This window comes from Excalfactoria chinensis, chromosome 1 (assembly GCF_039878825.1).
Source record: "Excalfactoria chinensis isolate bCotChi1 chromosome 1, bCotChi1.hap2, whole genome shotgun sequence".
NCBI classification, from domain to species: domain Eukaryota; kingdom Metazoa; phylum Chordata; class Aves; order Galliformes; family Phasianidae; genus Excalfactoria; species Excalfactoria chinensis.
Genome location: NC_092825.1, coordinates 22,369,163 through 22,430,110, shown reverse-complemented (window position 1 = coordinate 22,430,110; position 60,948 = coordinate 22,369,163). Strand labels below are relative to the sequence as shown.

Here is a 60,948-nt window from a genome sequence, read left to right as displayed (position 1 = left end):
AAACATCTGTAAATACAAGGAATCCATGTTTTCTTTCTCTGTAAAATCTCAAAACAGTATTAGCTATACATGCGTAAATCTTTCTCCTTTAGAATAAGCAGCTTAAATACTGATGTCACAGCCAATCTTTTGAACTACTTGTTAGCGGTTGCTGATACTCATTTTCCAGAATTAGTAAAGCAAATTTCTGGGGGCACATAAACTGTGTTGTTTTGTTGTGGTTTTTTTTTAATCATGTTAGTCTTACCGTGTCTAAAAATCTCTTTGGAACACTGCCCTTATCCTTTAATTTATTGAAAGAAATGAAAATGTTACTCCACACGTGTTAAGCAGTTGTTATAGTCTTAGGGAAGGCTTCTCAAAAGTTTTTGATTCGTCTTGGATAAGTGATGTGCTGTTTTATTTGTGTTACTTGCAGTCATTATGAATCTGTACTATATGGATAATGATCAACCTATTGAAAACAGTGCATTTTTGTTAGTAAAAGTTTATGGTTTACTGTTCACGTTTACCTATGTTGACGTGGAAATACATGTTGAATTTTGTACATCACTTAATGGCTTATTTGTCAGTCTTGTACAGCTCATGTATAAGATGTCTTCCACCACTAATGGAATGAAATTAGAGTTATGTTAAAAGTTTAAAATCGCAGCAAAACTTCTGTATTTGGAAAGCTGTGACATTTCTACAGTTTAAGTTGTTTCTCCGGGTTCACGATGTGGCATATTTACTTTTTTGTCAGTGCTTTAATTCCTCAAATATTCTCTTTTAAATCCCAGATTTTCTTTGAAACGAGAAGAGGAAAAGAGACGTAGAGCTGAAACACAATATGAAGAAACAAGAGAGCAACTAAAGAGGAAAGAGGATCAATATGCTAGAGAGACAGAGGAGAAACAACAACTTGAGTTGCGTGCAAGGAATTTAGAAACGGAATTAATAACGCTGAGACAGCTCAAGAAACAGGTATATTAAATATACATCTTCTGTTTTTCTGTTTCTTTCAAATTGATATTTTACGCTAGTATGTTCATCTTGTTTGTGAAAGAGGCATTAGATAATTATCTTGGTACATTTTGAGAGCCATTGTCCTGAAACCAGAATGAACAAACAAGTTTGTGATACCTTTTCTCATTTTTCAGAATTCTAGTTTGGTTTGTGCTTCAGGCAAAGCTGCACTTTGAGTTACTTTTCCTAATTACTACAGAACTCTGCGCGCATGTGTGTGTAGATGTACGTCTATTGATTGATTGATGGATTGATTTTTCTTCAGAAGGAAATTGCAGTTACTGTTTGTAGTACTCTTTCAAGTATGCTTACATGAATATAAATTTTGGCCTAAATGTTACTGTTTACCTGATAATCTGTAAATTGCCTCAGTTGCCTACAATCAAGACTTCATTCAAATACTTTCTTAGAAGGATTCAAATACATTCTTAGAATTGTTATACATCTACAAATTACAGACATTTCACTAAGTGGAGTTGTAGTAACTAATTTATTCTTCAAGCTTCAGGAACTTTAATTTATGCCAAGTGTAGTTGTAGTTTACCTATGGATTCAAATACTTTCTTAGAATTGCTATGCATCTACAGATAGTTTTGAATAGTCACTGACTTGTATACAAGAGGAATGTTTGTGTAATTAAAGTTGAAGGATCTAGCAAGCATCTGAGTCCTTTCAAAAGGGGACAGCCTGGTTGAATTTACTATTCAGGATCTGATGTAAGTAAAGGATTTGCCTTAGAACAAAGAAGCAAACAAAAACAGACCAAATAATTCTTTTAAAATGCATTTTTATTTGCAGAAGCCACAGAAGCGTAAGTTGAGGATGTTAATGAATGTTCTCCAAAAGTTCAGGAATGTTGGTAAGTTATTTGGATATATAATACAATGACATACAAAAGTGAACTTGCTAAGTAATTTCATTTGGGTTTTTGCTGTTGTTGTTGTTTTCACTTGGCTGTAATAATTGAGGAAAGTAGTGTTATAAGAACAGAACAGATGGTCATTTCAGAGTAAAACAAGTAAGATAATGAAAATGACGATACCGAGTCCACTCCTAAGCCTTTGTGTCTGATGTGTCCTTTCCCCGTCCTGCCCTTACCTGGCTTCTTTTCCATACAGTCCCAGATGACTACTTTCCTGTGTTTTAAATGGGTAAAATGCCTGTTGCTATTTATATAACCCATTTGATTCATATTCCTCTTTCCTTTTCTCATGCTTAAAGGAGGTGGTGATTATTCTAGAACTGAAAACCCTAAGTCACAGAAGAAAAGCCTCAAACAAAAAGAACCAACATGTGCAAATCTGAACAGAGGACAATGCAAAGATTTGTTGAAACAAGATGTCTCAAATTCAAGCAAGCTTGCGGAAGTGGAAGTAGTGGAGGAAGATGAAGAAACTCAGTCTAATGACATAATGGAAGAGGAGCAGAGAGGTAAAATAGAACTTAAAGAAGAAGTTGATCAGAAATTGGGTTATCTTAGTAATGTTGAGAATGAAGGGGATGCCCAGTGTGGAGCTGGAAGTGTCTCCAGTGATTCTCAGAAAATACTTAAAAAAACTGAAGAAAAGATTGAAGAGTCTGTTGATACTCCTGTGTCTTTTATAGATGGACGTTACGAAAGGTTGCAAGAGAACGTAAAAGACCTGTCTCCAACAAGAATGAATAATGAAGTATCTGTATTATAATATTATGTTCAAATTGTAAATCATACACTTGAGAGGCTGTGTTAGTTTGTGCTGTTTTCTCACAAATGCACAAAAAGTACAAAAGGATGTACTCTAGGTATAAATACTTTGTAATAAGTCATGTTCGTTATAAAGATGTAATTTTTTCACTGTAGGTGAGTGCTCAGAATCTATCATTCATGTGTCATCATCAGCGGAAAAAGAGATGGTCAAGGATGCCAGTGCAAACTATGGGAGGCAGGTATGTGAAACCAAATATTGCGAATTATAATCTGAATTGATAAACTGTATTACGAGTTAAAAGAAATCTTGGCAGTCAGGAAACGGCTCTGCAAAATGAGTCTTGCACATGAAGTTCGTATCACCTGATGTTAGATACTGTCTTCTTATGGTTGTATAAAATGCTTGCAGTTGTGATGGATACATACCATTGTCCAGGTCCATTTCCAGCTGGTTTGCTTAAACACTGACCACTGGTTTTCCTTGTGTGCAATTCTGAGAAACAGTGCAGTCATGTGATGGTTTTTTGTTTTTTCCCGTGCAAAATGCATACTCAGTTGGGAGCAAAATTTTATATCATGCGATTATTTCTTTGACAAAGCATGCCAGCTTTTCCTCTGCATGTGAGGAAGATCAAGTAAAGACCTGAAATATGGTCTGTCAGTGCTTTCTCTGCCCCTGCAGACAAATATATTCTTGTCTGATCAAGTTAGTAAGTGTTTGAAAATATTTTTTTTTTTGAAGGCCATTATGGAGGAATATAAGCTAGGCATCCTGTTTGTATTGGGCATACGGGACTGAGTAGGGATCTTCCGTGAGTGTCTGGAGTCTTCTGTAATACCTCAAGGGAAGTGGAGGAAGTAATATCCTTGCTCAGATGGGAGCACAAACCAAGGATACTGTTGCAGGGACTGTGAAGTCAGAGATAATGAGAAGGCTGGAGAGAGGAGCTGGTCAGTGGGCTTGAGGCATGGTACAGTTTTGATGGACGTCTCAGTTCTTGATTTTGGGCCAAGGGCAGGAATGAACAGGTTTTCCTAGTAAATATTGGTCTTGGGAGATTGGAATGGAATTTAATACTTCTGACTCTGGGGAGCATAAGTGATTGTAATGTAGCCAGTCCCTTGTGGTGGATAGTAAAAAAGCTTGTTATGATGACTCCCGCTATGTTAACTCAACTAGCAGGGGGTTTAAAGTGACAGTCAGTAGAAAGTAATGGAGTATGGGAAAATTTGGGCAGTTGTGTTTTACGTTGTTACCGATTGTTTTGTTGGTTTCTGTTTGTGGTGGTGGTGGTGTTTTTTTAAAGTAAAGTACTAAAACATAAACTGCTTGGTGATACCTTTTAGCCTGCCTGCTCTCTGTAGTTGGTAAAAGCAATGCTTGTGTTCGGAGAACTCCAGCTGAAGAAAAACTATTGTTTCTAAACTAGATCCTTCTATTTTGAGGAAAAAATAAATAAGGTATCTTTATTTTGTTGTTGTTGTTGTATGATGGGATGAGTTTGCAATGTCAATTATATGGCTTAACCGTCATTTCATTTTTCTTGGCAATTCTTCTGTCTTTACCTGCTTCCTTAAGGATAAATATGTTTTGGAAACAACCAACTTGATAGAAAATACAGCACATGAAAAGCAGACTGACAAAGCAGAAATTTCTCATCAGGAAGCCCTAGCAGAAAATGAGGAATCCCACAGTGCTGACAAGCAGTTAAATCTAAAGCCGTGGGAAGAGAGATACGAAAGGATGTGGGTTGAAGAAGAGAAAAGGGAGCTGAAAACAAATTTTAAAAGCGTTATGGCAGAGTTGAAGCAGCTGTTTGGTGAAATTAATGAATCTGAGGAAACTACATCCGTTGTGGCAGAAGTGTCAGGAGATGACTTCAAGGAAGAACTGAAGAGTTTTTGTGTTTCATCTAGTGTGACAGAGTCAAGTAATAAGTCAGAAAGTAAAAGTGAGTTTGGAGATGTGAAACTTAACGTAGACCTAAAAGAACCCAGTACAGAAATTGTTGTTCCGAGTCTCAGTGTCCTTCCGGATCACAAGAACTTAAGTGCAAATGTGGAAATTACTGAGAGAATACCAGATGAAGAAGGCTGCACTAATTACACAGATAATTCAGAAGTACATCTAGCAAGAGCAGAGGAAACGGAAGAAAATGAGAATGGGATCAGTAGGAACGTAGAGGTAAGTCCTGAATATTCCCTGAGACATTGTTTAAAAACATATAGTTTGGATGACATCTCTAATATTCTTCCTCAAATAAGACCTATTTCCACAAATGATGAAAGTACACTTGGTTCTGTAAGCAAGAAGAAAACTGGCAAGGACATCTGTCTTAGTGACAGTGTTTCCAGAGACTGCCTTATCAAAAACGAGGAAATAGGAGAAACAGGAATCGAAAATCTTTTCCCACATGCTCAGCAACCTTGTGGCATGCTGGAAAGGAATCTGGACGAAGAACTAAAACAAGACGTGGAAAGATTTAAGAGTAAGGTAGGAATGCTGCAAATGGTATTCCTGGCTTTGGAAAAAGAGAAGGTACAGCTACAAAAAGAGGTAGAAGTTCACCTGCTGCTCCTTATTCTTTAGTCTTTCTCAGTATCAATGGTCCTGTTCATGTTAGCTATTGATCATTAAAAGAAGTTGCTTTGTGCAAATTGTTTTTTTTTGTTTTAAGAGAAGAACGTTACTCATAACTAAGGAAAGCGGTGGAGAATTGTGCTTTTCCCCATAATGTAATCAGAAGGTTTTGAGAAATCAAAATGTATTGTTTCAGTTTGACAATAGGTGACAGTCAGTTCCAGTGTAAGTAGTCATCACCTCATTACCATGAAAAGAAATTCATACAAGTACACCAGTTTTGATTGTCGATCGAGGAATGAAAATAGCTTCTGAACAGGGTCTTGACTTATCTCTTCATTTGCTGTGGTTTGTGCATGGTGTGCCTCTCACTAGAACTCCTGATTGCTGTGAAGCTGTTTCTGCTTTTGAGTTCAGTTTGGTTTTTTCCTCATCATCAAGGAAGTACCACATCGTACATCCACTCATACTTCGTGTTTCTACAACTACTGTTGTGTAGTCCATCTGATTTCTTATCCATCAGTAATGCTTTTATTGTTTCTTTCCTAAGGGCTGCTTTGCTTTTTTGTTTGTTTGTTTGTTATACTTCAAATCAAGAGTGAATTCGGAGTATATTTGTTGACTAGGTACATTTTGTAGAGTAATGTTTGTGAAAATTCTTTTTTAAAGAAATTTAAAATTCCTCTTTTAAAAGTCAAGCTTAGGTTATTTGGTCTTGGATCTCCTTTAGAATCAGAAAAATATACAAAGCTGAATTTTTCTCTTCGTAGGTTGAGCAGGAGAAAAGGAATCAGAAACATTTCAAAATGCAAGCAGTGGAGAAACAGGAAGGTCTTGATAAATCTGATACACCAGCGGGCAATATTACCCATCAACCAGTAAAAGAAAAGCTTGCTCTAAGGAAGAACGAAAAAATGATAGAAGAAAAACACACAAAGAATTCTTCATCCGAGGAGAGACCAAAATTACTTGAAATGCCAGTAAAAGGGTAAACTTATAAAATAACTTGTAGAATTAGATTGCTTTAAATCTTGTAATTGAAGCACTTTCCTCGGTATTGAAAGCTATGCTGAGTAGTCCCCTGCTTCTCAAACTGTTTTAAAAATATATTTTTCTAAGAACTAAATGCACGGTGGAGGTTCAGATTGATTTCACTGGAGCTGATAGAGGTCTTAATCATTTAGAATCATAGAATGGCTCGGGTTCAAAAGGACCACAACGATCATTTAGTTTCAGCCCCCCTGCTATGTGCAGGGTTGCCAACCACCAGACCAGACTGCCCAGAGAATTTCTTCCTTAACACTGACGCTAATCGTGGCTTTAGAATCTTACCTGGAGATTGAGAAAAAGCTATTTTCTTCATAAATAGCCACCCGGAACAGAAAAGCAAGAATTTAATTTAGTTTCTCCATTTTCTAGAGGATATTAGTTGTCCTCGTGCAGATGTTTTGATTAAACTCAGACCGTCTTTGTCAAGAAAAAGGGAACGGTAATATTACCAAACAGGCTTTAAAAGTTTGAAGAAGACAAAGGTGCTTTTTTATAACCCTAGGCAGGATTTTTTATCTGCACCCTCTTCAGGAGAATCTAAGTACATCCTCTAATGGGGACAGAGAGGTGTTCAGGTTGACTTGAGTATCTTCCAAGATCTTGGGAATGAAGCCTTTGTTTTTTTAATACAGGCGTCTTTAGTCTTGATTTTTTATGTTTTTTTTACTTTTCTAGAGTAAGTGTGTTTTGTTTTATGTAACGTACTCAATTGGTGACTTTTTTTTCTTTTTGTTCAATATAGTAAATCTGTTCTGAATGCAAAAGATTGGAAGAAAAATGAGAATAAAAGGCAGTCTTCAAAGCAGAAGGCTAATTGGAAGATTCGAGTAATGGATGATAGCACTTCCAGTGAAGCATCTCAAGATGAAAAACGGTACTGAATATAAGGAATATTATAAATGCATTTAATAATTACTAAAATTGTCCTGAAAACTAGACGTAGGCTGTATAAACTGAATGTGTACAATGATTTTTCCCTGCTGAAAAAGACTTGGGGCTGTGCTGGTGGAGGGCAAGCTGGACATGAGCCAGCAGCATGCCCTCACAGCCCAGAAAGCCAACCATATCCTGGGCTGCATCAAAAGAAGCATGGCCAGCCGGTCAGGGGAGGTGGTTTTGTCCCTCCACTCTGCACTGTAGAGGTCTCAGCAGGAGGTGATGTGGATCTGTTACAGCGTGTCCGGAGGAGGCCCACAAAAATGATCCAAGGGGTGAAACACCTCGCCAACAAGGACAGGCTAAGAAGAGCTGGCACTCTTCAGCCTGGAGAAGGCTCTGGGGAAACCTGAGAGCAGCTTTTTTGGAGGACCTTTTCAACTTTGTCTGTTCTATAGTTCCCAATATCGTGCAGAAAAAATAGCCTTCCAGTACACATAATGTGGTTTTTTTTTATTTTTTTCTGCCTTCAACCTACATGACTACATGTAACAAAGTTATTGTATTACATTGCAGTTCAATTCACTTCTGAAGTCAAGTTTTCAGAGCAATTTTAGTTATCATTCATAATGTTGTATAGGCATTCCATTAATGAAATGTATTTCTATTTTCCAGACCTACAACAAAAACAGGGAGAAAAAAGAACAAGGTACTGTAAAATCACTTTTTTTTCATCAGCTTTTAATCACTTAAACAGTAACAGCTTTTACATTGTGTTCAGTCAGATGCAAAGATTTCTGCTAGTATGCAGTTTTGTACTATTTGAACCAAATAGATGGGCTGTGAGTGAGAGTATGAACTGTTCCTATGTTTATAGTGATCTGTAATAGTATAGTGTTGTATATGTAACACACTGTATTGTCTATAGGTCAGCATGCAAATGGATGTTACTGATGACACTGATTCAACACGGTCATCTGATACAACTACAGAGGATGCTGAGTTGCTAACTTCAACTTACAAAGAGGCTATGTTGCTGTTAGAACAGCTTAGCGTGGATTGTACTGGTAAGTTTCTAAATCACTTTGTCTTCTGTTAAAAGTTCCTCTTTTAAAACTCTTGTTTCCTTGTGTACCTTCACAGTTCCTTAGTTTTCTATTTTGGTCCAATATTTATAATAAAAAATGACTATTGCCCATACCCTGCTCCCCAAAAAGTGCAGACTCTTGCACTGAATGCAGGATTTACCTCAGCTAACCTCAGATGTCCATCCACGTTGTCAGCAAACACACCTTACCTACCACTGGCTGTGTCTCTAGTCGGACTTGGAAAGGCAGGTTCTTGTAAGGTACAGACAAATTCATTCAAATGTAGTGATCAAAAGTTAGCAAGACCAGTCTTTTTTTTTTTTTTTTCTTTTTCCTGTTTATGCCCCCTAATAAGTAACAACAAATTGCTTCTCAGTTTTTGCTGAAAAGAAAAAAAAATCTGTAATAAAATGTTGTAATATGCTTGCATATATACACGTAGCTTGATATAAATGTAAGCAATACTAATTTTCTTAATGTTTGCTAAAACTTCATTAGGCAAATATGGATTAATTTTGGCCAAAGACCGTATTCCCACCCACCTGAACTCTCACTTTCACTCTTCAACAGGACAGGAGATGAAAAAGTTCAAGAAATGGGATTAAGACAGGGCCATCACTAATTTTTGTCACGGGCAAAACAGGCTCCACTTGGTGAAACTTAATTTCATTGTTTGCCAATTAAATTGGGGAGTGAGAAAGATAAAAATATAAGTAAATAAAACACCTTCCACCCACCACTTTCTCACACGTAAATTTGCTTCTTCACTCCAACTTCCTGAGCAGTGCAAGGAGGATGGTGGTTTTCCATTCAATGCATGGCAGTTCCTCTCTGCCTCTTCTACATCTTCACACATTTTCCCTGCTCTAACATAGGTCCTTCTACAGGCTAAGATCCTTTAGAAATTACCAATCTGTTCCACAGTGGAGTCTTCATGAGCTGCATGGTGGACATCTGCTCCAGTGTGGCCCTTCCAGGGGCTGCAGGGAAACACCTGGTCCACTATGGTGTGCTCCACAGGTTGTTTGGGAATCTGCTCCCTCACCTGGAGTGCTTTCTCCTTCCTCTTCCTCCTTCATGTTACCTTTGTTTCCACTGCTCTTCACATTCTTTTTTCCCTCCTTCTCTGCCCACCTGGTGTTTTTGCCCTTTCCAAAATATGCTTTCTTGGAGGTGCTGTAAGATCGGCTGAGGGGCTGAGTTGTAACCTGTAGTGGGTCTGCTGGATTTATCTGCATTTGGCACAGTCTTTTGGGTCTTTCTTTTAGAGACTTACCCATGACTAAAACCTTGCCACCTATACCCAATTCAGCAAAGAATTAAATAGATTGTACACTGGGAACTATTTATGCATATGTGCAATTTTGTGTATTTTTTGACTCCATATAGATCCTGCTATTTTGCTGAAAATTCAAAACATACTTCTTGAGTATGAACAGAGAATAGATTATGAAAGAAGCCGCAATACAGCTCTCTGGAGAGAAGTCAGGAAGTTAGAAAGTGAAAAAGAGGAGTCAAGGTTAGTTGCAGAACAGTCTGAAGACTTGAAATCCATATTATCTCAACAAGAAATGGAATTGAAAAATGATATCCAAAGCCTCGAGTATGTAATCCTACATTTTGATTCTGTGTGTTGTCCTGGCCACGTTTTAGAAGATGCTGATGGTCCAGCTATCAACAGCATACCAAGTCCCACCACTGAGCCATGTCCCTTAGTGCTATATCCACGCATCTCTTAAGTACCTCTAGGGAGTGGGACTTACAAGCATCTTTAAGAGTTGTGCTTCACAGGTTTTGTCTTTGTACCTTCTGTTTTTGTATGAAACTAGGAATTACGGCAACTCCACGGGCCGCACACTGAAAGAGTTTAGTGGGTGTGTTTGTTTGATTGCAGGTCAAATTTGAGTTTGTTCCCTTGTCCTCATATTTCTGAGCTAGATGCAGATAGTTCTTAGTCACTGTTTACAACATTTCAGAGGAGTGGCCAGCAGGTATTATGTCAGATTCATCAAGAATGAATTCAAAGCCCTGCACGTGGGATGGAGGAACCCCTTGTGGGCATGCACAGTGAAATGCTCTGGCTGGTGAGCTGATTTGCTGAGAAGCCTCTGGGGGATTTGACAGAGATTAAATGCAACATGAGCCAGAATGGTCTTGCAGCTGAGAAGGCCAGCAGCATCCTGGGTTGCAGAGTCAAGAAGCTGAAGGGAAGAGTCCATCCCTACTTAGCTCTTGTTGGTCTGTATCTGGAGCACTGGGTCCAACTTTTGGCCTCCAAGTACTTGTGTGCATTTCTTTCTGTGGCCTCCAAGAGATCGTAGTCAACATGTGTGAGTTCAGCAGAGGCCTTCCAGGCTGATCACAGAGCATGAAACACTTTCTCTGTGAGAATAAGCTGAGGGAAATAAACTTCAAGATGTGCCAACACTCTCCCAGAACATGGAATGGATTATGAGTAAGACAAAGCCATTCCTGATTTGGCCTGGATTTGATTCTCAACATTTTTCAAAATTCCCAAACATCTGTAAATACAAGGAATCCATGTTTTCTTTCTCTGTAAAATCTCAAAACAGTATTAGCTATACATGCGTAAATCTTTCTCCTTTAGAATAAGCAGCTTAAATACTGATGTCACAGCCAATCTTTTGAACTACTTGTTAGCGGTTGCTGATATTCATTTTCCAGAATTAGTAAAGCAAATTTCTGGGGGCACATAAACTGTGTTGTTTTGTTGTGGTTTTTTTTTAATCATGTTAGTCTTACCGTGTCTAAAAATCTCTTTGGAACACTGCCCTTATCCTTTAATTTATTGAAAGAAATGAAAATGTTACTCCACACGTGTTAAGCAGTTGTTATAGTCTTAGGGAAGGCTTCTCAAAAGTTTTTGATTCGTCTTGGATAAGTGATGTGCTGTTTTATTTGTATTACTTGCAGTTATTATGAGTCTGTACTATATGGATAATGATCAACCTATTGAAAACAGTGCATTTTTGTTAGTAAAAGTGTATGGTTTACTGTTCACGTTTACCTATCTTGACGTGGAAATACATGTTGAATTTTGTACATCACTTAATGGCTTATTTGCCAGTCTTGTACAGCTCATGTATAAGATGTCTTCCACCACTAATGGAATGAAATTAGAGTTATGTTAAAAGTTTAAAATCGCAGCAAAACTTCTGTATTTGGAAAGCTGTGACATTTCTACAGTTTAAGTTGTTTCTGCAGGTTCACGATGTGGCATATTTACTTTTTTGTCAGTGCTTTAATTCCTCAAATATTCTCTTTTAAATCCCAGATTTTCTTTGAAACGAGAAGAGGAAAAGAGACGTAGAGCTGAAACACAATATGAAAAAACAAGAGAGCAACTAAAGAGGAAAGAGGATCAATATGCTAGAGAGACAGAGGAGAAACAACAACTTGAGTTGCGTGCAAGGAATTTAGAAACGGAATTAATAACGCTGAGACAGCTCAAGAAACAGGTATATTAAATATACATCTTCTGTTTTTCTGTTTCTTTCAAATTGATATTTTACGCTAGTATGTTCATCTTGTTTGTGAAAGAGGCATTAGATAATTATCTTGGTACATTTTGAGAGCCATTGTCCTGAAACCAGAATGAACAAACAAGTTTGTGATACCTTTTCTCATTTTTCAGAATTCTAGTTTGGTTTGTGCTTCAGGCAAAGCTGCACTTTGAGTTACTTTTCCTAATTACTACTACAGAACTCTGCGCGCATGTGTGTGTAGATGTACGTCTATTGATTGACTGATGGATTGATTTTTCTTCAGAAGGAAATTGCAGTTACTGTTTGTAGTACTCTTTCAAGTATACTTACATGAATTTAAATTTAGGCCTAAATGTTACTGTTTACCTGATAATCTGTAAATTGCCTCAGTTGCCTACAAACAAGACTGAATCCAGAAAAACTCTCACCTATATTTTTATTACAAGTTAGTGCCTTATTTAATGCGATTGAGATGATGATGTTCTCACTGTACACAACCTGCATGAATTTTTCAGTTCTCACATACAGTTTTGAGGGTCTTTTCACGGGCTCTCTTATTCACTTGTTCAGCTGGTCAGTCCTCTTCTGTGTCTCACTTCATCAGTAGCCTTTGGAAGTCTCATACAACTGAATTTATCCAGCAGTATTGCTAGATTTTGGTAAACTGAAAATATATTGGCACATTTTCTGAAGCATTTCTAAATATTACTAGGAGAGGTGGAGACTTAAGACCTTGCAGTGAGGTAAAGTCAGTGTAATTATTGTGCTTTTGGAAATCTTACTCGTTTGTTTTATGCTGTTCTTAATATTAGTGCTCATATTGATGAATAGATGTTTTCAGATCTTTGACTGTAAGCATGTGAGCGTTCATCTCTGCTTTTAGTGTATGTATATAGATTGTTAGGAAGATAACTTGCGTTTCTACTTAAACACGGTATGTTCCCAGAATAGTAGTTCTGGTTTGTTTGTTTTTTCTTTAGTTACAGAGATTCGTTAAGTATAAAACTTCTGTAATGCGGATTTGTGCAATGGACTTGCACTATCCTTATAACTTTCAATTCAGATAAATCTAAAGATGTTTGTTTGCAAACATGGAAAATTGATATGCAGGTCATTCTATGATTTTATGATAAATGGCTCTTACTAGAATTAATAGAATGTAAGAATGCAAAGAAGAATGAAATAGGAAGGTATTGCTAATTCTGCTTTTGCTCAAGATTCACAAGTTCAACTCTGTTACTGTAGGTTGAAGAAGAGCGTGATGAAGCACAGAGACAGCTCTCTCAGGAAAAGAGTGCTAGAGCTCTGCAAGAAGGAATTTTGAGCAACCACCTGTTGAGACTGAAGGAGCTGGAAGAAGAGACAAGAAAAACAATGCGGAATAATTCAGAATTAAGCAGTTCCGTTCCTAATTAATTTGGTTACATTTCACTGTGCTCATTCTAAAACCATAAGAAAAATAAACTTTTGTGCCTTTTGGTGGATTGTCTGCAGTTTATCAATATAACCTAGTTTTGTTACTGTTGTCTAAAAATTCTGGATAGCGGCATCAATCCCACATAGACCTGAACTGCGCGTGGAAGTAGGAAGCCACTGGAAGCCAATTGGTACTTAACACTATTTGTGTGATGGGACAGCTGTTAGTTGCTGCTAACAGCTGGTGATACAGTAGCTGCAACTCAGGTGCAGGGTAATGCTGTGGGACTTGGTGTCTGTAAGACGAGCAGTTTTGCTAATTTCTGCAGTGCTCATTCCTTGTCTACAGGGTTTCCTGGGATATTGTACAACAAATGAATTCAACATTCCAAAGACATGAGAAAGGTTGTACTGAGGCAAACAGAAACTGGAAAAATTTTTACCCACTAATTCATTTTTTACCCACTAATTCAACAACTTGAGTTAACAAGCAATGGGGGGATGCAATGACTGTTGCTGCAGCTCTCTGCACCTTTTTATATGAATGTATTTTGTGACACTAATATGCTATATTTAATTCCAGATATTTATGTTCCAACGTGGCATTTAATAAACTTTCATATCTGGTACATCTTTGTTTTATTCTGTTGGCCTTTTCTTGACTTGCTTTCCACCTCATTCCTTGCCTCTATGGCTTGCTACAGCCCTCTGCTCACTTCCGTCTCTCCTTCTGGTGCCTTCAGTCTGCCCTGAGATCAGACAAATGGCCAGCATGCATTTGTGTCCTTTTCTTCCTGGGGTACTTGAGACATCATTGTGTAAAGATCAGGGACTGGAGTAAAGGTACTGCTAACAATCACTTTCCATGCTCGTACAGTGTAGAGCAGTTCTTTCTGTGGCCTGAGCAGAAGGTGGTGGGCAAGCTTCCAGTAGGCACGGAGGCCAGCAGATCCCACAGCTTTGGATCTCACGAGGAGCTGAACAATTTGTAGCCTGCCGATGGCAGAGGTGCTAAGAACCTTCTCTGGCAGCCTGCGCCACAGCGATCAAAGAGGAGCTCACATTTTGGTACAGTTCAGCATTTCTTCACAGGGAAAGCAAGTGCAGAAAGTGGCGGCCTTCACTTTGCAAGGTTGTTTTAGCAAACACAGATATGAGCTCTTTAAGGGTTTTTGTTTGTTTGTTTGTTTTCCTAATATGCTTCTGTGCTGCTGGTTGTCAGTAAGAGGGGAAGATTCTTGTCTAGAGGTGAAGGAGCACAGAAACTCAGTGTTGATGACTTGATGACTTTAGATCATTAAGATTGTACAGAATTCCGAGAGGGCTCAGACACCAAAAATACTAGAATCTAAATGATGAACTATCTGTTGCACTGATTACTAGTATTGTGAGCTCGTCTCGGTGAATACTGTCGCACACTTGTCCAGGGCCAAATAAAACACCATCAGTCTGAGAGTGAAGTGCTTCAAAAATGGGTAAAATGGATTCTCTGTTGTGTCTTACCTCTCCCTATATATTCACTGCTAACAGCCTATCACAGAGCGAGGGGGGCCTATAATGTCACAGCCCGAATTTTAGAGAACGCCTATTACAACAACTGCAAAAGAATGGTGTGAAAGAATGCAGTTTAAAGCAAGAGCTGCTTCCAAAATCATGTATTACCATGATGATGCAACAAGACAATCCTGACGTTTTCAGAGAATCCCAGAAAGCAAAACCTTGCTTCACTCTCCTGTTTTCTTACCGCTGCACGTGTTCTTCCAGTTGTTTTATGGTAGTACTGGTTCCAGAAGCTGCTAACAGAAGGTCCTGCAGTTTCTGTGTAGAAGCTGATAACTTCTCTTTCCTTACTATCTAGGACAGTCTTCAAGTCATGAACACAATGCTCAGACTGAATACACTGTTCTTCAGATTCCTGTAACTGTAAAATAGCAGTGAGAATCCTCAGCAGCCAGGTTAGGTTCAGTACAGAGAACTCAGTGAGCGCTGAAGAATTTGAATATTGCATGTATCTACATAAACCCTCTACCCAGAGTACTGGAATCGTTTCCAATTCGTTCAAGCCTTCATTTCTCTGAGCAAATGAACAGTAACAGATGATATTTCATCATCTGTGACACTGGCCTCTCCCATCTGTACAAAGGATTTTCTATAACACCATTATGAGCAATGACACTGCCAATCCTACCTTCTCAGTGACTAGTGACATACTGTAACTACTTGTTTGCTATACTATCAAAAATACTAACCAACTATTCACAGCTCAATAGTACACTATTATGGTAGATGTTTCAGAAAAAAAAAAAAAAAAAAAAAAAACAAAAAACACAGCTCTCATAGAGAACAAAAAAGCAAAACTCAAATTCAGCTGTCCGGTATTTCTACTTTTTCTCAGAAATCAGACACCATACTTGGCCAAACCAAAAGCAATAACCTGCTGAGACACCAGGTCATTTTGCAAAGCAGCTTCTCAAATACAGATCTTCTCCAGTTAAAGACATAGTGACCTCATGTCAAAGACCACCCAGTCATGAACACCAAGTGCACAGAACAATGCAGTTCATATACTTGCCTTTAAATCTATCCCCTTGAACTTATTTCTAGGATAGGAGGACATGTGCTTATACTTTGCAATCTCTGCTCTGATTTGGCACAGGTTTGACTGTGATCACAGATGACAAGGGGCAAGTTGAGAAGTTAAGAAAGAACACTGCTGCAATAGCCTGGAGCCGCAAGAAGAACTTATGCTGTGGGGCTGAAGAATGTCTCCTACTTGCAAAAGAAACTAGTTGGCTTTGTGATGATTCCAGTAACACTTATCTTTCACTACAGAGGAGGAGGCCAGTTGGCAAGGACTTCACCAGCTTCATGAATTATGACAGGGTATCACTGCTAACCTCCTTAACTCTCTCTGATACTTGCTGTCAGAACATTATTTTTCTCTTCTTCACCAGAAACAGGGAATAATCGCCCTCAAATTTATACGTATAAGTTACAGCATCTCTGTACCTTGGTTTTCACCCTGTCCAATTCCTTTTGCAAGCGCAATTTTGTCTTCCTCAAGGTCACTGCGGTAGCGTGTAGTAACTTGAAGGGAAGCTTCTGACATAGACTGCTTTTTAAGAGCATCAGCAAGCTCCTGCTGCAGCTGTCTGATCACACGCTAAGGAAACAGATGGACATGAGGAAAAACATGAAACTTGACTTTACTCCTTTAAACTGACCATATTATACAATTCATCCATTTACCGATCCTCCTTAATTCTAAGAGAAAAAACAGTGAAGCACAACAAAACAACATGATTTGGTCCTATGTGTATAACTTATGCCTGATGTGCTTTAGAAATACAAATTCATTTTATGCATTGAAACATTTTAATTTCTTCTAATTGTATAGCTTACCTCTCTTTCTACTTTGTCAGTCTCATATTTAAAGACTTGTTCCCTTAAATCAGTACACTTGGTATTTAATTCCTTGTTTCTCTCTTCCATGAGGTAAACCTGCTTCTCACAATCAGCTCTGAGTTTGTTGAACATTTCATGAAGTCTGTCCTGGACATCATTCATAACCTTTTCTTTGATGGTCCCCTTGTTCTGCAAATCTTCCAGCTGCTGACGGAGCAGAAGGTTTTCACTTTGGAGCTGGGCCAATCGTTCCTGCATAGACTCCTGCTTTATCATAAATTTACTGACTTGGTCTTTCTCAATTTGTCGCGCATGCTCATTTTCTTTCGCTTGACACAGGGCTTGATTTAAGTCTTTTTGCGTCATTTCTAAAAGCAGTGTTTTTTCCTGAAGTGTTTCTTTCAACTGGTGAAGCTCGTTTTCTAGACTGTTACCTTTTCTTTCCATTTTACTCAGCCGCTGAGACAAGCTCTTGTTGCTGTCTGGCACATCAGAGAGCTCATGATGGAGCTTGTCTTGTAAACGAAGCCGTTCATCATGTTCTCTCTGATATGGTCTTTCGGCATCACTTCTCAATGACTGATGACATTTGAGATCTTGAACCACTACATTCAAGCGGGAATGGAATGATTCAAGCTCTGTTTCCAGCCTGTCTTTGCTTTCTTTTTTCTGTTCTAGCTTGGAAGTTAGCATTGCCAATTCTGCCTTGAGTAAATTCAGCTGTCCATTGTACTGAAATGCTGTTTGTGTTAAGATTTCCTCACTCAGTTTAAGTTCCTGTTTTAACACACAGAATCAAAATGCAGGATTACATACTCGAGGCTGGCTGGCCATGCTTCTTTTGATGCAGCCCAGGATATGGTTGGCTTTCTGGGCTGTGAGGGCATGCTGCTGGCTCATGTCCAGCTTGCCCTCCACCAGCACAGCCCCAAGTCTTTTTCAGCAGGGAAAAATCATTGTACACATTCAGTTTATACAGCTTAACTTGCAATTTCATACTAAGCACCCTGAAAGTTATTTCTAAGGGAAGGTCATCTTAAAAGTATTGGAAACAAGGATTCGTGCACAAAAGATGCAAGTGAAGCTGAACTGCACTTGTCTCCTCTACCGGAAGAAAAAGTAAATGAAGTTTAACTACAGGGGCTTTGATACAGCGGAACAGAACCCTGCAGACGGTCATCCCCGTTGCTATTGCATCGGCACCAGAACGCACCGTTGCTAGGCGCTTCCGGCTGTGACTGAGCCCGCACGGCCGCACGCTCCTGCTCTCCGCGGGCGCGTACGCTCTTAACATCGCTGCGGCTCCCTTGCTGGGAGTCGGAGGCTGCTCTGCTGCCTGTTTATTGGCTATGCCTTCCTGAGCGTACGGCGCCTTTGCGCGTAGTGCTCGGGACTCGGCCCGGCCAAAATGAAAAAGTTTTTCAGCATCTTCAAAAAGAAGAAGAAAAAGGATCCGCCGCCCGGCAGCACCGCCTCGGCGCGTCCCGCCGGTGCGTGTGAGCTCAGCGGCAACGACCTGAGCGAGCTGCACCGCGGGGCCGCCGCCGGAGACCTGGCCCAGGTGCGGCGGGGGTTGGAGGAGGACGACATCGACGAGCGCGACAAGGCGCAGCGGTAAGGGCGGCGGGCCGGGCCGGGGATCCCCGCTGCCTGACCTGGCTGGGACGGGCAGTAGCGGCCGCTCCGATGTGTTTATGTGTCTGGTGTTAATCTGAAAGTTGAGGAAAGGGCTTCTGCTCCAAATTCTCTGTAAGATTTCAAGTGTTGGTTGCTAAGCTGATGTCTGCCTAGTATACACTATTAAAATGTGTCTGTAGCCCACAGACACGGAAGTTCAACTTGAAAAACTGAAATGTTTGTAAACTCTTCTCAAAAGAGAACCCTTGTTATTCCTGTCTTCAGTTCCACTGACCAGGAACCGCCTGTGTTTTGTTTCAGAGGAGATCTGGCTGTTATTTCCTTTGTTAAATTACTAAGCAGCTTTACTCCTCCTACGGATAAGTATTTTACCCATGGGTGTTCATTCATAAGAGTGGCTGTATTTGTAAAAACTGGACTGCAGAGGGTACCAGGCAGAAGTAAACAACCTCATAGATCTGGATGTGCATCTATCAAATAGACGTGTCCAGAGTATTTGAGTATGTTACGGTTATGCAAAAAGTAGAGTATGTTACACTTAGTGAATATGCAAATTGTTTTGGCTATGATTATGTCTAGGATGGATAATACAAGGCTCTTATTATTCCATTAAGTGTTGTGTGCAGCTGTGGGATTATTTTTCCCAAATGCATTTCCTCTTTTGCTTTCCATAGTCTCAGTAAAGACCTGACTAAATATGAAGACCATGACAGCACTGGGGAAGCTTGTGCAGGTGCCACGGGAGGCATCCCAGTGCCGATGACTGGCTTCGCATTGGGTGCACCTGCTTTGAGCAGAGAAGGTAGGATACTTAACTGTGGTAGAGCTAATGGGCAGAATCGTGGTGGCCCCTTCCTTAGGTTAGTTTGCATCTTTTAAATTTACCGTGCTCAGTGTGGACTTCAGTGAAAGCATCAGGTGGACTGTCATAAGAAGTGTTAGGAATGTGTTTGCTTGCTGCTAGTTTACACTGCATCTCCACGGGCTGTGGGGACAGTTGTGATTTGTGTGCACTACATCCATCTGCTCATACAGTTGTCGCTTTCAGCCCATCAAGTTGCCCATTTATTTAAATTTTCCCTTTAGCAAGGGGGAGGAGGGAAGAGAAGGAACAAACTAGGTTAAAGTGGCATTGTGTTTTTTGGGTGTGCCATTTTACTCAGAGAGGCTCGTTTAGATTGTTGTTCAGAACATCCAATTGCAAAAGCTGTAGTTTCGTCCCAAATGGTAGTTTTATCTTCTGTAGCGGCGAAGCAGCAGATGAATTGCAAGAAGATGCATCTTTTGTTGATTACCGCTGGATTTCTGTCACTTTGTTTTAATTTTAATAGTTGCACCTGTGTAAAGCTCCTTTTTTGTGAGAGACAATTTCTCACCTTCAGGTACAATTGCTTTTGTTTGTGCTGTGGAGACATGAACAAAAATTGTCTTGGAAAAGTAACTTCCTGAGCAACAACAGTACAGTGTTTGTATGTACTGTATCTTTTTGGACATGGTTTGATATATAATCAAAGTAATGCTTTTCTTCAATTAGTTTTATTTAAAATGAAAAAAAAAGAAAAAGACAAAAAAAAAAGACTTTGTGATCCAGAGAAACTGTTACATTTTCTCATTGCCATGTAAATATAAGAAATACATTCCTTCAGTGAGTCTGTAAAATCCAGGCAGCATTTATAAGCTCACATTGCCCTAAAGGAATCTTAGAAAGTTGCTATTTTAATATGAAAGAAATTGCCTTGCAATTTACATTTCAGGCCCCAACGTACCTCTGGTGTGCCTCTGGTGGCGCAGCGGTAAAATTCCCGTTTGCAACACCAGGGGGCCCGGGTTCGAATCCCCCCCTGTGGAGCAGGGGGTAGAAGTGCCGCTCTGCTACACAGAGGGCTCGAATCCCGGGAGTTGGACTCGATGATCTCTAAGGTCCCTTCCAACTCGCACAATACTATGATACTATGATACTATGGTACGAGGTTTTATTTGTTCCTTATTTTTAAGGGTTTTGTGTGAGAATCGTGTCAGATGGGCAGCAGACTGTTCAAACACAATTCATTGCTTTTTTATTATAAAGACTGAGAAATATGAACAAAGAACACATGGCATATTTTTTCTTCCCGGACTTATCCCAGATGGAAGAATAGATTTCTAGACCCATGTGATGTTGCCTTTGACGTAGGAGCAGTTGCTTTGAACTAGACAGTGGTTGAAGAAGTTTCTTCGTAGGTTGGTTTTGAAGTTTTGTTTGCTTGTTTTTCAGTGGGGCTCGATGCAGTTGGTTTAATCATTGAAATACTGTTTTCACCCAAACTGTTTCAGTCAGTTGCTACCTTCCGTGCACGTAGATAGTTGCTCTGGTTCCCCACTGTAAGGACTAACAGGCCTGGGTTAATTTAAAATATGTGACTTGAGGGTTTCTTCTTCCGAGTAGAGGGTACATTTACACTAGATATCAGGAAGAAATTATTTACTGTGAGGAGGATGAGACACTGGAACAGGTTGCCCAGAGAGGTTGAAAATGCTCCCTCCCTGCAAGCCTTCAAAGCCAGGGGGGGATGGGGCTTTGAGCAGCCTGGTCTAGAGGGAGGTGTCCGTGCTTATAGCAGGGAGTTGGAACTAGATGATATGAAAGGTCTGTTCCACCCCAAAGCATTCTGTGATTCTTCCTGTGCTCGGTCTTTTAAGGATGACCCCAGCAGAGGAGTGGGAGGGCGCAGAGAGAAGGTTTATTAGCACAGTAGAAACAATATTGGAATTAATTCTGCAGTCTCTGATTGCATCCACAGCCTGCATCGTGAGAGTCCTTTTAATATGCCACAGTAACAGTCTTAAAAGTGTCGTTTAGGGGAGAAGCCAGGATGCTGAGAGAGGGACCAGAGAAACACCCACTTTGGAATTCTTTTATTGGCTTTTGCTCTTCTCTTTTATTTTTCCGCAATGTAAAATTTTGACCTTATCCTTTCTGCTCCTTTTGTACTTTCTAATTAGAAGAGAAGATTCTGAAGAATGTTGAACAGGTCAGCATTTTTTAACAAGTTTGCCCATGATTATTTGGATGTCAGAATATGAACCTTTTTATTACTCACAGCCAAATAGGCTTCCAGAACATACTGAATGACGGATCTCTTAGGTTTTGAGTGGGAGTTTATGTTTGAGACTAACAGTAGTTGTGCTGTTCCTATTCCTAGTATGTCTGCAGTGACGGTATTGTTAGCCACTGCAGCACATACTGGTGTATTGTTCAGTGTTTCCCTGAGTCCTTTGCAGTTGGACTTGATGATCTTTAAGGTCTTTTCCAAGCTGAGTGATTCTATGATTAGAGGAATTGTCTCAGCATTGCAAAACTCTTAGAAAAGTAAACTAGCACTTCTGTGTGATTTATATCTCCTGAGGTCAGACAAAACTTTTTCTGCGTTCCCTCTTAAGGAAACGGAGAAAAGCCAGAAGGGATGAGAAACCATCTTGAGGTTCTTTTCAACCCAAGCCATCCGATGATTCTTTTGAACTGTCTCTTAAGTGTATGTTTCTGATAGTAGCTGTTTTTCCACACCACTGCATGTGTATGTGATAAAATCCACGTAAGTAGGACAACCTTCTGCTCCAGAGAAAAGTAACAGATTTGTTGTGAAAGAATTTGATGCCAGGATGGTGTTCCTCAGTTTCTCTTTTGGCACACAGATGTACATGTGCACATAGATGCATGTCATAGTCACAGTGCATTCTCCCAGTGCTGTAGCTTTGTCTGTGTGCTTTTTGTGTTTTCCAAACTTCTGAGATTCCACATTTATTCTGATGTCACTGTTGTCTGTCCTTTCCATGCCTTTCCCTTAATGGATGTAGGAATGCAACGGTCTCCTGAGCAGACACTGAGAACAGGCGGGCGAATCAAGGGAAGGTATTCATTCTGCACAGTAGTATTTTAAATACGACGTGTCTTGTGATGCACCAATACTTGCACATCATAGGTGCTTATTATCTTGCAGATCTGTATCTTGATGATTTAGGCTCTATGAGTTAGAGTGGATTTGGGGCAGCTTTTGTCCTTTTGCATGTTTTGCATGAGTCCCTTATTACTGAATTTGGCGTTTGCTTTTATCCCTTGTGATAGTGTTGGTTTTGGGGGTTGTTTGTTTTGTAATCTGTTCTCCTCTTGCTTAGAAATGGTGATGTAACGGGAAACATCTCTCTAACGGGAGATGAAAAGTGTTGCCGTGATAAGGATGGCAAAACAGAGAAGCTGGGAAGTTTCTCTTCTCGGAGGTGTTCAAGACTAGACTGAATAAAACCCTGACCGACTTCTCCTGACCTCAAAGCTGAGCTGGTTTTAAGTAGTTGGCTGAGAGACTTCCGGAGATCCCTTTTGACCTGACCTATCCTATAGTCTTAGGTGTGAGTTACTGCCTTCACTGAACTGGTAAAAACTTGTAGTATAGCATGCCCTGGTAATGCTCCTTTTGTCTCACGTATATCATTTTTTGATTCACTGTAGAGAAATGCTGGTGATTCTTCTACCTAGGGAGAACCTATAGCTCCTGAGTATGCTTTTTGATTTTCTTTATATTTATAAATATATCTATTTATAATCCATAGCAAGGTAGGGCAGCAAAAAAAAAAAAAAAAAAAAAAAGTAGATATTGTCGATATCTCTGATTTGTTTGTTATTATTTTATTTTTACAATTCAGTATGATTTGAAGAAGCATTTGTTTTGTAAACACTTTCCTTCATGCTGTTTTTATTGAATTGGCCACTTCAGCTTTCCGTACTAGTATGAGCTGTTTTCCATGTTAAATGTCTGCATTGGTTAACGTTTAGTATGCAAGATCTAATTTCAACACATCGATTTCTATTTGAACAGCAATGGATGACATTTCCCAAGGAGACTCAACAAGGTGAGTCTTTTGAAAATACCAAACGCTTATTTGGGGATGATTTGAGAGGACCAGTACTTACTTTGCTTTGTTTTTGAAGAAGTTCTGAAAAAGAGGGCAGTAATGACAGTTGGCATACTTCTGAGGAAGAAGAACTGGATTTTACAGCCAAGGTATGATGCCTTTAGAGGAAAATAGTTGTATAAAATAAGTGATTTGAAGGCAGTTTCCTCTGAGATAGAAGGAAACTCTTTTTCCAGCCAATTCTTTTTTTTTTTTTTCTTTTTTTCTGTATAAGAAGAGTCTCTCATCTGCCAACCTTTCTTCCGCTCTAAGTTTTTCCTAAAAACTTGTTGCTTTGGCAGAACATGCAGTAGATTTGTGGTTTGAGGCGAAAGAGGAGTAGATATTTAGATAAACTACCCCATTGTATTAGTTGTTCATCGAGTGAGATTTGCAAACCCTAGGAGCTGATAAGTTAATAACTAACCTATTCTGTTCTCTTTCAAACTTCACTATTGTTTCCCCTAATTTAAATGATAGAATGATAAAGAACATGATAATGGAAAAGAACATTTATTTATCAAAATCTAGTGAAATTGTTCATCACCTGGTTCTCTTTCCTTCCTCACTAGGTTCCTTGAGTGCTTGATGCTTGAGCTGCTCAAATAATTATTCTTTATTTCTTTCTTCCTTCTGTGGGATGACATTCCATGCTTGTATATGATCTCACACTGCATGATTTTCTTCATTTTTTTGAATACCTGGATTTTACTCTTTATAAGCTCCATGTGCTGATCCTGCTGTTTTTATGAAAGTTCCTAAGGATTACCAATTTTTTCAGTGATGTCTGGAGTATTTGGTTTGTTGAACTGGGATTCTGCAGTGATTAGGAACTTTAGTTTGGTAGTTCAGCGCACTCTGTAATGCTGGAGATGTAAGCATGTGTACTTTAAAATTTATTCTATTTTCTTGCACTGATTTTTAGGGGAAGTGATTCATATTTCTAGCATTATTTTGAAATTTACAGACATTTCACTAAGTGGAGTTGTAGTAACTAATTTATTCTTCAATCTTCAGGAACTTTAATTTATGCCAAGTGTAGTTGTAGTTTACCTATGGATTCAAATACTTTCTTAGAATTGCTATGCATCTACAGATAGTTTTGAATAGTCACTGTCTTGTATACAAGAGGAATGTTTGTGTAATTAAAGTTGAAGGATCTAGCAAGCATCTGAGTCCTTTCAAAAGGAGACAGCCTGGTTGAATTTACTATTCAAGATCTGATGTAAGTAAAGGATTTGCCTTAGAACAAAGAAGCAAACAAAAACAGACCAAATAATTCTTTTAAAATGCATTTTTATTTGCAGAAGCCACAGAAGCGTAAGTTGAGGATGTTAATGAATGTTCTCCAAAAGTTCAGGAATGTTGGTAAGTTATTTGGATATATAATACAATGACATACAAAAGTGAACTTGCTAAGTAATTTCATTTGGGTTTTTGCTGTTGTTGTTGTTTTCACTTGGCTGTAATAATTGAGGAAAGTAGTGTTATAAGAACAGAACAGATGGTCATTTCAGAGTAAAACAAGTAAGATAATGAAAATGACGATACCGAGTCCACTCCTAAGCCTTTGTGTCTGATGTGTCCTTTCCCCGTCCTGCCCTTACCTGGCTTCTTTTCCATACAGTCCCAGATGACTACTTTCCTGTGTTTTAAATGGGTAAAATGCCTGTTGCTATTTATGTAACCCATTTGATTCATATTCCTCTTTCCTTTTCTCATGCTTTAAGGAGGTGGTGATTATTCTAGAATTGAAAACCTTAAGTCACAGAAGAAAAGGCTCAAACAAAAAGAACCAACAGGTGCAAATCTGAAGAGAGGAGAATGCAGAGAGTTGTTGAAACAAGATGTCTCAGATTCAAGCAGCCTTGAGGAAGAGGAAGAAGTGGAGGAAGATGAAGAAACTCAGTCTAATGACATAATGGAAGAGGAGCAGAGAGGTAAAATAGAACTTAAAGAAGAAGTTGATCAGAAATTGGGTTATCTTAGTAATGCTGAGAATGAAGGGGATGCCCAGTGTGGAGCTGGAAGCGTCTCCAGTGATTCTCAGAAAATACTTAAAAAAACTGAAGAAAAGATTGAAGAGTCTGTTGATACTCCTGTGTCTTTTATAGATGTACGTTACGAAAGGTTGCATGATGAAAGCTGCAACAAGAAAAGCATGATACGGAAGATATTTAACAGAAATCAAAGACCAAGCTCCATCATGAATGATGAAGATGCTGAAGAAGGGCAGCGTAAAGAAATACGTATTAAATTCCAGGTAGCACTAAAACAAAAAAGTGTAAACCTTGGCCTAGATAGATGTGAGGAAAATCAAAGGGCAGCATTTTCCTCAAGCACAAAAGTAAGTGTACAGGGATGTTTCAATTGCAAGGGTTTGTTGAGGGCAATACAGGCAAGCAACAGTAAACTGTATTCCTGTTAATACTTATCACATAACTGTATTTCAATCATTGTATTTTGATACTGAAAATATCTTGCTCATAGCCAAACTCAGACATTACTTTCAGTATTTTTACTATGAGATTGCAGAGGTTTTGAAGGAAAAAGATGGGAAACTTCACTCTTTCTGGAATCTGTGGACTTTCTGTTACGTAAAACTGAGGGAATGGATAATGCCCGTTAAATGTTGGACCCATTTAGTGGAATTCATGGGGTAATGACTGGAACTGAAGAAACAAAAGAAAGTTTGGAATGAAATTGAGGGCAGGAAACTAATAAAATTGTGAGCTAGGTAGGCAGAAAGAAGGAATGACTTCCTGAATAATATCAATGAAACTGCAGTTAGATTGACACAAGGAAGTGCTTCTCAGAAGTTTTGCATAGCCAGAGATGAAGTTTACAGCCTGAGGCTCTGCAGTTTAATTGTGCAGATTCCCACTAAAAATTGTAGGCCTTTTGAAACCTTGTTGCACTAGGCTTCATTTTAGTTTTACTCATGAAAACCGTTTTCCAAGCTGTTAATGGGTGGTGAAGTAGATACTGATTTCTGTGCTTTTCATCTGTTTTGGTCAATCTCTTTTAGAAGGAGTCACCTAAATGGAACGAAGAAGAAGAACAGGAGAAGGAAGTTACTGGAAGGAAGCTGCAAACGGCAGTTTTGGGGGGTATGACACATTCTGTTTGCAGTAATAAACATCAAGTCTGTAAAGCATCAGAAGACACTGCTAATAAGAGAAGTGAGTTTAATTAAGTATTGATCCTGATTGCTCCTCTATAAGTATAAGTGCTCAGTAAATTTAGTAAATGATGATTATCCTCAAAGATAATAAACTTTCCTGTTCCCTGTCAACCCTAGCCTGCTGTGGTAGAGAAAGTTTACAGATTTTATTCCTTCTTCTTCATTCCTAAAAATCACAAATTGCGGTGCTGGCTTCCATATGATTGTGTATGATGCAAGTTTCTTTATAAATTTAGTTGCTGTGTTTGCCTTGATGTGGTCGGAACCAAACAAGAAGCTAGTCTACTGTATCTCGTGTGTGACAATATTGTTTCCCATTCTGATGGATACTATCAGATTAAAAAACTGTTTTTTCAGGGCTTCAGCCAAGAGCAGACCTGAGTCAAACTCCAAGAAGACTTTTCCAGTATCTAACCTTGTTCAGCTGTAAAATGCAGGAGATCATGACCGGTTCAGAGAGAGTTGGGTGCTTTGGTACTCACCGCAGGGTGTCAGAGCAGAAGATCCTATTTCCATTGTCTGTCTCCAGAGCATAGCATGCTGTTGTAGATGTTTTCAGAACGTGTGTAGCTATTGGTCAGATGCTGCACAGAAGGTCTGGCAGAAGCACTCAGGCTGCATGCTCTTTTCTCTTTGTGCATTTTATGTTCAAAGAGATTTTTTTTTGCAAAAACATGAATAGTCATCATCCAGGCTGGAATCGGCAGTTATGGCTTTTCAGAGTGGATGCCATTGCTCCTGTCTTGCTCATTCCTGCAACTCATTTCCTTCTCATTGCCAAATATACCAATCTGTAGAGGGGCAGTAGGAATCATGTCCTGTGTCTGATTCCAGGCTAGGAATCTTCAAACAAAGCTGTCCAGGAGCTGCAGGTGGGACAGAATGGGCGATTCAGAGGCTTATGCTTCATTTAGCATGATCGATTATTTAGCTGGCTTTTTCTCTACCTCTGTGGCAGTTGTTTGAAAACATGTATTGCATATGCTCTTCCAAAGCCATCTTCTCATGTTTTGTTTAAACTGGCCGCTGAGTTTAGAGCTAGGGGAAGGACATGGGAAAGAGAGTTTAGGTGGGAGGTAGTGAGTGGAAGTAAGTTGGCATAAATTCCTTTTGGTTGGAAAAGAAGAATAAAAGCGAAGCAGCTAGATCGTACGTTATACATGGGAGAGTGTATGTCTAACCTTCATGGGTTCTTAGTTTCTTCATTCTGATATATGTGAATTTAAGTATTTGTTAGCGAGATACAAAACAGTTCCCTATTAAGGTCTTAGAATTTCTACAGCGAGCCCCCAAAATTTACAAATCAGGTGAAAGCCTATATAAGCAAGCATATGAAGTAGATGACTAGATAGAGTTCAGAAACCTATTGCAACTTCTAAGTATGGAATGGAAATTGCTCCAAGCTGTCTGACATCCTTGTCTTGGGAAAAAAGGTACCGTTTCTTTTGACGACAATAGAGGTTAAACTTCCCTCCAGAAAAAATGTACGCGTGTTTGCATAAAGAAAAGGAGATTCTCTTCTGCGGTGATAGTGTTTCTGTAAGATGGATGAAAGATGGTTAGAATCATTGAATTATAGAAGCGGACTGGAAAGGACCTTTAAAGATCACCTAATTGCAACTTCCCTGCTGTGGGTAACCTGTTCCAGTGCCTCCTCACCCTCATCAAGAATTTATTCCTTATATCTAATCTGAACTGTCTTTTAGTTTAAAACTGTTACCCTTCGCTCTATCACTACAGGCCATAGTTAAAAGTCTTTCTTATAAGCCCCCATTAATTAGTGAAAGGCCATGATACGGTCTCTGCAAACTCTTATATTCACCAACTCTGTCAGCTTTCTTCATAGGAAAAGTGTTCCAATCCTCAAATTGTTTTTTTAGACCCTTCTCTGGACCTGCTCTAGCCAGAGATTTTTTGTGCTGGGGGCCCCAGAGATGAACTCAGTGCTCCTGGTAGGGTTTTGAAAGAGTGGAGTAGAAGGGGACAGCCATCTCTTTTGGCCTGCTGGCCATGCAGGGCCTCTTTTTTTGTAGCCCAGGGTGCAATTGCCTTTCTGGACTGCAGGCATGCATTGTTAGCTTATATGTAACTTTCATCCAGCATCATCCCCAAGTCCTTTTCCACAGGACTTCTCCCAGTCTGTGCTGATGCTGATGATTGCCCAACCCAGGTGCAGGATCTTGCACTTGGCCTTGCTGAACGTCATAAGGTCCGCTTCTCTAGGCTGTCAGTATCCTTCTGGATGTGATCTCTTTTCACTGACATATCAGATAAACCACTTGGCAGCACTTCCCTATCTACCAAAGAATACATCCATCATATTTCTCCAATGTAGTGAGACGAGTGTACTGTTTGAGCTCAGGTCAAAGGTCTTAAATCAAGGTAGCTAACATCAGTTGCTATTTCTTTATCCTCCACTCTAGTCACTCCATAACAGAAGGTTGTCTAGACCCTGGAAAGTACCTCCTTTCTTAACGCTCTTTAAAAACAAGTGTGGTGTTTCTATTTTTCCAGTCACTGCGGGTTTTACCTGACTGCCACCACTCTTTAAATATGGTGGATAGTGACTTAGCAACCTCGTTTACCCATGATCTTGGAGGTCTTTTCCATCCTTTGTGATTCTGTGTGTTCTAGCTGAGTTCTAGTTTTGTCTGTTTTATGCAGTAATGTGAAATGTAGTCCAATGATGATATAGGACATAGCTAAGTTAGACAGGAAAAACAGTCTTTTCATAGTTCATTTTATGTCAGCATTTCATGTATTTTCTGTTCATCCTTCCTTGTGTCTTTTATTTTAAGTCCATGTATTTTCTCAAAGATCAGGTATTAAGAAGTAGACGTGCAAGTTTCTCTTCAAACTTGTATATTTGGTTTTGGGTTTCAGCAAGCTGTATTTCTTCTGCAAAGCGTTATAATTCCTATGGTACACGTATTTCTAATTCTAAAAGGGTTAAATGAGACCCTTTGTGGCACAAAACAAGGAGAAATGAAAATAGCTAGAGGAATCTAGCCAATTACTGTATAGCATACAGTGTGTCATGTATGTATAAATATATTTCTACATATCACAGAATCACAGAATTATCAAGGTTGGAAAAGACCTAAAAGATCATCCAGTCCAACCATCACCAATGTTTCCCAGCTAAATCATATCCCTCAACACAACATCCAAACGTTTCTTGAACGCCCCCATGGTCGGTCGGTGACTCCACCACCTCCCTGTGCAGTGCATTCCAGTGCCTGACTACCCTTTCTAAGAAGTAGTACTTCCTAATGTCCAGCCTGAATCTCCCCTGGCGCAGCTTGAAACCATTCCCTCTAGTTCTATCACTGATTACACGAGAGAAGAGGCCGACCCCCAGCTCACTACAACCTCCCTTCAGGGACTTGTAGAGAGCTATAAGGTCTCCCCTGAGCCTCCTGTTCTCCAGGCTGAACAATCCCAGCTCCCTCAGCCGCTCCTCATAAGGCCTGTGCTCCAGACCCCTCACCAGCTTCGTAGCCCTCCTCTGAACGCGTTCCAGGGCCTCAATGTCTTTCTTGCAGTGAGGGGCCCAAAACTGAACTCAGTAAACAGTAAACCATTTGAGATTCTTAAAGGTGTATTTCTGACCATTTGTACTGATTTTTCATCAAATTTCCCTTGTGAATGAAAGGGAAAATGCCCTGAGAGAGATTAGTTCACACAGATGCATCTTCAAACTGTATTATAATATTATGTTCAAATTGTAAATCATACACTTGAGAGGCTGTGTGAGTTTGTGCTGTTTTCTCACAAATGCACAAAAAGTACAAAAGGATGTACTCTAGGTATAAATACTTTGTAATAAGTCATGTTCGTTATAAAGATGTAATTTTTTCACTGTAGGTGAGTGCTCGGAATCTATCATTCATGTGTCGTCATCAGTGGAAAAAGAGATGGTCAAGGATGCCAGTGCAAACTATGGGAGGCAGGTATGTGAAACCAAATATTGCGAATTATAATCTGAATTGATAAACTGTATTACGAGTTAAAAGAAAAGAAATCTTGGCAGTCAGGAAACGGCTCTGCAAAATGAGTCTTTCACATGAAGTTCGTATCACCTGATGTTAGATACTGTCTTCTTATGGTTGTATAAAATGCTTGCAGTTGTGATGGATACATACCATTGTCCAGGTCCATTTCCAGCTGGTTTGCTTAAACACTGACCACTGGTTTTCCTTGTGTGCAATTCTGAGAAACAGTGCAGTCATGTGATGGTTTTTTGTTTTTTCCCGTGCAAAATGCATACTCAGTTGGGAGCAAAATTTTATATCATGCGATTATTTCTTTGACAAAGCATGCCAGCTTTTCCTCTGCATGTGAGGAAGATCAAGTAAAGACCTGAAATATGGTCTGTCAGTGCTTTCTCTGCCCCTGCAGACAAATATATTCTTGTCTGATCAAGTTAGTAAGTGTTTGAAAATATTTTTTTTTTTGAAGGCCATTATGGAGGAATATAAGCTAGGCATCCTGTTTGTATTGGGCATACGGGACTGGGTAGGGATCTTCCGTGAGTGTCTGGAGTCTTCTGTAATACCTCAAGGGAAGTGGAGGAAGTAATATCCTTGCTCAGATGGGAGCACAAACCAAGGATACTGTTGCAGGGACTGTGAAGTCAGAGATAATGAGAAGGCTGGAGAGAGGAGCTGGTCAGTGGGCTTGAGGCATGGTACAGTTTTGATGGACGTCTCAGTTCTTGATTTTGGGCCAAGGGCAGGAATGAACAGGTTTTCCTAGTAAATATTGGTCTTGGGAGATTGGAATGGAATTTAATACTTCTGACTCTGGGGAGCATAAGTGATTGTAATGTAGCCAGTCCCTTGTGGTGGATAGTAAAAAAGCTTGTTATGATCACTCCCGCTATGTTAACTCAACTAGCAGGGGGTTTAAAGTGACAGTCAGTAGAAAGTAATGGAGTATGGGAAAATTTGGGCAGTTGTGTTTTACGTTGTTACCGATTGTTTTGTTGGTTTCTGTTTGTGGTGGTGGTGGTGTTTTTTTAAAGTAAAGTACTAAAACATAAACTGCTTGGTGATACCTTTTAGCCTGCCTACTCTCTGTAGTTGGTAAAAGCAATGCTTGTGTTCGGAGAACTCCAGCTGAAGAAAAACTATTGTTTCTAAACTAGATCCTTCTATTTTGAGGGAAAAATAAATAAGGTATCTTTATTTTGTTGTTGTTGTTGTATGATGGGATGAGTTTGCAATGTAAATTATATGGCTTAACCGTCATTTCATTTTTCTTGGCAATTCTTCTGTCTTTACCTGCTTCCTTAAGGATAAATATGTTTTGGAAACAACCAACTTGATAGAAAATACAGCACATGAAAAGCAGACTGACAAAGCAGAAATTTCTCATCAGGAAGCCCTAGCAGAAAATGAGGAATCCCACAGTGCTGACAAGCAGTTAAATCTAAAGCCGTGGGAAGAGAGATACGAAAGGATGTGGGTTGAAGAAGAGAAAAGGGAGCTGAAAACAAATTTTAAAAGCGTTATGGCAGAGTTGAAGCAGCTGTTTGGTGAAATTAATGAATCTGAGGAAACTACATCCGTTGTGGCAGAAGTGTCAGGAGATGACTTCAAGGAAGAACTGAAGAGTTTTTGTGTTTCATCTAGTGTGACAGAGTCAAGTAATAAGTCAGAAAGTAAAAGTGAGTTTGGAGATGTGAAACTTAACGTAGACCTAAAAGAACCCAATACAGAAATTGTTGTTACGAGTCTCGGTGTCCTTCCGGATCACAAGAACTTAAGTGCAAACGTGGAAATTACTGAGAGAAAACCAGATGAAGAAGGCTGCACTAATTACACAGATAATTCACAAGCACATCTAGCAACAGCAGTGGAAACGGAAGAAAATGAGAATGGGATCAGTAGGAACGTAGAGGTAAGTCCTGAATATTCCCTGAGACATTGTTTAAAAACAAATAGTTTGGATGACATCTCTAATATTCTTCCTCAAATAAGACCTATTTCCACAAATGATGAAAGTACACTTGGTTCTGTAAGCAAGAAGAAAACTGGCAAGGACATCTGTCTTAGTGACAGTGTTTCCAGAGACTGCCTTATCAAATACGAGGAAATAGGAGAAACAGGAATCGAAAATCTTTTCCCACATGCTCAGCAACCTTGTGGCATGCTGGAAAGGAATCTGGACGAAGAACTAAAACAAGACGTGGAAAGATTTAAGAGTAAGGTAGGAATGCTGCAAATGGTATTCCTGGCTTTGGAAAAAGAGAAGGTACAGCTACAAAAAGAGGTAGAAGTTCACCTGCTGCTCCTTATTCTTTAGTCTTTCTCAGTATCAATGGTCCTGTTCATGTTAGCTATTGATCACTAAAAGAAGTTGCTTTGTGTAAATTGTTTTTTTTTGTTTTAAGAGAAGAACGTTACTCATAACTAAGGAAAGCGGTGGAGAATTGTGCTTTTCCCCATAATGTAATCAGAAGGTTTTGAGAAATCAAAATGTATTGTTTCAGTTTGACAATAGGTGACAGTCAGTTCCAGTGTAAGTAGTCATCACCTCATTACCATGAAAAGAAATTCATACAAGTACACCAGTTTTGATTGTCGATCAGGAAATGAAAATAGCTTCTGAACAGGGTCTTGACTCATCTCTTCGTTTGCTGTGGTTTGTGCATGGTGTACCTCTCACTAGAACTCCTGATTGCTGTGAAGCTGTTTCTGCTTTTGAGTTCAGTTTGGTTTTTTCCTCATCATCAAGGAAGTACCACATCGTACATCCACTCCTATTTTGTGTTTCTACAACTACTGTTGTGTAGTCCATCTGATTTCTTATCCATCAGTAATGCTTTTATTGTTTCTTTCCTAAGGGCTGCTTTGCTTTTTTTGTTTGTTTGTTTGTTTGTTTGTTATACTTCAAATCAAGAGTGAATTTGGAGTATATTTGTTGACTAGGTACATTTTGTAGAGTAATGTTTGTGAAAATTCTTTTTTATTTTACATTCTTTTAAAAGTCAAGCTTAGGTTATTTGGTCTTGGATCTCCTTTAGAATCAGAAAAATATACGAAGCTGAATTTTTCTCTTCGTAGGTTGAGCAGGAGAAAAGGAAGCAGAAACATTTCAAAATGCAAGCAGTGGAGAAACAGGAAGGTCTTGATAAATCTGATACACCAGCGGGCAATATTACCGATCAACCAGTAAAAGAAAAGCTTGCTCTAAGGAAGAACGAAAAAATGATAGAAGAAAAACACACAAAGAATTCTTCATCCGAGGAGAGACCAAAATTACTTGAAATGCCAGTAAAAGGGTAAACTTATAAAATAACCCTTTTTCAAAATTCCCAAACATTTTTCAAAATTCCCAAACATCTGTAAATACAAGGAATCCATTTTTTCTTTCTATGTAAAATCTAAAAACAGTATTAGCTATACATGCGTAAATCTTTCTCCTTTAGAATAAGCAGCTTAAATACTGATGTCACAGCCAATCTTTTGAACTACTTGTTAGTGGTTGCTGATATTCATTTTCCAGAATTAGTAAAGCAAATTTCTGGGGGCACATAAACTGTGTTGTTTTGTTGTTTGTTTTTTTTTATCATGTTAATCTTACCGTGTCTAAAAATCTCTTTGGAACACTGCCCTTATCCTTTAATTTATTGAAAGAAATGAAAATGTTACTCCACACGTGTTAAGCAGTTGTTATAGTCTTAGGGAAGGCTTCTCAAAAGTTTTTGATTCGTCTTGGATAAGTGATGTGCTGTTTTATTTGTGTTACTTGCAGTCATTATGAATCTGTACTATATGGATAATGATCAACCTATTGAAAACAGTGCATTTTTGTTAGTAAAAGTTTATGGTTTACTGTTCACGTTTACCTATCTTGACGTGGAAATACATGTTGAATTTTGTACATCACTTAATGGCTTATTTGTCAGTCTTGTACAGCTCATGTATAAGATGTCTTCCACCACTAATGGAATGAAATTAGAGTTATGTTAAAAGTTTAAAATCGCAGCAAAACTTCTGTATTTGGAAAGGTGTGACATTTCTACAGTTTTTGTCAGTGCTTTAATTCCTCAAATATTCTCTTTTAAATCCCAGATTTTCTTTGAAACGAGAAGAGGAAAAGAGACGTAGAGCTGAAACACAATATGAAGAAACAAGAGAGCAGCTAAAGAGGAAAGAGGATCAATATGCTAGAGAGACAGAGGAGAAACAACAACTTGAGTTGCGTGCAAGGAATTCAGAAACGGAATTAATAACGCTGAGACAGCTCAAGAAACAGGTATATTAAATATACATCTTCTGTTTTTCTGTTTCTTTCAAATTGATATTTTACGCTAGTATGTTCATCTTGTTTGTGAAAGAGGCATTAGATAATTATCTTGGTACATTTTGAGAGCCATTGTCCTGAAACCAGAATGAACAAACAAGTTTGTGATACCTTTTCTCATTTTTCAGAATTCTAGTTTGGTTTGTGCTTCAGGCAAAGCTGCACTTTGAGTTACTTTTCCTAATTACTACTACAGAACTCTGCGCGCATGTGTGTGTAGATGTACGTTTATTGATTGACTGATGGATTGATTTTTCTTCAGAAGGAAATTGCAGTTACTGTTTGTAGTACTCTTTCAAGTATGCTTACATGAATATAAATTTAGGCCTAAATGTTACTGTTTACCTGATAATCTGTAAATTGCCTCAGTTGCCTACAATCAAGACTTCATTCAAATACTTTCTTAGAAGGATTCAAATACTTTCTTAGAATTGTTATACATCTACAAATTACAGACATTTCACTAAGTGGAGTTGTAGTAACTAATTTATTCTTCAAGCTTCAGGAACTTTAATTTATGCCAAGTGTAGTTGTAGTTTACCTATGGATTCTAATACTTTCTTAGAATTGCTATGCATCTACAGATAGTTTTGAATAGTCACTGACTTGTATACAAGAGGAATGTTTGTGTAATTAAAGTTGAAGGATCTAGCAAGCATCTGAGTCCTTTCAGAAGGGGACAGCCTGGTTGAATTTACTATTCAAGATCTGATGTAAGTTAAGGATTTGCCTTAGAACAAAGAAGCAAACAAAAACAGACCAAATAATTCTTTTAAAATGCATTTTTATTTGCAGAAGCCACAGAAGCGTAAGTTGAGGATGTTAATGAATGTTCTCCAAAAGTTCAGGAATGTTGGTAAGTTATTTGGATATATAATACAATGACATACAAAAGTGAACTTGCTAAGTAATTTCATTTGGGTTTTTGCTGTTGTTGTTGTTTTCACTTGGCTGTAATAATTGAGGAAAGTAGTGTTATAAGAACGGAACAGATGGTCATTTCAGAGTAAAACAAGTAAGATAATGAAAATGACGATACCGAGTCCACTCCTAAGCCTTTGTGTCTGATGTGTCCTTTCCCCGTCCTGCCCTTACCTGGCTTCTTTTCCATACAGTCCCAGATGACTACTTTCCTGTGTTTTAAATGGGTAAAATGCCTGTTGCTATTTATATAACCCATTTGATTCATATTCCTCTTTCCTTTTCTCATGCTTTAAGGAGGTGGTGATTGTTCTAGAATTGAAAACCCTAAGTCACAGAAGAAGAGCCTCAAACAAAAAGAACCAACAGGTGCAAATCTGAACAGAGGAGAATGCAGAGATTTGTTGAAACAAGATGTCTATGATTCAAGCAAGCTTGCGGAAGAGGAAGTAGTGGAGGAAGATGAAGAAACTCAGTCTAATGACATAATGGAAGAGAAGCAGAGAGGTAAAATAGAACTTAAAGAAGAAGTTGATCAGAAATTGGGTTATCTTAGTAATGCTGAGAATGAAGGGGATGCCCAGTGTGGAGCTGGAAGCGTCTCCAGTGATTCTCAGAAAATACTTAAAAAAACTGAAGAAAAGATTGAAGAGTCTGCTGATACTCCTGTGTCTTTTATAGATGGACGTTACGAAAGGTTGCAAGAGAACGTAACAGACCTGTCTCCAACAAGAATGAATAATGAAGTATCTGTATTATAATATTATGTTCAAATTGTACGCAAATACGCTTGAAAGGCTGTGTTAGTTTGTGCTGTTTTCTCACAAATGCACAAAAAGTACAAAAGGATGTACTCTAGGTATAAATACTTTGTAATAAGTCATGTTCGTTATAAAGATGTAATTTTTTCACTGTAGGTGAGTGCTCGGAATCTATCATTCATGTGTCGTCATCAGTGGAAAAAGAGATGGTCAAGGATGCCTGTGCAAACTATGGGAGGCAGGTATGTGAAACCAAATATTGCGAATTATAATCTGAATTGATAAACTGTATTACGAGTTAAAAGAAAAGAAATCTTGGCAGTCAGGAAACGGCTCTGCAAAATGAGTCTTGCACATGAAGTTCGTATCACCTGATGTTAGATACTGTCTTCTTATGGTTGTATAAAATGCTTGCAGTTGTGATGGATACATACCATTGTCCAGGTCCATTTCCAGCTGGTTTGCTTAAACACTGACCACTGGTTTTCCTTGTGTGCAATTCTGAGAAACAGTGCAGTCATGTGATGGTTTTTTGTTTTTTCCCGTGCAAAATGCATACTCAGTTGGGAGCAAAATTTTATATCATGCGATTATTTCTTTGACAAAGCATGCCAGCTTTTCCTCTGCATGTGAGGAAGATCAAGTAAAGACCTGAAATATGGTCTGTCAGTGCTTTCTCTGCCCCTGCAGACAAATATATTCTTGTCTGATCAAGTTAGTAAGTTTTTGAAAATATTTTTTTTTTTTGAAGGCCATTATGGAGGAATATAAGCTAGGCATCCTGTTTGTATTGGGCATACGGGACTGGGTAGGGATCTTCCGTGAGTGTCTGGAGTCTTCTGTAATACCTCAAGGGAAGTGGAGGAAGTAATATCCTTGCTCAGATGGGAACACAAACCAAGGATACTGTTGCAGGGACTATGAAGTCAGAGATAATGAGAAGGCTGGAGAGAGGAGCTGGTCAGTGGGCTTGAGGCATGGTACAGTTTTGATGGACGTCTCAGTTCTTGATTTTGGGCCAAGGGCAGGAATGAACAGGTTTTCCTAGTAAATATTGGTCTTGGGAGATTGGAATGGAATTTAATACTTCTGACTCTGGGGAGCATAAGTGATTGTAATGTAGCCAGTCCCTTGTGGTGGATAGTAAAAAAGCTTGTTATGATCACTCCCGCTATGTTAACTCAACTAGCAGGGGGTTTAAAGTGACAGTCAGTAGAAAGTAATGGAGTATGGGAAAATTTGGGCAGTTGTGTTTTACGTTGTTACCGATTGTTTTGTTGGTTTCTGTTTGTGGTGGTGGTGGTGTTTTTTTAAAGTAAAGTACTAAAACATAAACTGCTTGGTGATACCTTTTAGCCTGCCTGCTCTCTGTAGTTGGTAAAAGCAATGCTTGTGTTCGGAGAACTCCAGCTGAAGAAAAACTATTGTTTCTAAACTAGATCCTTCTATTTTGAGGAAAAAATAAATAAGGTATCTTTATTTTGTTGTTGTTGTTGTATGATGGGATGAGTTTGCAATGTAAATTATATGGCTTAACCGTCATTTCATTTTTCTTGGCAATTCTTCTGTCTTTACCTGCTTCCTTAAGGATAAATATGTTTTGGAAACAACCAACTTGATAGAAAATACAGCACATGAAAAGCAGACTGACAAAGCAGAAATTTCTCATCAGGAAGCCCTAGCAGAAAATGAGGAATCCCACAGTGCTGACAAGCAGTTAAATCTAAAGCCGTGGGAAGAGAGATACGAAAGGATGTGGGTTGAAGAAGAGAAAAGGGAGCTGAAAACAAATTTTAAAAGCGTTATGGCAGAGTTGAAGCAGCTGTTTGGTGAAATTAATGAATCTGAGGAAACTACATCCGTTGTGGCAGAAGTGTCAGGAGATGACTTCAAGGAAGAACTGAAGAGTTTTTGTGTTTCATCTTGTGTGACAGAGTCAAGTAATAAGTTAGAAAGTAAAAGTGAGTTTGGAGATGTGAAACTTAACGTAGACCTAAAAGAACCCAATACAGAAATTGTTGTTCCGAGTCTCGGTGTCCTTCCGGATCACAAGAACTTAAGTGCAAACGTGGAAATTACCCAGAGAAAACCAGATGAAGAAGGCTGCACTAATTACACAGATAATTCAGAAGTACATCTAGCAAAAGCAGAGGAAACGGAAGAAAATGAGAATGGGATCAGTAGGAACGTAGAGGTAAGTCCTGAATATTCCCTGAGACATTGTTTAAAAACAAATAGTTTGGATGACATCTCTAATATTCTTCCTCAAATAAGACCTATTTCCACAAATGATGAAAGTACACTTGGTTCTGTAAGCAAGAAGAAAACTGGCAAGGACATCTGTCTTAGTGACAGTGTTTCCAGAGACTGCCTTATCAAAAACGAGGAAATAGGAGAAACAGGAATCGAAAATCTTTTCCCACATGCTCAGCAACCTTGTGGCATGCTGGAAAGGAATCTGGACGAAGAACTAAAACAAGACGTGGAAAGATTTAAGAGTAAGGAAGGAATGCTGCAAATGGTATTCCTGGCTTTGGAAAAAGAGAAGGTACAGCTACAAAAAGAGGTAGAAGTTCACCTGCTGCTCCTTATTCTTTAGTCTTTCTCAGTATCAATGGTCCTGTTCATGTTAGCTATTGATCATTAAAAGAAGTTGCTTTGTGCAAATTGTTTTTTTTTGTTTTAAGAGAAGAACGTTACTCATAACTAAGGAAAGCAGTGGAGAATTGTGCTTTTCTCCATAATGTAGTCAGAAGGTTTTGAGAAATCAAAATGTATTGTTTCAGTTTGACAATAGGTGACAGTCAGTTCCAGTGTAAGTAGTCATCACCTCATTACCATGAAAAGAAATTCATACAAGTACACCAGTTTTGATTGTCGATCAGGAAATGAAAATAGCTTCTGAGCAGGGTCTTGACTCATCTCTTCGTTTGCTGTGGTTTGTGCATGGTGTGCCTCTCACTAGAACTCCTGATTGCTGTGAAGCTGTTTCTGCTTTTGAGTTCAGTTTGGTTTTTTCCTCATCATCAAGGAAGTACCACATCGTACATCCACTCATACTTCGTGTTTCTACAACTACTGTTGTGTAGTCCATCTGATTTCTTATCCATCAGTAATGCTTTTATTGTTTCTTTCCTAAGGGCTGCTTTGCTTTTTTGTTTGTTTGTTTGTTATACTTCAAATCAAGAGTGAATTCGGAGTATATTTGTTGACTAGGTACATTTTGTAGAGTAATGTTTGTGAAAATTCTTTTTTATTTTACATTCTTTTAAAAGTCAAGCTTAGGTTATTTGGTCTTGGATCTCCTTTAGAATCAGAAAAATATACGAAGCTGAATTTTTCTCTTCGTAGGTTGAGCAGGAGAAAAGGAAGCAGAAACATTTCAAAATGCAAGCAGTGGAGAAACAGGAAGGTCTTGATAAATCAGATACACCAGCGGGCAATATTACCCATCAACAAGTAAAAGAAAAGCTTGCTCTAAGGAAGAACGAAAAAATGATAGAAGAAAAACACACAAAGAATTCTTCATCCGAGGAGAGACCAAAATTACTTGAAATGCCAGTAAAAGGGTAAACTTATAAAATAACCCTTTTTCAAAATTCCCAAACATTTTTCAAAATTCCCAAACATCTGTAAATACAAGGAATCCATGTTTTCTTTCTCTGTAAAATCTCAAAACAGTATTAGCTATACATGCGTAAATCTTTCTCCTTTAGAATAAGCAGCTTAAATACTGATGTCACAGCCAATCTTTTGAACTACTTGTTAGCGGCTGCTGATATTCATTTTCCAGAATTAGTAAAGCAAATTTCTGGGGGCACATAAACTGTGTTGTTTTGTTGTGGTTTTTTTTTAATCATGTTAGTCTTACCGTGTCTAAAAATCTCTTTGGAACACTGCCCTTATCCCTTAATTTATTGAAAGAAATGAAAATGTTACTCCACACGTGTTAAGCAGTTGTTATAGTCTTAGGGAAGGCTTCTCAAAAGTTTTTGATTCATCTTGGATAAGTGATGTGCTGTTTTATTTGTGTTTCTTGCAGTCATTATGAATCTGTACTATATGGATAATGATCAACCTATTGAAAAGAGTGCATTTTTGTTAGTAAAAGTTTATGGTTTACTGTTCACGTTTACCTATGTTGACGTGGAAATACATGTTGAATTTTGTACATCACTTAATGGCTTATTTGTCAGTCTTGTACAGCTCATGTATAAGATGTCTTCCACCACTAATGGAATGAAATTAGAGTTATGTTAAAAGTTTAAAATCGCAGCAAAACTTCTGTATTTGGAAAGGTGTGACATTTCTACAGTTTTTGTCAGTGCTTTAATTCCTCAAATATTCTCTTTTAAATCCCAGATTTTCTTTGAAACGAGAAGAGGAAAAGAGACGTAGAGCTGAAACACAATATGAAGAAACAAGAGAGCATCTAAAGAGGAAAGAGGATCAATATGCTAGAGAGACAGAGGAGAAACAACAACTTCAGTTGCATGAAAGGAATTCAGAAACGGAATTAATAACGCTGAGACAGCTCAAGAAACAGGTATATTAAATATACATCTTCTGTTTTTCTGTTTCTTTCAAATTGATATTTTACGCTAGTATGTTCATCTTGTTTGTGAAAGAGGCATTAGATAATTATCTTGGTACATTTCGAGAGCCATTGTCCTGAAACCAGAATGAACAAACAAGTTTGTGATACCTTTTCTCATTTTTCAGAATTCTAGTTTGGTTTGTGCTTCAGGCAAAGCTGCACTTTGAGTTACTTTTCCTAATTACTACTACAGAACTCTGCGCGCATGTGTGTGTAGATGTACGTCTATTGATTGATTGATGGATTGATTTTTCTTCAGAAGGAAATTGCAGTTACTGTTTTTAGTACTCTTTCAAGTATGCTTACATGAATTTAAATTTAGGCCTAAATGTTACTGTTTACCTGATAATCTGTAAATTGCCTCAGTTGCCTACAATCAAGACTTCATTCAAATACTTTCTTAGAAGGATTCAAATACTTTCTTAGAATTGTTATACATCTACAAATTACAGACATTTCACTAAGTGGAGTTGTAGTAACTAATTTATTCTTCAAGCTTCAGGAACTTTAATTTTTGCCAAGTGTAGTTGTAGTTTACCTATGGATTCAAATACTTTCTTAGAATTGCTATGCATCTACAGATAGTTTTGAATAGTCACTGACTTGTATACAAGAGGAATGTTTGTGTAATTAAAGTTGAAGGATCTAGCAAGCATCTGAGTCCTTTCAAAAGGAGACAGCCTAGTTGAATTTACTATTCAAGATCTGATGTAAGTAAAGGATTTGCCTTAGAACAAAGAAGCAAACAAAAACAGACCAAATAATTCTTTTAAAATGCATTTTTATTTGCAGAAGCAACAGAAGCGTAAGTTGAGGATGTTAATGAATGTTCTCCAAAAGTTCAGGAATGTTGGTAAGTTATTTGGATATATAATACAATGACATACAAAAGTGAACTTGCTAAGTAATTTCATTTGGGTTTTTGCTGTTGTTGTTTTCACTTGGCTTCTTTTCCATACAGTCCCAGATGACTACTTTCCTGTGTTTTAAATGGGTAAAATGCCTGTTGCTATTTATATAACCCATTTGATTCATATTCCTCTTTCCTTTTCTCATGCTTTAAGGAGGTGGTGATTGTTCTAGAATTGAAAACCCTAAGTCACAGAAGAAGAGCCTCAAACAAAAAGAACCAACAGGTGCAAATCTGAACAGAGGAGAATGCAGAGATTTGTTGAAACAAGATGTCTATGATTCAAGCAAGCTTGCGGAAGAGGAAGTAGTGGAGGAAGATGAAGAAACTCAGTCTAATGACATAATGGAAGAGAAGCAGAGAGGTAAAATAGAACTTAAAGAAGAAGTTGATCAGAAATTGGGTTATCTTAGTAATGCTGAGAATGAAGGGGATGCCCAGTGTGGAGCTGGAAGCGTCTCCAGTGATTCTCAGAAAATACTTAAAAAAACTGAAGAAAAGATTGAAGAGTCTGCTGATACTCCTGTGTCTTTTATAGATGGACGTTACGAAAGGTTGCAAGAGAACGTAACAGACCTGTCTCCAACAAGAATGAATAATGAAGTATCTGTATTATAATATTATGTTCAAATTGTACGCAAATACGCTTGAAAGGCTGTGTTAGTTTGTGCTGTTTTCTCACAAATGCACAAAAAGTACAAAAGGATGTACTCTAGGTATAAATACTTTGTAATAAGTCATGTTCGTTATAAAGATGTAATTTTTTCACTGTAGGTGAGTGCTCGGAATCTATCATTCATGTGTCGTCATCAGTGGAAAAAGAGATGGTCAAGGATGCCTGTGCAAACTATGGGAGGCAGGTATGTGAAACCAAATATTGCGAATTATAATCTGAATTGATAAACTGTATTACGAGTTAAAAGAAAAGAAATCTTGGCAGTCAGGAAACGGCTCTGCAAAATGAGTCTTGCACATGAAGTTCGTATCACCTGATGTTAGATACTGTCTTCTTATGGTTGTATAAAATGCTTGCAGTTGTGATGGATACATACCATTGTCCAGGTCCATTTCCAGCTGGTTTGCTTAAACACTGACCACTGGTTTTCCTTGTGTGCAATTCTGAGAAACAGTGCAGTCATGTGATGGTTTTTTGTTTTTTCCCGTGCAAAATGCATACTCAGTTGGGAGCAAAATTTTATATCATGCGATTATTTCTTTGACAAAGCATGCCAGCTTTTCCTCTGCATGTGAGGAGGATCAAGTAAAGACCTGAAATATGGTCTGTCAGTGCTTTCTCTGCCCCTGCAGACAAATATATTCTTGTCTGATCAAGTTAGTAAGTGTTTGAAAATATTTTTTTTTTTTGAAGGCCATTATGGAGGAATATAAGCTAGGCATCCTGTTTGTATTGGGCATACGGGACTGGGTAGGGATCTTCCGTGAGTGTCTGGAGTCTTCTGTAATACCTCAAGGGAAGTGGAGGAAGTAATATCCTTGCTCAGATGGGAACACAAACCAAGGATACTGTTGCAGGGACTGTGAAGTCAGAGATAATGAGAAGGCTGGAGAGAGGAGCTGGTCAGTGGGCTTGAGGCATGGTACAGTTTTGATGGACGTCTCAGTTCTTGATTTTGGGCCAAGGGCAGGAATGAACAGGTTTTCCTAGTAAATATTTGTCTTGGGAGACTGGAATGGAATTTAATACTTCTGACTCTGGGGAGCATAAGTGATTGTAATGTAGCCAGTCCCTTGTGGTGGATAGTAAAAAAGCTTGTTATGATCACTCCCGCTGTGTTAACTCAACTAGCAGGGGGTTTAAAGTGACAGTCAGTAGAAAGTAATGGAGTATGGGAAAATTTGGGCAGTTGTGTTTTACGTTGTTACCGATTGTTTTGTTGGTTTCTGTTTGTGGTGGTGGTGGTGTTTTTTTAAAGTAAAGTACTAAAACATAAACTGCTTGGTGATACCTTTTAGCCTGCCTGCTCTCTGTAGTTGGTAAAAGCAATGCTTGTGTTCGGAGAACTCCAGCTGAAGAAAAACTATTGTTTCTAAACTAGATCCTTCTATTTTGAGGAAAAAATAAATAAGGTATCTTTATTTTGTTGTTGTTGTTGTATGATGGGATGAGTTTGCAATGTAAATTATATGGCTTAACCGTCATTTCATTTTTCTTGGCAATTCTTCTGTCTTTACCTGCTTCCTTAAGGATAAATATGTTTTGGAAACAACCAACTTGATAGAAAATACAGCACATGAAAAGCAGACTGACAAAGCAGAAATTTCTCATCAGGAAGCCCTAGCAGAAAATGAGGAATCCCACAGTGCTGACAAGCAGTTAAATCTAAAGCCGTGGGAAGAGAGATACGAAAGGATGTGGGTTGAAGAAGAGAAAAGGGAGCTGAAAACAAATTTTAAAAGCGTTATGGCAGAGTTGAAGCAGCTGTTTGGTGAAATTAATGAATCTGAGGAAACTACATCCGTTGTGGCAGAAGTGTCAGGAGATGACTTCAAGGAAGAGCTGAAGAGTTTTTGTTTCATCTTGTGTGACAGAGTCAAGTAATAAGTTAGAAAGTAAAAGTGAGTTTGGAGATGTGAAACTTAACGTAGACCTAAAAGAACCCAATACAGAAATTGTTGTTCCGAGTCTTGGTGTCCTTCCTGATCACAAGAACTTAAGTGCAAACGTGGAAATTACCCAGAGAAAACCAGATGAAGAAGGCTGCACTAATTACACAGATAATTCAAAAGAACATCTAGCAAGAGCAGAGGAAACGGAAGAAAATGTGAATGGGATCAGTAGGAACGTAGAGGTAAGTCCTGAATATTCCCTGAGACATTGTTTAAAAACAAATAGTTTGGATGACATCTCTAATATTCTTCCTCAAATAAGACCTATTTCCACAAATGATGAAAGTACACTGGGTTCTGTAAGCAAGAAGAAAACTGGCAAGGACATCTGTCTTAGTGACAGTGTTTCCAGAGACTGCCTTATCAAAAACGAGGAAATAGGAGAAACAGGAATCGAAAATCTTTTCCCACATGCTCAGCAACCTTGTGGCATGCTGGAAAGGAATCTGGATGAAGAACTAAAACAAGATGTGGAAAGATTTAAGAGTAAGGTAGGAATGCTGCAAATGGTATTCCTGGCTTTGGAAAAAGAGAAGGTACAGCTACAAAAAGAGGTAGAAGTTCACCTGCTGCTCCTTATTCTTTAGTCTTTCTCAGTATCAATGGTCCTGTTCATGTTAGCTATTGATCATTAAAAGAAGTTGCTTTGTGCAAATTGTTTTTTTTTTTGTTTTAAGAGAAGAACGTTACTCATAACTAAGGAAAGCAGTGGAGAATTGTTCTTTTCCCCATAATGTAGTCAGAAGGTTTTGAGAAATCAAAATGTGTTGTTTCAGTTTGACAATAGGTGACAGTCAGTTCCAGTGTAAGTAGTCATCACCTCATTACCATGAAAAGAAATTCATACAAGTACACCAGTTTTGATTGTCGATCAGGAAATGAAAATAGCTTCTGAACAGGGTCTTGACTCATCTCTTCCTTTGCTGTGGTTTGTGCATGGTGTGCCTCTCACTAGAACTCCTGATTGCTGTGAAGCTGTTTCTGCTTTTGAGTTCAGTTTGGTTTTTTCCTCATCATCAAGGAAGTACCACATCGTACATCCACTCATATTTTGTGTTTCTACAACTACTGTTGTGTAGTCCATCTGATTTCTTATCCATCAGTAATGCTTTTATTGTTTCTTTCTTAAGGGCTGCTTTGCTTTTTTTGTTTGTTTGTTTGTTTGTTTGTTACACTTCAAATCAAGAGTGAATTCGGAGTATGTTTGTTGACTAGGTACATTTTGTAGAGTAATGTTTGTGAAAATTCTTTTTTATTTTACATTCTTTTAAAAGTCAAGCTTAGGTTATTTGGTCTTGGATCTCCTTTAGAATCAGAAAAATATACGAAGCTGAATTTTTCTCTTCGTAGGTTGAGCAGGAGAAAAGGAAACAGAAACATTTCAAAATGCAAGCAGTGGAGAAACAGGAAGGTCTTGATAAATCTGATACACCAGCGGGCAATATTACCCATCAACCAGTAAAAGAAAAGCTTGCTCTAAGGAAGAACGAAAAAATGATAGAAGAAAAAAACACAAAGAATTCTTCATCCGAGGAGAGACCAAAATTACTTGAAATGCCAGTAAAAGGGTAAACTTATAAAATAACCCTTTTTCAAAATTCCCAAACATTTTTCAAAATTCCCAAACATCTGTAAATACAAGGAATCCATGTTTTCTTTCTCTGTAAAATCTCAAAACAGTATTAGCTATACATGCGTAAATCTTTCTCCTTTAGAATAAGCAGCTTAAATACTGATGTCACAGCCAATCTTTTGAACTACTTGTTAGCGGTTGCTGATACTCATTTTCCAGAATTAGTAAAGCAAATTTCTGGGGGCACATAAACTGTGTTGTTTTGTTGTGGTTTTTTTTTAATCATGTTAGTCTTACCGTGTCTAAAAATCTCTTTGGAACACTGCCCTTATCCTTTAATTTATTGAAAGAAATGAAAATGTTACTCCACACGTGTTAAGCAGTTGTTATAGTCTTAGGGAAGGCTTCTCAAAAGTTTTTGATTCGTCTTGGATAAGTGATGTGCTGTTTTATTTGTGTTACTTGCAGTCATTATGAATCTGTACTATATGGATAATGATCAACCTATTGAAAACAGTGCATTTTTGTTAGTAAAAGTTTATGGTTTACTGTTCACGTTTACCTATGTTGACGTGGAAATACATGTTGAATTTTGTACATCACTTAATGGCTTATTTGTCAGTCTTGTACAGCTCATGTATAAGATGTCTTCCACCACTAATGGAATGAAATTAGAGTTATGTTAAAAGTTTAAAATCGCAGCAAAACTTCTGTATTTGGAAAGCTGTGACATTTCTACAGTTTAAGTTGTTTCTCCGGGTTCACGATGTGGCATATTTACTTTTTTGTCAGTGCTTTAATTCCTCAAATATTCTCTTTTAAATCCCAGATTTTCTTTGAAACGAGAAGAGGAAAAGAGACGTAGAGCTGAAACACAATATGAAGAAACAAGAGAGCAACTAAAGAGGAAAGAGGATCAATATGCTAGAGAGACAGAGGAGAAACAACAACTTGAGTTGCGTGCAAGGAATTTAGAAACGGAATTAATAACGCTGAGACAGCTCAAGAAACAGGTATATTAAATATACATCTTCTGTTTTTCTGTTTCTTTCAAATTGATATTTTACGCTAGTATGTTCATCTTGTTTGTGAAAGAGGCATTAGATAATTATCTTGGTACATTTTGAGAGCCATTGTCCTGAAACCAGAATGAACAAACAAGTTTGTGATACCTTTTCTCATTTTTCAGAATTCTAGTTTGGTTTGTGCTTCAGGCAAAGCTGCACTTTGAGTTACTTTTCCTAATTACTACTACAGAACTCTGCGCGCATGTGTGTGTAGATGTACGTCTATTGATTGATTGATGGATTGATTTTTCTTCAGAAGGAAATTGCAGTTACTGTTTGTAGTACTCTTTCAAGTATGCTTACATGAATATAAATTTTGGCCTAAATGTTACTGTTTACCTGATAATCTGTAAATTGCCTCAGTTGCCTACAATCAAGACTTCATTCAAATACTTTCTTAGAAGGATTCAAATACATTCTTAGAATTGTTATACATCTACAAATTACAGACATTTCACTAAGTGGAGTTGTAGTAACTAATTTATTCTTCAAGCTTCAGGAACTTTAATTTATGCCAAGTGTAGTTGTAGTTTACCTATGGATTCAAATACTTTCTTAGAATTGCTATGCATCTACAGATAGTTTTGAATAGTCACTGACTTGTATACAAGAGGAATGTTTGTGTAATTAAAGTTGAAGGATCTAGCAAGCATCTGAGTCCTTTCAAAAGGGGACAGCCTGGTTGAATTTACTATTCAGGATCTGATGTAAGTAAAGGATTTGCCTTAGAACAAAGAAGCAAACAAAAACAGACCAAATAATTCTTTTAAAATGCATTTTTATTTGCAGAAGCCACAGAAGCGTAAGTTGAGGATGTTAATGAATGTTCTCCAAAAGTTCAGGAATGTTGGTAAGTTATTTGGATATATAATACAATGACATACAAAAGTGAACTTGCTAAGTAATTTCATTTGGGTTTTTGCTGTTGTTGTTGTTTTCACTTGGCTGTAATAATTGAGGAAAGTAGTGTTATAAGAACAGAACAGATGGTCATTTCAGAGTAAAACAAGTAAGATAATGAAAATGACGATACCGAGTCCACTCCTAAGCCTTTGTGTCTGATGTGTCCTTTCCCCGTCCTGCCCTTACCTGGCTTCTTTTCCATACAGTCCCAGATGACTACTTTCCTGTGTTTTAAATGGGTAAAATGCCTGTTGCTATTTATATAACCCATTTGATTCATATTCCTCTTTCCTTTTCTCATGCTTAAAGGAGGTGGTGATTATTCTAGAACTGAAAACCCTAAGTCACAGAAGAAAAGCCTCAAACAAAAAGAACCAACATGTGCAAATCTGAACAGAGGACAATGCAAAGATTTGTTGAAACAAGATGTCTCAAATTCAAGCAAGCTTGCGGAAGTGGAAGTAGTGGAGGAAGATGAAGAAACTCAGTCTAATGACATAATGGAAGAGGAGCAGAGAGGTAAAATAGAACTTAAAGAAGAAGTTGATCAGAAATTGGGTTATCTTAGTAATGTTGAGAATGAAGGGGATGCCCAGTGTGGAGCTGGAAGTGTCTCCAGTGATTCTCAGAAAATACTTAAAAAAACTGAAGAAAAGATTGAAGAGTCTGTTGATACTCCTGTGTCTTTTATAGATGGACGTTACGAAAGGTTGCAAGAGAACGTAAAAGACCTGTCTCCAACAAGAATGAATAATGAAGTATCTGTATTATAATATTATGTTCAAATTGTAAATCATCCACTTGAGAGGCTGTGTTAGTTTGTGCTGTTTTCTCACAAATGCACAAAAAGTACAAAAGGATGTACTCTAGGTATAAATACTTTGTAATAAGTCATGTTCGTTATAAAGATGTAATTTTTTCACTGTAGGTGAGTGCTCAGAATCTATCATTCATGTGTCATCATCAGCGGAAAAAGAGATGGTCAAGGATGCCAGTGCAAACTATGGGAGGCAGGTATGTGAAACCAAATATTGCGAATTATAATCTGAATTGATAAACTGTATTACGAGTTAAAAGAAATCTTGGCAGTCAGGAAACGGCTCTGCAAAATGAGTCTTGCACATGAAGTTCGTATCACCTGATGTTAGATACTGTCTTCTTATGGTTGTATAAAATGCTTGCAGTTGTGATGGATACATACCATTGTCCAGGTCCATTTCCAGCTGGTTTGCTTAAACACTGACCACTGGTTTTCCTTGTGTGCAATTCTGAGAAACAGTGCAGTCATGTGATGGTTTTTTGTTTTTTCCCGTGCAAAATGCATACTCAGTTGGGAGCAAAATTTTATATCATGCGATTATTTCTTTGACAAAGCATGCCAGCTTTTCCTCTGCATGTGAGGAGGATCAAGTAAAGACCTGAAATATGGTCTGTCAGTGCTTTCTCTGCCCCTGCAGACAAATATATTCTTGTCTGATCAAGTTAGTAAGTGTTTGAAAATATTTTTTTTTTTGAAGGCCATTATGGAGGAATATAAGCTAGGCATCCTGTTTGTATTGGGCATACGGGACTGAGTAGGGATCTTCCGTGAGTGTCTGGAGTCTTCTGTAATACCTCAAGGGAAGTGGAGGAAGTAATATCCTTGCTCAGATGGGAGCACAAACCAAGGATACTGTTGCAGGGACTGTGAAGTCAGAGATAATGAGAAGGCTGGAGAGAGGAGCTGGTCAGTGGGCTTGAGGCATGGTACAGTTTTGATGGACGTCTCAGTTCTTGATTTTGGGCCAAGGGCAGGAATGAACAGGTTTTCCTAGTAAATATTGGTCTTGGGAGATTGGAATGGAATTTAATACTTCTGACTCTGGGGAGCATAAGTGATTGTAATGTAGCCAGTCCCTTGTGGTGGATAGTAAAAAAGCTTGTTATGATGACTCCCGCTATGTTAACTCAACTAGCAGGGGGTTTAAAGTGACAGTCAGTAGAAAGTAATGGAGTATGGGAAAATTTGGGCAGTTGTGTTTTACGTTGTTACCGATTGTTTTGTTGGTTTCTGTTTGTGGTGGTGGTGGTGTTTTTTTAAAGTAAAGTACTAAAACATAAACTGCTTGGTGATACCTTTTAGCCTGCCTGCTCTCTGTAGTTGGTAAAAGCAATGCTTGTGTTCGGAGAACTCCAGCTGAAGAAAAACTATTGTTTCTAAACTAGATCCTTCTATTTTGAGGAAAAAATAAATAAGGTATCTTTATTTTGTTGTTGTTGTTGTATGATGGGATGAGTTTGCAATGTCAATTATATGGCTTAACCGTCATTTCATTTTTCTTGGCAATTCTTCTGTCTTTACCTGCTTCCTTAAGGATAAATATGTTTTGGAAACAACCAACTTGATAGAAAATACAGCACATGAAAAGCAGACTGACAAAGCAGAAATTTCTCATCAGGAAGCCCTAGCAGAAAATGAGGAATCCCACAGTGCTGACAAGCAGTTAAATCTAAAGCCGTGGGAAGAGAGATACGAAAGGATGTGGGTTGAAGAAGAGAAAAGGGAGCTGAAAACAAATTTTAAAAGCGTTATGGCAGAGTTGAAGCAGCTGTTTGGTGAAATTAATGAATCTGAGGAAACTACATCCGTTGTGGCAGAAGTGTCAGGAGATGACTTCAAGGAAGAACTGAAGAGTTTTTGTGTTTCATCTAGTGTGACAGAGTCAAGTAATAAGTCAGAAAGTAAAAGTGAGTTTGGAGATGTGAAACTTAACGTAGACCTAAAAGAACCCAGTACAGAAATTGTTGTTCCGAGTCTCAGTGTCCTTCCGGATCACAAGAACTTAAGTGCAAATGTGGAAATTACTGAGAGAATACCAGATGAAGAAGGCTGCACTAATTACACAGATAATTCAGAAGTACATCTAGCAAGAGCAGAGGAAACGGAAGAAAATGAGAATGGGATCAGTAGGAACGTAGAGGTAAGTCCTGAATATTCCCTGAGACATTGTTTAAAAACATATAGTTTGGATGACATCTCTAATATTCTTCCTCAAATAAGACCTATTTCCACAAATGATGAAAGTACACTTGGTTCTGTAAGCAAGAAGAAAACTGGCAAGGACATCTGTCTTAGTGACAGTGTTTCCAGAGACTGCCTTATCAAAAACGAGGAAATAGGAGAAACAGGAATCGAAAATCTTTTCCCACATGCTCAGCAACCTTGTGGCATGCTGGAAAGGAATCTGGACGAAGAACTAAAACAAGACGTGGAAAGATTTAAGAGTAAGGTAGGAATGCTGCAAATGGTATTCCTGGCTTTGGAAAAAGAGAAGGTACAGCTACAAAAAGAGGTAGAAGTTCACCTGCTGCTCCTTATTCTTTAGTCTTTCTCAGTATCAATGGTCCTGTTCATGTTAGCTATTGATCATTAAAAGAAGTTGCTTTGTGCAAATTGTTTTTTTTTGTTTTAAGAGAAGAACGTTACTCATAACTAAGGAAAGCGGTGGAGAATTGTGCTTTTCCCCATAATGTAATCAGAAGGTTTTGAGAAATCAAAATGTATTGTTTCAGTTTGACAATAGGTGACAGTCAGTTCCAGTGTAAGTAGTCATCACCTCATTACCATGAAAAGAAATTCATACAAGTACACCAGTTTTGATTGTCGATCGAGGAATGAAAATAGCTTCTGAACAGGGTCTTGACTTATCTCTTCCTTTGCTGTGGTTTGTGCATGGTGTGCCTCTCACTAGAACTCCTGATTGCTGTGAAGCTGTTTCTGCTTTTGAGTTCAGTTTGGTTTTTTCCTCATCATCAAGGAAGTACCACATCGTACATCCACTCATACTTCGTGTTTCTACAACTACTGTTGTGTAGTCCATCTGATTTCTTATCCATCAGTAATGCTTTTATTGTTTCTTTCCTAAGGGCTGCTTTGCTTTTTTGTTTGTTTGTTTGTTATACTTCAAATCAAGAGTGAATTCGGAGTATATTTGTTGACTAGGTACATTTTGTAGAGTAATGTTTGTGAAAATTCTTTTTTAAAGAAATTTAAAATTCCTCTTTTAAAAGTCAAGCTTAGGTTATTTGGTCTTGGATCTCCTTTAGAATCAGAAAAATATACAAAGCTGAATTTTTCTCTTCGTAGGTTGAGCAGGAGAAAAGGAATCAGAAACATTTCAAAATGCAAGCAGTGGAGAAACAGGAAGGTCTTGATAAATCTGATACACCAGCGGGCAATATTACCCATCAACCAGTAAAAGAAAAGCTTGCTCTAAGGAAGAACGAAAAAATGATAGAAGAAAAACACACAAAGAATTCTTCATCCGAGGAGAGACCAAAATTACTTGAAATGCCAGTAAAAGGGTAAACTTATAAAATAACTTGTAGAATTAGATTGCTTTAAATCTTGTAATTGAAGCACTTTCCTCGGTATTGAAAGCTATGCTGAGTAGTCCCCTGCTTCTCAAACTGTTTTAAAAATATATTTTTCTAAGAACTAAATGCACGGTGGAGGTTCAGATTGATTTCACTGGAGCTGATAGAGGTCTTAATCATTTAGAATCATAGAATGGCTCGGGTTCAAAAGGACCACAACGATCATTTAGTTTCCGCCCCCCTGCTATGTGCAGGGTTGCCAACCACCAGACCAGACTGCCCAGAGAATTTCTTCCTTAACACTGACGCTAATCGTGGCTTTAGAATCTTACCTGGAGATTGAGAAAAAGCTATTTTCTTCATAAATAGCCACCCGGAACAGAAAAGCAAGAATTTAATTTAGTTTCTCCATTTTCTAGAGGATATTAGTTGTCCTCGTGCAGATGTTTTGATTAAACTCAGACCGTCTTTGTCAAGAAAAAGGGAACGGTAATATTACCAAACAGGCTTTAAAAGTTTGAAGAAGACAAAGGTGCTTTTTTATAACCCTAGGCAGGATTTTTTATCTGCACCCTCTTCAGGAGAATCTAAGTACATCCTCTAATGGGGACAGAGAGGTGTTCAGGTTGACTTGAGTATCTTCCAAGATCTTGGGAATGAAGCCTTTGTTTTTTTAATACAGGCGTCTTTAGTCTTGATTTTTTATGTTTTTTTTACTTTTCTAGAGTAAGTGTGTTTTGTTTTATGTAACGTACTCAATTGGTGACTTTTTTTTCTTTTTGTTCAATATAGTAAATCTGTTCTGAATGCAAAAGATTGGAAGAAAAATGAGAATAAAAGGCAGTCTTCAAAGCAGAAGGCTAATTGGAAGATTCGAGTAATGGATGATAGCACTTCCAGTGAAGCATCTCAAGATGAAAAACGGTACTGAATATAAGGAATATTATAAATGCATTTAATAATTACTAAAATTGTCCTGAAAACTAGACGTAAGCTGTATAAACTGAATGTGTACAATGATTTTTCCCTGCTGAAAAAGACTTGGGGCTGTGCTGGTGGAGGGCAAGCTGGACATGAGCCAGCAGCATGCCCTCACAGCCCAGAAAGCCAACCATATCCTGGGCTGCATCAAAAGAAGCATGGCCAGCCGGTCAGGGGAGGTGGTTTTGTCCCTCCACTCTGCACTGTAGAGGTCTCAGCAGGAGGTGATGTGGATCTGTTACAGCGTGTCCGGAGGAGGCCCACAAAAATGATCCAAGGGGTGAAACACCTCGCCAACAAGGACAGGCTAAGAAGAGCTGGCACTCTTCAGCCTGGAGAAGGCTCTGGGGAAACCTGAGAGCAGCTTTTTTGGAGGACCTTTTCAACTTTGTCTGTTCTATAGTTCCCAATATCGTGCAGAAAAAATAGCCTTCCAGTACACATAATGTGGTTTTTTTTTATTTTTTTCTGCCTTCAACCTACATGACTACATGTAACAAAGTTATTGTATTACATTGCAGTTCAATTCACTTCTGAAGTCAAGTTTTCAGAGCAATTTTAGTTATCATTCATAATGTTGTATAGGCATTCCATTAATGAAATGTATTTCTATTTTCCAGACCTACAACAAAAACAGGGAGAAAAAAGAACAAGGTACTGTAAAATCACTTTTTTTTCATCAGCTTTTAATCACTTAAACAGTAACAGCTTTTACATTGTGTTCAGTCAGATGCAAAGATTTCTGCTAGTATGCAGTTTTGTACTATTTGAACCAAATAGATGGGCTGTGAGTGAGAGTATGAACTGTTCCTATGTTTATAGTGATCTGTAATAGTATAGTGTTGTATATGTAACACACTGTATTGTCTATAGGTCAGCATGCAAATGGATGTTACTGATGACACTGATTCAACACGGTCATCTGATACAACTACAGAGGATGCTGAGTTGCTAACTTCAACTTACAAAGAGGCTATGTTGCTGTTAGAACAGCTTAGCGTGGATTGTACTGGTAAGTTTCTAAATCACTTTGTCTTCTGTTAAAAGTTCCTCTTTTAAAACTCTTGTTTCCTTGTGTACCTTCACAGTTCCTTAGTTTTCTATTTTGGTCCAATATTTATAATAAAAAATGACTATTGCCCATACCCTGCTCCCCAAAAAGTGCAGACTCTTGCACTGAATGCAGGATTTACCTCAGCTAACCTCAGATGTCCATCCACGTTGTCAGCAAACACACCTTACCTACCACTGGCTGTGTCTCTAGTCGGACTTGGAAAGGCAGGTTCTTGTAAGGTACAGACAAATTCATTCAAATGTAGTGATCAAAAGTTAGCAAGACCAGTCTTTTTTTTTTTTTTTTCTTTTTCCTGTTTATGCCCCCTAATAAGTAACAACAAATTGCTTCTCAGTTTTTGCTGAAAAGAAAAAAAAATCTGTAATAAAATGTTGTAATATGCTTGCATATATACACGTAGCTTGATATAAATGTAAGCAATACTAATTTTCTTAATGTTTGCTAAAACTTCATTAGGCAAATATGGATTAATTTTGGCCAAAGACCGTATTCCCACCCACCTGAACTCTCACTTTCACTCTTCAACAGGACAGGAGATGAAAAAGTTCAAGAAATGGGATTAAGACAGGGCCATCACTAATTTTTGTCACGGGCAAAACAGGCTCCACTTGGTGAAACTTAATTTCATTGTTTGCCAATTAAATTGGGGAGTGAGAAAGATAAAAATATAAGTAAATAAAACACCTTCCACCCACCACTTTCTCACACGTAAATTTGCTTCTTCACTCCAACTTCCTGAGCAGTGCAAGGAGGATGGTGGTTTTCCATTCAATGCATGGCAGTTCCTCTCTGCCTCTTCTACATCTTCACACATTTTCCCTGCTCTAACATAGGTCCTTCTACAGGCTAAGATCCTTTAGAAATTACCAATCTGTTCCACAGTGGAGTCTTCATGAGCTGCATGGTGGACATCTGCTCCAGTGTGGCCCTTCCAGGGGCTGCAGGGAAACACCTGGTCCACTATGGTGTGCTCCACAGGTTGTTTGGGAATCTGCTCCCTCACCTGGAGTGCTTTCTCCTTCCTCTTCCTCCTTCATGTTACCTTTGTTTCCACTGCTCTTCACATTCTTTTTTCCCTCCTTCTCTGCCCACCTGGTGTTTTTGCCCTTTCCAAAATATGCTTTCTTGGAGGTGCTGTAAGATCGGCTGAGGGGCTGAGTTGTAACCTGTAGTGGGTCTGCTGGATTTATCTGCATTTGGCACAGTCTTTTGGGTCTTTCTTTTAGAGACTTACCCATGACTAAAACCTTGCCACCTATACCCAATTCAGCAAAGAATTAAATAGATTGTACACTGGGAACTATTTATGCATATGTGCAATTTTGTGTATTTTTTGACTCCATATAGATCCTGCTATTTTGCTGAAAATTCAAAACATACTTCTTGAGTATGAACAGAGAATAGATTATGAAAGAAGCCGCAATACAGCTCTCTGGAGAGAAGTCAGGAAGTTAGAAAGTGAAAAAGAGGAGTCAAGGTTAGTTGCAGAACAGTCTGAAGACTTGAAATCCATATTATCTCAACAAGAAATGGAATTGAAAAATGATATCCAAAGCCTCGAGTATGTAATCCTACATTTTGATTCTGTGTGTTGTCCTGGCCACGTTTTAGAAGATGCTGATGGTCCAGCTATCAACAGCATACCAAGTCCCACCACTGAGCCATGTCCCTTAGTGCTATATCCACGCATCTCTTAAGTACCTCTAGGGAGTGGGACTTACAAGCATCTTTAAGAGTTGTGCTTCACAGGTTTTGTCTTTGTACCTTCTGTTTTTGTATGAAACTAGGAATTACGGCAACTCCACGGGCCGCACACTGAAAGAGTTTAGTGGGTGTGTTTGTTTGATTGCAGGTCAAATTTGAGTTTGTTCCCTTGTCCTCATATTTCTGAGCTAGATGCAGATAGTTCTTAGTCACTGTTTACAACATTTCAGAGGAGTGGCCAGCAGGTATTATGTCAGATTCATCAAGAATGAATTCAAAGCCCTGCACGTGGGATGGAGGAACCCCTTGTGGGCATGCACAGTGAAATGCTCTGGCTGGTGAGCTGATTTGCTGAGAAGCCTCTGGGGGATTTGACAGAGATTAAATGCAACATGAGCCAGAATGGTCTTGCAGCTGAGAAGGCCAGCAGCATCCTGGGTTGCAGAGTCAAGAAGCTGAAGGGAAGAGTCCATCCCTACTTAGCTCTTGTTGGTCTGTATCTGGAGCACTGGGTCCAACTTTTGGCCTCCAAGTACTTGTGTGCATTTCTTTCTGTGGCCTCCAAGAGATCGTAGTCAACATGTGTGAGTTCAGCAGAGGCCTTCCAGGCTGATCACAGAGCATGAAACACTTTCTCTGTGAGAATAAGCTGAGGGAAATAAACTTCAAGATGTGCCAACACTCTCCCAGAACATGGAATGGATTATGAGTAAGACAAAGCCATTCCTGATTTGGCCTGGATTTGATTCTCAACATTTTTCAAAATTCCCAAACATCTGTAAATACAAGGAATCCATGTTTTCTTTCTCTGTAAAATCTCAAAACAGTATTAGCTATACATGCGTAAATCTTTCTCCTTTAGAATAAGCAGCTTAAATACTGATGTCACAGCCAATCTTTTGAACTACTTGTTAGCGGTTGCTGATATTCATTTTCCAGAATTAGTAAAGCAAATTTCTGGGGGCACATAAACTGTGTTGTTTTGTTGTGGTTTTTTTTTAATCATGTTAGTCTTACCGTGTCTAAAAATCTCTTTGGAACACTGCCCTTATCCTTTAATTTATTGAAAGAAATGAAAATGTTACTCCACACGTGTTAAGCAGTTGTTATAGTCTTAGGGAAGGCTTCTCAAAAGTTTTTGATTCGTCTTGGATAAGTGATGTGCTGTTTTATTTGTATTACTTGCAGTTATTATGAGTCTGTACTATATGGATAATGATCAACCTATTGAAAACAGTGCATTTTTGTTAGTAAAAGTGTATGGTTTACTGTTCACGTTTACCTATCTTGACGTGGAAATACATGTTGAATTTTGTACATCACTTAATGGCTTATTTGCCAGTCTTGTACAGCTCATGTATAAGATGTCTTCCACCACTAATGGAATGAAATTAGAGTTATGTTAAAAGTTTAAAATCGCAGCAAAACTTCTGTATTTGGAAAGCTGTGACATTTCTACAGTTTAAGTTGTTTCTGCAGGTTCACGATGTGGCATATTTACTTTTTTGTCAGTGCTTTAATTCCTCAAATATTCTCTTTTAAATCCAAGATTTTCTTTGAAACGAGAAGAGGAAAAGAGACGTAGAGCTGAAACACAATATGAAAAAACAAGAGAGCAACTAAAGAGGAAAGAGGATCAATATGCTAGAGAGACAGAGGAGAAACAACAACTTGAGTTGCGTGCAAGGAATTTAGAAACGGAATTAATAACGCTGAGACAGCTCAAGAAACAGGTATATTAAATATACATCTTCTGTTTTTCTGTTTCTTTCAAATTGATATTTTACGCTAGTATGTTCATCTTGTTTGTGAAAGAGGCATTAGATAATTATCTTGGTACATTTTGAGAGCCATTGTCCTGAAACCAGAATGAACAAACAAGTTTGTGATACCTTTTCTCATTTTTCAGAATTCTAGTTTGGTTTGTGCTTCAGGCAAAGCTGCACTTTGAGTTACTTTTCCTAATTACTACTACAGAACTCTGCGCGCATGTGTGTGTAGATGTACGTCTATTGATTGACTGATGGATTGATTTTTCTTCAGAAGGAAATTGCAGTTACTGTTTGTAGTACTCTTTCAAGTATACTTACATGAATTTAAATTTAGGCCTAAATGTTACTGTTTACCTGATAATCTGTAAATTGCCTCAGTTGCCTACAAACAAGACTGAATCCAGAAAAACTCTCACCTATATTTTTATTACAAGTTAGTGCCTTATTTAATGCGATTGAGATGATGATGTTCTCACTGTACACAACCTGCATGAATTTTTCAGTTCTCACATACAGTTTTGAGGGTCTTTTCACGGGCTCTCTTATTCACTTGTTCAGCTGGTCAGTCCTCTTCTGTGTCTCACTTCATCAGTAGCCTTTGGAAGTCTCATACAACTGAATTTATCCAGCAGTATTGCTAGATTTTGGTAAACTGAAAATATATTGGCACATTTTCTGAAGCATTTCTAAATATTACTAGGAGAGGTGGAGACTTAAGACCTTGCAGTGAGGTAAAGTCAGTGTAATTATTGTGCTTTTGGAAATCTTACTCGTTTGTTTTATGCTGTTCTTAATATTAGTGCTCATATTGATGAATAGATGTTTTCAGATCTTTGACTGTAAGCATGTGAGCGTTCATCTCTGCTTTTAGTGTATGTATATAGATTGTTAGGAAGATAACTTGCGTTTCTACTTAAACACGGTATGTTCCCAGAATAGTAGTTCTGGTTTGTTTGTTTTTTCTTTAGTTACAGAGATTCGTTAAGTATAAAACTTCTGTAATGCGGATTTGTGCAATGGACTTGCACTATCCTTATAACTTTCAATTCAGATAAATCTAAAGATGTTTGTTTGCAAACATGGAAAATTGATATGCAGGTCATTCTATGATTTTATGATAAATGGCTCTTACTAGAATTAATAGAATGTAAGAATGCAAAGAAGAATGAAATAGGAAGGTATTGCTAATTCTGCTTTTGCTCAAGATTCACAAGTTCAACTCTGTTACTGTAGGTTGAAGAAGAGCGTGATGAAGCACAGAGACAGCTCTCTCAGGAAAAGAGTGCTAGAGCTCTGCAAGAAGGAATTTTGAGCAACCACCTGTTGAGACTGAAGGAGCTGGAAGAAGAGACAAGAAAAACAATGCGGAATAATTCAGAATTAAGCAGTTCCGTTCCTAATTAATTTGGTTACATTTCACTGTGCTCATTCTAAAACCATAAGAAAAATAAACTTTTGTGCCTTTTGGTGGATTGTCTGCAGTTTATCAATATAACCTAGTTTTGTTACTGTTGTCTAAAAATTCTGGATAGCGGCATCAATCCCACATAGACCTGAACTGCGCGTGGAAGTAGGAAGCCACTGGAAGCCAATTGGTACTTAACACTATTTGTGTGATGGGACAGCTGTTAGTTGCTGCTAACAGCTGGTGATACAGTAGCTGCAACTCAGGTGCAGGGTAATGCTGTGGGACTTGGTGTCTGTAAGACGAGCAGTTTTGCTAATTTCTGCAGTGCTCATTCCTTGTCTACAGGGTTTCCTGGGATATTGTACAACAAATGAATTCAACATTCCAAAGACATGAGAAAGGTTGTACTGAGGCAAACAGAAACTGGAAAAATTTTTACCCACTAATTCATTTTTTACCCACTAATTCAACAACTTGAGTTAACAAGCAATGGGGGGATGCAATGACTGTTGCTGCAGCTCTCTGCACCTTTTTATATGAATGTATTTTGTGACACTAATATGCTATATTTAATTCCAGATATTTATGTTCCAACGTGGCATTTAATAAACTTTCATATCTGGTACATCTTTGTTTTATTCTGTTGGCCTTTTCTTGACTTGCTTTCCACCTCATTCCTTGCCTCTATGGCTTGCTACAGCCCTCTGCTCACTTCCGTCTCTCCTTCTGGTGCCTTCAGTCTGCCCTGAGATCAGACAAATGGCCAGCATGCATTTGTGTCCTTTTCTTCCTGGGGTACTTGAGACATCATTGTGTAAAGATCAGGGACTGGAGTAAAGGTACTGCTAACAATCACTTTCCATGCTCGTACAGTGTAGAGCAGTTCTTTCTGTGGCCTGAGCAGAAGGTGGTGGGCAAGCTTCCAGTAGGCACGGAGGCCAGCAGATCCCACAGCTTTGGATCTCACGAGGAGCTGAACAATTTGTAGCCTGCCGATGGCAGAGGTGCTAAGAACCTTCTCTGGCAGCCTGCGCCACAGCGATCAAAGAGGAGCTCACATTTTGGTACAGTTCAGCATTTCTTCACAGGGAAAGCAAGTGCAGAAAGTGGCGGCCTTCACTTTGCAAGGTTGTTTTAGCAAACACAGATATGAGCTCTTTAAGGGTTTTTGTTTGTTTGTTTGTTTTCCTAATATGCTTCTGTGCTGCTGGTTGTCAGTAAGAGGGGAAGATTCTTGTCTAGAGGTGAAGGAGCACAGAAACTCAGTGTTGATGACTTGATGACTTTAGATCATTAAGATTGTACAGAATTCCGAGAGGGCTCAGACACCAAAAATACTAGAATCTAAATGATGAACTATCTGTTGCACTGATTACTAGTATTGTGAGCTCGTCTCGGTGAATACTGTCGCACACTTGTCCAGGGCCAAATAAAACACCATCAGTCTGAGAGTGAAGTGCTTCAAAAATGGGTAAAATGGATTCTCTGTTGTGTCTTACCTCTCCCTATATATTCACTGCTAACAGCCTATCACAGAGCGAGGGGGGCCTATAATGTCACAGCCCGAATTTTAGAGAACGCCTATTACAACAACTGCAAAAGAATGGTGTGAAAGAA

The 60,948-nt window shown here is 38.4% G+C and overlaps 2 protein-coding genes across 2 annotated transcripts; both read left to right on the top strand.

Annotated features, from left to right (window-relative positions):
* The first annotated feature begins 1,827 nt into the window (after nt 1-1,827).
* Nucleotides 1,828-13,209, top strand: LOC140247280 (uncharacterized). The gene is made up of 11 exons (XM_072326771.1): nt 1,828-1,864; nt 2,227-2,616; nt 2,846-2,931; nt 4,272-5,231; nt 6,044-6,261; nt 7,066-7,197; nt 7,875-7,908; nt 8,128-8,266; nt 9,677-9,806; nt 11,583-11,766; nt 13,039-13,209. The coding sequence occupies exons 1-11, from the start codon at nt 1,828-1,830 to the stop codon at nt 13,207-13,209; spliced, it is 2,481 nt and encodes an 826-aa protein (XP_072182872.1).
* Nucleotides 13,210-17,686: 4,477 nt separating this feature from the next.
* LOC140247278 (uncharacterized) lies at nt 17,687-59,327 on the top strand. The gene is given in 25 exon segments (XM_072326769.1): nt 17,687-17,692; nt 18,056-18,228; nt 18,927-19,054; nt 22,087-22,124; nt 22,126-22,141; nt 23,103-23,136; nt 23,216-23,288; nt 24,486-24,546; nt 24,909-25,525; nt 26,207-26,288; nt 30,230-30,315; nt 30,824-30,880; nt 31,661-32,620; nt 33,433-33,642; nt 35,471-35,531; nt 35,894-36,283; nt 36,514-36,599; nt 37,946-38,923; nt 52,162-52,379; nt 53,184-53,315; nt 53,993-54,026; nt 54,246-54,384; nt 55,795-56,008; nt 57,701-57,884; nt 59,157-59,327. Coding segments are annotated over 25 exon segments (5,148 nt in total).
* The last annotated feature ends 1,621 nt before the right edge of the window (nt 59,328-60,948 follow it).

Bases quoted from the DNA above. Each gene is read 5' to 3' on its own strand.
- LOC140247280 (XM_072326771.1), top strand. From the start codon at position 1,828: ATGTTAATGAATGTTCTCCAAAAGTTCAGGAATGTTG. The intron at 9,807-11,582 runs GTTAGTTGCAGA...TTTAAATCCCAG, and splicing joins AGTGAAAAAGAGGAGTCAAG to ATTTTCTTTGAAACGAGAAG. The intron at 11,767-13,038 runs GTATATTAAATA...CTGTTACTGTAG, and splicing joins TGAGACAGCTCAAGAAACAG to GTTGAAGAAGAGCGTGATGA.